Below are 72,089 nucleotides of genomic sequence, written 5' to 3'. Positions count from 1 at the left end.
GGCTTGGCTTGATTATGAAGCGTGGGAAGCAGCATTTAGATAGTAGAAATGTGGGCTCCTTTAGAACTTCAATGGAATCTGGGAACTATACACACACACACACACACACACACACACACACACACACACACACACATATATATATACACAGTGTTTTAATCCCAGTTATGTATGAAGTGCTTGGAGTTATGCTCGGTTAATTCAACTTTGGATTTCAGTTTCTGGCCTCTACTGGCTTTCAAGGAGCAGTACTGATGGGACACCTAAAGGACGGCACTCTGGGCTTTTACAGGGCTCCCAAGAAGAGTGATGAGTATGGCAAGAGAGTCTTTTGCACTTTAGTTCTTCCTATTTGGACAAAGTGGGCACTACTCAATGCTATCTAGGGTAAAGGAGGCAGTAGAGGAAGTTGAAAGATCATGAACTGCATATTTAGATAGGACTAGGTTTGAATACAAGCTTTCTCAGTGGTGTAAATTCAAGGAAATGACCTAGATGTCCAGAGATTCTTTTTCTCCTTTGTAAAATGGGGATAATAATAACAGCATTTCTAGGTATTTATGGGTGTTAAGTCAGATAATATGAGCATGCTGCTTATTATATCGGAGATGATGAATAAAGGTTCATTTCTTTCCTGTGCATTGACAAACTGTCTCTCCCAATTTGGAAAATGGTTTATCTTATTCATTCAGTAGTTAACAAATATGCATTGAGCATCTGCTATGTGTAGGTTTTGTGGTGGTTGCTGAGAAGCTTCACACTATTATGTGGAAAAGGTAAACATAGCCACTACCCTTATAGAGTTTATAGACTAGTATATATTATGATACAGATTTTCAATTGTTAAAACCATCAGGCAATAGGGTAAGTTTAATTCCTGTGCAATCAAGTCCACATTTTAACAGGGCATTTCTACTCAATGCTAATTTGCACTATAATCTGACCTCCAACAAAAGGGTTTTTCCTTAGTGGTAATATGTTGATTTCTAGAGCATCAAGGAGTGTCAGCCCTCCATCTGTCACCTCTTCTTGATGTCATTTTGTTTTAATCTTTATGTTGTCATTTATAATGGGATAAAATATTAATAATGATTTAATTTAAATGAGACAAGTAATGTTAGCTGTTAGCTTTTTTACAGTCTTATTCCTTACATATAGTATACTGCCTTGTGACACATGAAACACTGTTGTCATGATTGTGAATAAAGTTTCACATTCAACTCTGTAAAAAACCACATCTATCCGCCTTTTAAGCTAAGAGAAGGACATAAAAGGTTTTTTTTCTTTTTCCAATATAAACTTGACTCTCAGGTATAAAGATACGGAAAAATCCATGCAAAATTCTATTCTAGTCACCCCATACTATTCTATTGTGAAGGCAGAAGACGATGTATGCAACAGGATGAATTCAGTATCTTTATATATCCAAAATGGATATTGTAAGATAAATATATATTCCCAGGCAAAATGATCTTTAATCATTGCTGCAGTACATCACAAGAGGATCTCAGGTCTCTCAGAATATCCACTGTGATATAGATCACGTCACAGTTTTACATAGAACACTTATTCAGCATAAACTGTCCTTGCAGAAGCTACACTGCCCTTCCCCCTCCATTTCCACCTTCCATGCTCCCTTCCTCCCTTGGGAAGATGCATGCTTGTTCCATTTGCACGCAGCACCAGTGTTGCCATGGAAACTCGCCTCCTTTTCTTCCCCCTCCCCAGTTACCAAGCGCAGCTTCTGGACTCAGTGCCAAGACCTCCTCTGTACAACCTCAATATTCTTTCAATGTTTAGACGAATCTGTTGGAAAATGTTGTTTACATTTTTTTCACAGTGCTATAGCTGCATGTTTTGTGCAATCCATTTCCCATGGATCCACCACCTATGTTCTAACAGAGATTCCTTTTCCCTCTTCTTTCCCATAACTTTAAAAAATATTTTATTATTTGGTTTGATTTCTAATGGAGCATAAAAGGTAACTCAAGATCACAAAGATTCCATCAGGTAGTCAATTCCATCAAGTCCTAAATTTAATACTTTATGTATCTGATTTTTGTACTTTTACAGCGGATTTCTGTTTTGCAAAAATTGTAGCATGATGCCTGTTTTTTAAAAAATCCTAAACACTTATTAAATTAGTTTTCATACCTTAGAAGTTCATTAAAGCACATATGTGGACCTTACATTATTCCAGCCGTTATTATTCTGATGTTTGAATAATATGTTGGCGTCCTCCATTATTTGAAGTTACAGTGAGATGCCTTACATAGTAAATTTTATGCAGACTTGTAAAGTATTGTTTGGAGTTTAATTAGTCATTCTAACACTCATGTGTGCTGACACAAAAAGTTATGTTGAAATGACTGCCCCTTCCCCCACCTTTAAAATGACAAATTTTCTTATAAATTTTGTAAACATTATAAAGTAGGCTTAGCAAAGTGTTTATTTATGTAACTTTTATCATAAATGCATCATATAAGCCAGCCTGGCGTCTTACCATGCTGATAACTGTGTTTCTTCACTGTAAATATTTGTATTTAAAAATGTAAAAAAATATTCTATTTGGAAAGAAACTACCCGTGATAAACAGAAGAGGGAGCAGTATTTCTTCCTTTTCTTGGACACAGAATGTGGTGATGTTTTTCTAATTACTATTTCACCTTTTTTTCCTAAATGGAAACCTCCTCTGTTATAATCTCCGCTGCTGATTTTCTTTCCCTTTCTTTCAATTTTTTACGGGAGGAGGGGTGTCTAGTGATGGCAGTAGAAGGACCACCCATTTCGATCAAAGAAACAAAGGTTAAATTCTTTCTGGCTTGCTACTTTCTCTTAGGATATAGTTAAATATTAGAAATCTTTGTCTTCTACTGTATATTTTTACTTCCAACAATACTTAAAAAAAAAAAAAGTCTACCGCAACACTTTACAAAGAAGCTCTGGCATTGTGTAGTCAAATGGAGTGAATGAGTGCATTCTCCAGGGCCTGCCCTGTGAGAGACTCTGTCTCCCTGTTATTCTCACTTTGAGCTAAGTAGGAGCCGTGCACATCTGAATAACAGAGTCTTTTCTGCCTAGTGCAATCCTGGATTGTTACAGTCTAGAGGCCAGCCATGCTGTCACCGGCACAAATTGATTTAACCATCAATTGCTGTGGTCATTAAAGTTGTTAAAAGTCCCCGCCAAACTGATGAATTGCAACTGAATGTGAAATGAGTCTCTAAGTCTGTTTCCCACCATCTCATATCAAAGGCTATTGTGTCCCTGCAAAGTAAAGGGTCGGGGGTTCAGGCTGGGGTTCAACAATGGGCTCTGGCAAAGGATAGAGCTCCATTCACTCTGGCACTCCCAATTACAGTTTGCTTTCCATACCTTATTGTATAAAATTTGCATCCAACTAATACACTGAATTATTGGCATACTTTGGGTGTCAAAGGAGTCGTTGAATGGTTTGTTTTTAAAATACATGGAATTCTAAGCATCTGGTGGCTACTGGGTCGTGACAATGAAATAACTCCCTGGTTTTTCATTGTTTGCAAAAGAATTAATTTTCTCTCAGCTCAGATTTAACACTTTTAAACACTATGCACAACTCCTTCCGTATTCACAGTCAGGAGCCCATTTCTGAATTTTATTTAAGGGAAAGGAGAGGGGAGTAAAGGTACTATCCCTGCCTAACAAAATGTAATAAAAAGATTAATATATAATATCATTTAAATTATTCACTATCATCTTTTGGGGGCCAAAATAGCTGGGCAAAACGGAAACTACAATTTGATTATTTTTTACCTGAAGAAAAACGAAAAGTAAAAAAATGTGATACGGAACTAAAATCACATTTAGGCATAGGATTTTAATGGCCAGAAGAACTTTCATTAATTTTTTAAGAAAAAGAATAATAGAGTAGATTTTATGTTTTCATGGTTAAGCCAGTGAAAGTGCTATGAACCAATTTGACAATGAACACATATGTTCATTGCTAATAACGATTATTTAGTTAATAAGTACATACGGGGAGATGAATGATCATCAAAATTAAATTCTTCAAACTCTGATACTGCAATATTAGCAGGGAACTTCAGAATATTTTGAGTTTTGTAGCAACGTTAATATGCTCCTGTTGGTGGTAAAATTTTTCTTTTTCCTATCAGATACTCATCTGAAGAGTACTTTAAGTCTTGAGTTAAATGTATCAAACAATTCTATTTCTACATGCATTTGCATATGCAATTTGTACAAGTTCACCTAAGGATTTAAAAAAATGTTTATTTTAATATTTAAGGACTGCACAAGGAGTCTTCATTTTGAATTCCAGAGCTTTTAGTTGTCTTTTCTTTCTCTTTTTCTCTTCCCAAACTTCACAGTGGTGTGACTTCAGCCTCTAATGCTTTCCATGATGCATAAAAGGAAGTTCTCTGTAGGAGAAACATGACTTTGGAGATCAAAGGAAGAGAGCTCCCTGCCTATTCCCAGCAACTCCACATGCCCTGCTTATTTTCTTTCCCTAGCTCATCTTGCCATGATGTGCTATCAACAGGGCTGAGAAGAACAGATGTGGAAAACAAAATAAATCTGAGTTAATATTGTGATGGAGGTTACATGAATACAAATTATAGAGTAAAGTAAGCACAGCCAGCAACCACTAAAGTGTCATACCGAGGAGAGACGAAGGAGGGAAGTTTCGCTTACAGATTCACTGTGTAGGTCAGGGGTCCAGGCCATTCACATGTATTAATAATGAGTTGGCACACAGATACAGGTTTGTATTTCCCTAGACCCTATTTACCATAGACTTAACGTCTCTGGTAACTGTGTATGAAAGTCCATCGGTAAGAACTGTTACATTTTACCCAAGTTTCCAAATGACCCTTGAAGAAGGTCAGTGGATTCTTGTCTTTAAAAGATCTATTGTTCAGAAAAAGGGTGGAGGGAGCACAAGCTCTCTAGGTGGAGAAAAACCAAAAACCAAAAAAAACCTAACCAGATGGAAAATCTATGTTTCATGACCCAGGGAACTATAGTACATGTTAGGTGGAATTTAATATGAAAATCAATTCTTTTTATAATCCTCACTCAGAGGACAGCATTGGAAATATTATACTTGTTTGTGAGATGAAATGTAAAAGGGATACAATTTCCCAAATTCTTTAAAGATTATTTGCACCAGCTATGCATTCTGGGTTGACAAAATTGTTTTCAACATTAGGCGATAGCAACATTTCTACATTTATTATTATTAATTTATGTCCTTATTTATTTATAAGTTCCTAAGCTCTTGATATGAGAAAGTCTCGCTTTAGTGTTATGTCATTAATTTTAGGTTGTCTACTATCTATAAAAGTACACAGTGAAATATGTGTTCTTACTGAAAATGTACTTACTGGATAGCATGGCACAAGAGATTTATGAAGCCTATAATCAGGTTAAAATTTTTTAACTTAATTTAATAGCATATTTTACTTGCAAAAATATATTTAAACCATTTAAGGGATCTCTAACGGGTGTTTTATCATTATTTCCTGTCAGTAGACTCAGGAGACCAGCAAGCCTACCAGCTTTGTTTAAGAATACTAAAATGCAGTGCGTGTAATAGGTCCTTGATAAATCTGTGTAGGGTGAGTTCATACAGTCTCACCATACTGCTATAAGACAGAACAGAGATTTATGCCCATTTTACAGCTGGGGAAATTGAGTCAGAATTTTGCTTAATTTTCTAACATCATATGATTCAGAAAACTTAGAAACTTAGAATACCAGTCTATTGTGTGCAGAAGACTTATTGATTGTGCTATAGCATTTCCATAGTAACAAGGTTGAAGACATGACAAAGATAATTCTTTTGCAAAAAAACAAAAAAAGAGCCATTTTCATAGCATGCATAGACTTTCATTCTCAAATTAGAGAGCACTGTGTCTTTCTTTCTGCATGGGCATGTTTTCTCCCAGACCAGAACTCATAATATTAAATTGTATGCTACTTTATTTAAAATATCATATTGCATATTCCTAAATTTTAATGTCTCTTATTTAAATTCTATTTAAATATTATTTCTTTGTTTCTTCTAGTCTAAGAATTTCAATTTTAAAAGTTCATCAACTTGTTTCATTTTTATTTAATTCAAAATATTTTTTTCAATTCCTCTAGAGATTTCTTCTTTGACTTAAATGTAATTTAAAAGTGTGTTGTTTCATTTTCAAGTATTTTAGAATTTCCCAGCTAACTTTTTGTTATTGATTCCTATTTTAATTCCATTGTGGTCTGAGAGCAAACACTGTATGAATTATATTCTTCTAAATGTGTTAAGGTGTGTTTTATGGGCCAGAATGTGGTCTGTCTTGTTACATGTTCCATGTGAGCTTGAGAAGAGTGTTATTTTGATGTCATTGGTTAAAGTAGTCTACAGATATCAATTATATCCAGTTGATTGAGGATGCTGTTTAGTTTGACCACGTTCTTACTGATTTTCTGCCTTCTGGATCTGTTCATTTCTGACAGGGGGGTGCTAAGTAACTGTACTCATAGATTCATCTATTTCTACTTGCAGCTCTATTAGTTTTTGTCTCACATGTTTTAACCCTGTTGTTAGGTGCATACACGTTAATGATAGTTATGTCTTCTTGGAGAATGGACCCTTTATCATTATGCAATGCCTCTGTTTATCCCTGATAACTTTCCTTGGTTGAAGTCTGCTATGTCTGAAGTGAATATAGCTACTTTTGCATTCTTTTGATTCATGTTAGCATGGAATATCTTTCTCCATCCATTTATTTATTTATTTATTTATTTAATTATTTAGAGACCAAGTCTCACTCTGTTGCCCAGACTGGAGTGCAGTGGCGTGATCTCTGCTCACTGCAACCTCCGGTTCCTGGGTTCTTGTTCTCCTTTCCCTTCCTCCTCCTTCTGTAATTGAATTTCTTTATTCCCTCTGTATCCTGAAAACAGGAATCATCCTTGGAAAGCTTGATGAATTCAAGTTAAACATCTTTGTCTAGAATACAACATAGGTGATTTTGTGGGTTTCTTGTTGAATCATATCAGAGGACACATTCTATCTAGTTGACTCACCAATAGTAATGCATAGGTGGGGCACTGGATCTGAATGATGACAGTCAAATCCTTTTATTGCACAGGAATGTTTTGCCCTGAGACACTAGAAAGTAACTTGTGTCAACTATGGTTCTTGCTTTCACCTAAATGATTTTAACATGACTTGGTAATACTTGCCTAGGTCAATAATTTCTCTAGGGTTTGGAAAATTATGTTTTTAAAATCCTGTAATTTCTTCTACATTTATGAGCTTAAGTATTCTGTAAATTAGAGAAATCTCTCATCAGCTGTGATTACTTGTTACCTTGAAAGGCTGGATAAATGCCTGATTTTTTCCTTTCAATTATCAGTCATCAAAGTAAATGTAGTTTGAAGAGTTACTGCTGATAGCAACATGAAATTTTCCTGACTTTTTCCTTTTTGATTATTGCTATTAACTAGTGAATTTTCATTGATTCATTGTATGTATATCCACTACAATCTTTATTTCTAGGTATTTTTCTGGTCTCTTAACCATCTCATTATTCTAAAAAACTCTTTCCCACAGCTCTTCTCTGTTCAAATCTCTAGTGCCTCCACCTTCATGTTCATTCTCAGATGATTGCTGGCTTTGTTTTCTATTTCACTGAGGAAAAGGAGGTACCATGAAGATAATAGGAGCCCCTTCATCCTGGTTCCTGCATCCTTTTGACATGGCCCCATTATTTAGTCCAATAGCTTCTTGATTTTTGACATAAGATGTTCTAGGCTCACCTTGAACCACTCATGCCTATTGAATTGAACAATTTTAAAGTGATCTCTGGATGTTTCCTGTGGGGAATGATGTTACAGACCAAAGTTTGAATGCTAGGTCTGAATATTAATATTAATAAATATTAGATTAAAATTAAATTATCTGAATTAAATATTAGTTGAAATACTAAACTTCCTTATTTAAAAATACATTACACTTAAAAGGAATGAAGTACTGCTGCTTGCTATAACATGGGTGAACCCTGAAAACATTATGGTAAGTGAAAAAACCAGTCACAAAAGGCTTCATAGGAAAGGGATAGAGACTTTCATGAGTATGGGATTGTTTTTTGTGGGTGATGGAAATGTTCTAAACTTAGTGGTTATGGTGGCATAACTCTGAAATGTATTAAAACTCATTGAGCTGTATACTTTAAGTGGGTGAATTGTACACTATGTTAATTGTATCTCAATAAAGCAGTTATAGAAAAGATAAAGATTCAAAGTTGGTCTTGAAAAAATTAAAATAAAAAAGAATATGAACTTAGTTTCAGCCTTTCTCAGTAATTCAGAACTAAAACTATAAACATCACTTCTCTGTATTTTGTTTTAGTATTTTTGGATATCCTTTTGGGTTGTTTGTCCCTATGCTTAATTGATTAAAAAAGTTTCCCTATTTTCTCATTTACTAAGAGTTTTGGACACAGTTCCTCCTGCTGGTTTGCCTACTTCTATAGCCACACTACTTTTGTTCTGTTAGGGGCTATGTACAATTGTGGTACAATTGTAAGAAATGTATATAAAATAAGAGTTCATTGGTTCCATGCTGGGTGTAATTAATAACATATAACAATATATAATGATTATATTGCTTTACTTTTTGAAAATATTAAAGGAAGTTGCCAAAACCTATTCTGTTTATGTTAGTCCTTAGTTGGGTTCAAGCAAAGGATGCTGTAGAGTGATCCTGAGATGAGATTTATGACTGAACACATTACCTGAAGCCTCTTCAAACCTTCCCAGTGATGAATCCCTGTAGGCAGAAGGCAATGAATGTAAAACTATATACAGCCATTCTGTACTCCCCAGAGGGAGGACATTTCTGTGAACCTCATGTTCATATTAAAAATTAATATGGCTGTTGCATTGTAATTATTCAGTCAATAAATATTTATTGCCAGGCACTATTCTAGGTACTGAGAAAAAAATAGTGTACGAAGCTGCCCAAATATCACCCTTTGTAAAGCTTATATCCTAGCAGGGAAAGATATAATAAACAAATAAATAAGTAAAATACATTGTGGTATTGGATAGTGAAAAGGAGAATGGGAAATATGAAGTCATGGAAGGGAGACAGGCAGTTCAATAAGGGAGAGTGTTGCAATTTAAATAAGATGAACAAGGCAGAACTCATTGAGAAGACAGCGTTTAAAGGTCCGAAGGAGGTGAGGGACCAAGAGACATTGATGTCTGGAAAATAGTCTTCCAGCAGATGGAAACTGTGTGCAAATACATGGGGCAGGAATGGGCTCAGGGAACAGCTATGAGGTAAGTGTAGCTGGAGCAGCAAGCAAGAGGGAGAATAATAGTGGCAGAGCTGAGAGAGAGATTGAGGTCTGAATGGCACAGGCCTTGTAGGAAACTTGTCTTTTTCCCTGAGTAAACTCCTTGAGGATTTCGATCAGAAGAGACTATTGTTTGGCAGGTTTTGGAAGCATCACTTTGGTGATTGTCAGGAAGAACCAGACAACACAGGGCAAGCAAGGAATCACGTAAAGCAGTTAGGTGGCTGTTGCATTAATGTGAGATGATGGTGGTCAGGATTAGAATGGGACCTTGGAGCTGATAAGAAGTGCCTGTTGTCTGAATACATGCTGAAATTTGAATTGACAGGATCTGATGATGGAATGAGATATATGGTAGGGGAGAAACAGAAATTAAGTATTATAGAAGTTTTCAAATTTGAGAAACTGCAAAAATGGAGATGTTATTTCCAGCAATGAGGGATAACAGATTTGTTGAGAGGAAATAAGGGGTCTAGTTTTGGATGGCTTGAGTTTATAGTGCCTAGTAGATATCCAGCCTAGGGGATATTTAGGAGCCATTTGCATTTATCTAGGAAGAGAGCCTAGATGTAGATAAGAAATGATCCAAGGATTGTGCCCAGGGCAACCAACTTCCTTTGTTGCTAGAGGACAGCAGAGAATTTAGGCATAGATGCAGATAATTGGGTAAATGTGTGCTGGGAGCTTATGAAAGCTTCTCTCTGAGTGCTTCTGTTTTCCCATTGAAATAGAAAGTAGGACCATCACCTGAGAAAGAGGATGGGGGTACAAGTATAGGTTTCAAGGGAGATGAAAAAAAGAGTCCTTTAGAAGACAGACGAATGAGAAGGTGAAGGGATCTGAGTGGCAGAGCCAGAAAGCTCTCTGGATGTACCTGAATTCAAAGTTACGAATTCAACATGGGACCATTCAGTGTGACTGTACTGTTTACTCCAGCAATGTTCAGCTGTGGGAATGAAATCACAAATTGGGTGCAAGAGCAGGATTTAATCAGGATTAGGCTTTTTATAAGGGAGAACATTGAGCAGGAAGGGGCAAAGGAATTGGGGGAATGCAAGGGAGTGATTATAATGGAGAACCAGGGAACTTAAGCTGAGTTAAGAAGAATTAGTTGCCAAAGTACTAACATACAATTAAAAGACAGTGTATAAAGACAATTGCATGAGAATTTGCTGTACGAAAATGTGTTTCTATGTCTTTGAGTGTCCCTGGGGTTATAAATACTCTTTCTTTAAAGAGTATGGCTTCATACTCCAATATGAATTAGAGTCACTTTATTGTTACAATTTTGTTTAATGGGTTCCAAAACACCATGGAGGCAGGAACAAATACTTCCAGTTCACAGTACTTTTCTTGTGATACTGAAATCCAAAAATCATTACAAATTGGAAGCTGATTTTCTAATTCATTTGGCAGCAGAATATGACCTCACCTGAACTCAGTTTGTGGGAACCTGTTGTTTATTTGATGTAATAATGTGAATAATCCTACATTCTCTGCTGAAATATTAGCATGTTTTATTAAAGGGAACTGCTGGAGACTCCAGCTGGGATGTCACGTAATATATAGAATGTGTTTCATTAACATTCTAACATCTGAAAAAGTCTCAATTTCAGAACACATTTCACCTGAAGGATTTTAGATAAGAGACTATAACCTATACTAACATTCTACTTAGTAAGAAACTGATGTTTAGATATTTAAGTAACTTGCGTAAGGCTGAGTTGTAAGCAGGATAGCCAGGTTTGAACTCGATGCTGTGTGAGTCCAGGGTACAACTATAGAATCCACTACAGCATCCCCCTCAGCAACTTGCTTTCAATGGATGTAAAGTTGTTCATTCAGCCACTTACCATTCATTGTGCAACTGGGGACAATGTGGAGGAAACAGAAACTCTATGAGGATTCATATAATCTCAGCTTGGCTATACTCAATGAATCTAGATACGTATTAATGGGAGAGGTATATGTCTGCCTGTTTGTCTGTCTTAACCAAGAAGATGGGTCGGAGTTGGAATGGAAACACCTTTTTTAATGTGAAGTATGAAACTCAAAAACAGAATCTCTCCTGTTGAGTGAGCTGACATGTTCAGCCAGTACCTGCCATCACCGAAATTACCCAGTTGAATGGCCGCATGCACAAAACATTTGAGTTCTCAATCAAAATAAACTGATTTTTGAAAATCCACTCTTTCCACACTACAACTACTGCCAATAATAGCAAACATTGACTGCATGCTTACAATTTTTCAGACACTGTTGTGAACACTTCATATATTTTATTTCATTTAATGTTTAAAACAACCTTGTGAAGTGGGTAATATCTATTATCCTTCTTTTATGGATGAAGAAATCAAAGATTAGAGAGGTTTAGCAAATACTCAAGGATATGTAGCTGGTAAAGGGAAACAAAGACTTCGAATCTATGCTGCTAGACTTGAAAACAGTGGTTTATAACCATTTAGCACCTTGCCTTTCAAAAGTAAGCAATGATAGCAATAATAATAGCTACTACTTTTTGTCAGCCTACTATGGGTCATATACTTTATACACATTATCTCATTTTGCTGCTACAATAATCCCAAAAGCTTATTAACTGAGAGAGCTGAAATTCAGAAAGTTGTACAATTTGACTATGTCTGTATAGCTGCTAATTGCTCCTTTCTGTTACCAAGCCAAGACATTCAAGTTTGAGAAAGAAAGGACTTCTATATGTGGTTTATCATACTGCTGTATACAAGGGGGGCAATTTTAGTTATTGGGGTGTAGTTTTTATAAAAGTTCAGGGTCAAGAGCAGTGAAAACTATGACTCCTTACCCTTTTAGCCTCTAGTTTTATAATTCTCTAAGGTTTTCTTACATACTTTCCCCTTTCTTTCCTTTCTCCCCTCTCCTCTTATTAGAGAATACTTTATAGTGAAAAAGAAAAACAGTGACTTTCTTGCCCTAATGACTTGTCAAACTGTTGAAAGTCTTTTGGTAATGGCAAGAACAGGTATGTTTGTCTTGTAGGTATTTATCCCTGAAGATACTGAAGGACTTAAAGTCACCTCCAATAGAATGGAAGACTAACTGGATATGCTTTTTTTCCCCTCCATGGAACTTGAAAGGGGGATAGAAATAGAATAATAATGAGAGGGATAAAGAGTGGGTAGACTAGGGGAAGAAAGTATTCCTGAATGCCCATCTGAAATGGGTCCTCTACAGGTTGAGAGCTGACTCAACAGGTGAAACAGGAAAATGTTTGCCACAACCCTTGGGTCCCAAGGGTAGGAGAGAAAGTCTCATGGTAAGAGTTCCTTTCTGGCCATGGGATGTTGTTACCTGTCTTTCCTGACATTCCATAATGTCACAACAAAGGGGTTACACATTGGGGTGAAAATAAGGACGGTCAGTTGGTCTCTTTCTCTGCACTGATACCATGAGCAGGGGTTCAATAAGAACTCAGGTAAATACAGAGAGTAGCATTTTCTTTTGGAGATATTTGAACATAAATGGGGGAAGGGATGGATATAGATAAGTAGGATGCCCAAGACAAATTGTGAGCCTGCAAAGGGCCGTAGTCAATCACTTTAAAGGAGGGCCAAGTTAAATTTGTGAATGCTTCAGTTGACATTGAGAGACCTGACTGACAAAATTTAACATCAGATGATGTTTCAAAAGTCAGGTTCCTTCAAAGTTATTGCTTAGGGAAGTGTTTCAAAGTCACTTAGGAGCAATGGTAACTTTCTCAGTGCAGTGCAGTTCTGACTGTACCTGGAGTTAGATTCAATATCACAGGTTTAGGGCAAAATTCTTAGGTTTAAAAAAGAAGAAAGGAAAACTTCAGCTGAATTAAATTTAAAAGAGTTTACTTGAGTAAGAAATGATTCATGAATCGAGCACCCTCCCAAGTCATAGTGGGATCAGAGACTTCAGTGAAGCCACAGGGTGGAAGAAGATTTAGGGACAGCAAAAGAAAAACGACTTATAGAAAATGGAAGTGAGGTACAGAAATGGCCAGATCGGTTACAGCTTAGTGTCTGCCTTATTTGAACATGGTTTGAGGAGTTGGCCACCTTTGGCCAAAATTCAGTAATTGGCACTAGAATTGGCTGTAGTCTGTATACAAATCCTTTTAGGTTATAGTTTACAATGTATAGAAAAACCTTTAGGCTGACCTTAAAATATGTAAAGAGGCAGCTTTAGGCTAAACTTGATTGAACAATTTCCCCGTTTTGGTCATCCTCTCAATTTTGAGAAGATGACTAAAACTTTAGTCATTGATGTCACGATCACCATCATACATGTGCTTATTTGATCTTGGAATCCACTGGGAGATGGCAGAACAGTGGGTTTTGTAAGGTAGGAACAAGGATTTCTGGTTATTTTTTGTAAGGGTTAGAGAGGGTACCTCCCTATGCTAGAATGTCCTGTTAAAGGAGAGAAACAAACCTGGTTATTTCTAAGATCTATGTGTTTCCTTGAAGTCTTAGTTTGGTTATGTCACATTTACTGCAAGTGACTCTGTTTTGGTTTGGTCTGGTCTGTTGGGGTCTCATGCATGAGTTCAGTCCAAAACAATGGCCTTACATAATTTTGTTAACAAATTTCCCCATTTTGGTTAGGTTCTCATTTAAGTGAGAGTATGACAAAATCTTAGGGCCTTAGGGCCCCTCTCAGTTACCCTCATCTGGGGTTTCTAGTCTCACCATGTCATCCACAGGTTACATTGACCTCACAGTCACTCATTTCTTTCAACTCCTGTCGTTGCAGTTAAAGAGAGACCATTGACATTCTAGCGATAACTGCATACAAACATTTAAAACATTTGAGAGAATACAGCATACCAGGGAGACTACTATTATGTCTATCAGGAGGATATTACCAAGAGCTTGGAGTACACTCCTTAGCTAGGGTCCCCACAAACCACACTGACTAAAATCAAATCGATAAAAGAATAAACCAGATAAAGAATCCACCCACTTTAAACAATCTCTTTGTTAATCCCCTACAACTGAATCTCTATAATACCCGATGGGATGTAGTTCTCCATGGGCAATAAAAAGTGACAGCAGTTGCACAGATACTTCTTTGTTCAGCCAGTAAGTCATCTAGAGCAATTTAGTATAACTTTTCCAAGAGAATTTGCAGTGTGTTGTGTAACCATAGCCTTTTCAGTAGAATCTGCTATGGAGCCTATAATGTGGGATAAATTTCTAATCATTGCCTCATTTACTGTAAACCATGGAAAAAAGAGCTTAACAAATGATGCCCTTTTCGGACAGTAAAGACCTCCTGGCAGTGTTCTCTTTAACCCATGATGAAGGTTAAGAGGAGTGGAACAATATTCTGTTTCTGATTGAGTCTGAGCTAACATGTGTACCATTAAAATTTCTCACCTATGTTGGGCTTTCATCTTCCATTTATTAAGGCATAAGGTTATTCACATATTGGGCTGATTGCAAAATTCTTCACAAATAAAAGTATACCCCATGGGTGCACACAATGAACCCCCTCTTCACTTCTATCATTCATAGAGGCATAAGCAAGGGAAAAACGAAAGATAAGAATCTCATAATAGTGGAGAAGTCTTGATCTATACTCTTGGGAAAAAGTTGTCCACATCAAGGATGCTGTCTTATTTTGTGGAGAAACTTCCCTGGTTAACTTTATCTTAAGTTTTCCAATGGGTATACAGTTCCTAGAGTGCAGAGAGACCCTTCTGAGTCGAAAGGTTAGGAACCCAAGGTTCAGGATCCCAAAGTTTTGCTGCAGTGTGTACGGCAAGGACAGTCTTTCTCTGATGCTCTCAGAAGATCTAATCTTTGGTTTCTAGATTGTGAAAGGGTTGATTTTCCTCAGCCAGTGGACCATGAAAAGCTTTCTTTACCTGGTGGAAATGCACTTTGGTTTAATGAGCTACTGCTACTGTTACAACAGCCCTCTGGCAGGGAAAGCTTTTATACAACCAGAAAACGTGAATTGAAAATGATAACTGAATAAAATCTCTCCATAAATGCTTACATGGCCCATCAGGTAGTGGAACGTACCTGACATTTCGATTGTCTTCTCGGGCATATGGGTTTGATAAACCAAGCATTGGTCATAAACTATTTCAGTAATTTAGAAGTCACCACACCAATATATAATCTTAATTCAGATAATTTAATCTATTTCATAATAAGCCATGGAATGCACAACTTCTAACAACAAAAACTTAAAGGACTCAAGAAGGACAAGTGGCCATCCTGGTTCTCCCTGAGTTTATGCTTAATACTGGATTAATGTCCTCTTGAATGGCAGTTGTTTCTCCAATTAAGGTGCATAACACTGACAACTGATGGCTTATTGCAGGTAATTTGACTTAGACCATGGAGTTCATCCAAATTGTATATCTAAACAATTTTTTGTACTGGCTAATTTAGTGTGAAAATCTGGCAAATTATTTTCTTGGTATTCAATTAATTTTTGTCCTCCGTGGGTTAGCCATTTTATAAACCAGTCAGCCTCTTCATTAAAGTTGCAGGAATTCTTGCCCAGTCCAAATAATATGATTCTAAAATTATGGAAAACCTGTATTCAAGAGTGTTTCCCAGGGTCCTTCGTATCCTTTCATGAACCTCCTTAAAGATACCTAGGATTTTGCATGCTTGTGAAGTTTTCAGAAACTGCATCAGAATTAAGCAATTAACTGTGGAAATGACTTTAAATAGTTAAAGGTGAAGACACAATTGACAAGGAAATTTGGTTATTTCTGTGGTTGGCGAAAACGTAACATAGGCCGGGCACAGTGGCTCACGCCTGTAATACCAGCACTTTGGGAGGCTGAGGCAGGCGGATCACAAAGTCAGGAGATCGAGATCATCCTGGCCAACATGGTGAAACCCTATCTCTACTAAAAATACGAAAACTAGCCGGGCATGGTGGCGTGTGCCTGTAGTCCCAGCTACTCAGGAGACTGAGGCAGGGGAATCCCCAGGAGACGGGGATTGTAGTGCACCGAGATTGCACCACTGCACCCCAGCCTGGGTGACAGAGCAAGACTCCATCTCAAAAAAAAAAAACCCAAAAAACAAAACATAAACATAATTTTGAATGATAGTACCCAGACATATTAGAATTTTGAAACATATTAATAACATTCATTAAAATATAACATTAAAATCGAATTAAAATTCATTAAAATATAAAAATGGTTAAACATAATTTTTTCTTCATATTAAGTTACAATGCTTCCCATGTAACTTAATAGGTCAAAAATCCTGTGTGCCTCTCTTTTGGATGCTTCAGGGTCCCTCCGTAGCATCCCAAAGTTTGAGGTCATAAAAGACTTAATTTTGGAGCTGAAATTTGGGGAGCCTGTCAACTATTTCAAAGGCTTACAATATGACCAAAATAGGATCACAGGTCATCCTAAAACAATAGTCATTTATTTAGCCAAAGTGATAAGTAAAAGATTCCTAAAAGTAAAAACCTGTACTCTCTGATAAAGAAGACTGTTTTCCAAACAATAAAAAGACCTAAGACAGCACAAAACAGAATTTGTTTCTTCTGCTTTCCTTTTTCCCCCTTTCTGCAGTTTACTCAAAAGGTTAACAAAAATATTTTGCTGTGTATTATTAATACTACACAAAATTTTTGTTCAAAAGTAAAAACCAACTTTTGTTCAAAAGTAAAAACCAACACTAAAATTAATTTTAATAAAATGTCATAAATTTATGAATTCTGTCATCTTTTAACCACACAAGATTTCCATAAACCTTTCATTTTACATTTTCCCCAACTTGTAATGTTTATCTTGTTTTATCTGTTTTTCTTTTACCCCTTCAGTTTGAAGCCTTTATGTAACTTTAAACCAGATAACATTTTTAGCACATATATTTATGTCTTTATAATTTTTTTCATTAAATGCATATTTTACTTTTGTTTATACACTTTGTATACAGAATTGCTTTTTTCATATCTAGTAGTTTTTAACTCTTAGTAACCCTAATTTCTAAACCCTAGAAAGTAATTTTTAACTCTTTTATATCAGTATTTGTAGATAAAAATCATTTTATAATTTTTTAGAAAGATACTTCTTCAAATTATTGTTTATTAGCAGACGTGAATATATTTAGTTTTTCTATACCATGTAAAAATAACATGTCAATACATATAGGCTTAAACTCATGATTAATAATTGATATTTCAGTATTTTCACCTACAGATGACTTAGACATTTTATGATGATCAATTACTTAACATGACTCTAAGGTTTTAAATTACTGAAAAGCATTTTGAAAGTATGACACAGCCTCCCCAATATCTTCCCCCACTCATTCTAGTTCCCAAGTAGCCACATGGCACCAAGGAGGACTATGAAGTTCAGGGCCTGTCTGAGCCCATCAGGACAGAAGACAAGGCTACACCTGAAGGACTACACTGGAGGATACAGCCCCTCCCTAAATAGCCAGGAGGCAAAACAGAGAAAGCAGAGGAAGAAAGGGCCATATTGGACTTGATTCTGGCTTGCAGCTGCTGGTCTAGGCACTAAGAACATGCCACGAGACCTCATGATGGCAACCTAAATCTAGACTCTAAACCAAAGGCAGAAGCTCACAGTCAAATCAAGCAAGTATCTAATTATATTTAGCTGATAATTTCGAAGCCATTTATATTTTACTAACAATTTGAAAACTAACTTTTCCAATATTATCACAGACACATAATGCGCATAGACATACAAACACAAGGAAGCAGATGTTATAGCTTTCATAAAGGATATTCATTTGTCAGCTTTTAAATAGTGTTTCTTTCCCCATTTGATCTATCAATCTTCCAGTTACCTGTTTCATTGTCCTGAGGACTTGTTAACTAGGCAATAGATTTTCTTTCTAAAGGGACAAATCTTAGGTAGAACAAAAACAAAGTTCTATTTCATTAGCATAGAGCTAAGATTTTTACGCCTAAATATTGTATCATCATTTGCTCAAACCGGGGTGGGGGGTGGGGGGGTGGGAAACTGCTAAAATAAAAGTTTACTTAAGACAAGATGGCCAGAAAAGTACCTTAAACAAAGGTATGACTTATTTTGTAAATCTAGAAGGATAGTAAGTATTTCTAATGTGCATAGGCAGACATTCTTACAAACGGATATTTCCCTTTTAGATTTAAATTTCATTTACAAAAGAGTCTCAAGATAGCCAATTAAATTCCAGAAAGGTGTATTTTAGTCAAAAGGGTGTTCTTTTCAACTTAGCTACCATTTCTTAGCTAAAATTATTCAGTTCAGGGCAAAGTCCCTAAGGAACAGGGCAAAGAAAGCATTTTCTATGCCTGGCCTCTGCATCAATACACCTAAAAAAGAAACAAGCCTATTACATCTGAGTGCCTACCTTTTATAAACACTTTATGTAAGATAGCTTCCTTTCCACCTCTGGATTGGAAAAGTATCTAAGCCAAAATGTTAGCCAATTTAATTTTTCTTATCAGTTAGTCACTGATGCTTTTTATTTATCTTTTATAAAGTCTTTAAATAAAAAATACTGAAATCTTTTTAGAAGCTTCTGCATGTCAGTAGGCATCCTTAGATGAGACTAATTTGGGAGTCCTTATTTTCAAATGCACTTCTGCAGTGCAGTATTGTTAATTTGGAATGTTCCACTGTAACTTCTCTTTAGAAGATTTTGCCATTTCTGTAAGAATTTGCTGCTTCCGGGGCCTAATACGTATTCATGTGTAAGCTGGAAGTTATTCAGTTCTTCAGAAACTAAGGATTCCATTTTTATCTCAAATAATATTTGGCACACAGGTCCCCTTGATGAATGTAGCCAATGATTTTCTCCCCTACCTAAGCATGTAAGAAAAATGAAACAAAGGAGGTAGAACACAAAAATCCCTATGAATTTCCAAAAGCCATTATACTTCCTGCAATACTGCCATTTACTACCAGTTTCTTTCTGACCCAGTCAGACATAAGAGGCCTCTAACTGGATTCAAGTCAGGTAGTTATCAGATCCAATCTGATCCTGGACCCAGTCAAGATTCTGTCACAACTTCCTAACCCAGTTTGGATCAGAAATATGTTCAAAGAAACCTGGGGAGCTCAAAACCCAAATCTGTTGAGTGTTAGAATCCAAGAAAAAACTTACCATGATCCTCAGCTGCTCTGAGGGAGCAATGGACACAATGATAGCTTGTTTGGTCACTCAGCACTCCTGGGGGTTGTTAGAAGCTCTGCTTTGGATTCTATTTCTGACACCACCTGTTGAGACAAAAACTTTAGCCAAATTAAATTTAAAAGAGTTTAATTGATCAAAGAACAATTCATAAATTGGGTAGTCTCCAAGGCCAGAGTAGGCTCAGAGACTCCAGTGCAGTCACATGGTGGCAGATTTATGAACAGAAAAAGGAAAGTGAGGTACAGAAAATGGAGGTGAGGTACAAAAACAGCTGAATTGGTTACAGCTTGGCATCTGCCTTATTTGAACATTGTTTGAAGAGTTAGCCGCCTTTGACAGTCCAAAACTCCGGGATTGGCATAAGAGAAGGCTACAGTCTGTTTACAACTCAATTTAGTATAGTTTACAATGTACAGAGAAACCCTTAGGCTGAACTTAAAATATGTAAGTGGGCAGCTGTAGGCTAAACTTGACTTAACACCTATATGACTACATTCACTTCAGACACCAACTGCAGATTTCAGAGTTCTCAGGCCATCTGTACTTTTGTCAATTGGCTACTAATTTGGGGGCTCCCACTACCATGTCAGGTTTGATAATTTGCTGGAATGACTCCTAGAACTCAACAAAGTACTATACATATAATCATAGTTTTATTGTAAATAATACAAATCTGGATCAGTCAAAAGAAGAGATGGACAGTGTGAGGTCTGGGAAGGTACTAGATGCCAAGTTTCCTTGTCCTCAGGTTAAATCACCTTCTTGGCTCATCAGTGTATATTACTAACCCAGAAGCTCACTCAATCTTCAGGTGTTCAGAGTTTTTGTTGGGGCTTTTCCATAGAAGCACTATTGACTGAATCATTGGCCATGTGATTGGACCCAATCTCCAGCCCCTTTCTCCTCCTTGGGATTGGGCTGGATCAAAGTTTCAATCCTGTAAATGGGTGATTGGTCTTCCCAGCAAGGGCAGCCCCATTCTTGAAACTATTCAAGAGCCCACTATGAATCATCTCATTAGCATAAACTCAGACAAATTTCCAGGGGCCATGATTTAAAAACAAAGACATTCCCTACCACTTGGGAAATTCCAAGGGTTTAAAGCCTCCCTCCTAGGAACCAGAGACAAAGACCAGCAAAATTCTTTATTATACATCATTTAGGTTACATTACAGAACAGAGTACTAAGAAATACACTATTTTCTGGGATTTCTCAGAAAAGTGCTCTCTCATTTCCTACCCCATCAGCCCAGTCATTTCCCACTTAACTTTTTGGTTAAAGAGGGATACTCTAGCGGCTCCTACCTTCCAGGCACACTTGTAGGTAGAGGCATGGGACTTCACCTTCTAACTTTGTCTACTAAGTGACTAAGCTTGGTGTTTATTAAACTCTTTCTTTACTGCAATACCATGGTCTCAAAGAATTGGTTTCATCTATGCAGAGGGCAGGATGAACTTGTTAGGGGATTACAATACTGAAATGGCATAGATGTGGCTATAAGATTTGACACTCTGTCTCTTTAAAGAAGCTACTCACATTCAGTGTGTTGTAACCACCTCAGTTCTAAACACAGTGAAGACAATCCCCACTTAATTGGTCTCACCTTGGTTTTTATTGATAGGAAAAAAGAAGAATACCTATATGCATGGCTAATCCCTTGGAAATCTAAACCAGTAGAAGGTTGATCATCAGTTAATATTTTTGTTTGTTTTTCTAAAAGGTAATTCATTATAAGAGGTATTCTAGCATCGTTCTTAAGTAACTGGTAAATTTTTTTAGAACATGTTTTATCTTAAAAGTTTATGGCATCCATGAACATAGCTGACAGAGAAACTCTCTTAATTTAATGAATGCTTTCTTTGCAGTCACTGTGAGTACATTTTAAATTGTTAATAAATTTCACATAGACAATGTATTAGAAGTCCTCTTTCAGAATAAGATTGTCATATATTAATCTGCAGTGAGTTTACCACATTTTGCCTGAATCTTTAAGATAATTCTCATATGGTGTTACCTATCAGATAATATTAGTATTTTTATCATCAAGTAAAGGTTTTTATCTTGTAAACAAATAACGATACTCAGGAAAACATGAAATGCTCTTCCAAAACCTTTCCATTTTTCATTAATCAAGGAGAAAGGCCCCTAGCAAACTGACCCCATTGCCTCTTGGTTGTAGCATTAACACGATTACATAGGAATGCATAGAAACATGAAATCTACGAAGTGTAAACTTGTCAACAAGGCATGTTTATCAAATGCTGCAGAGCATCCATGTGGCCAAATATACTGCCACGATGCTGAATGGCTCCATTCTTCTCTTTAGGTAGAGGCATTTCTGTGGATGACAAGATTTCCTGTAGTGGATTTTTGCCTGATGATCATCTGTTACCTCTTCCCCCTTCATTATGATAGTTAGTGTTCATCCAGGAGTCTAATTCTTGCCCATGCGGCACAGAAGCTTTAGGGGAATTCTATCCCTTCCCTAGTTTTATGGGTGGACGCGATTGGTTGAAGGGCAACATATTCCTTTTTGCAGTGAGTAATTCAGAAAATCAAGCTTTGGGTATTCAAAAAATGACATTTCCTGTGGCCAAAGGAATTGATTCATGACTAGGCATGTGACCCAATTCAGGCAAATGGGAAGGAGGAGGAGGCTTTCTGGGTTTTCTTAGAATGCAGTTTCTGCGTGCTTAAGAGAGAAGCACCAGAAGACAGACTTTCTTTTCCTGTTACTGCCATTACCTGTAGCGATAAGGCCTGGAACTCTGCACCCATTTTCCTCCTCTGAGAGAAGTCAGCAGGGAGATGAAACAACATATAAAGAAAGGCCTCACTGAAAGAACACAAAGATATTAAGCAGATGCGAAGTTAAGCCAACCCTGAAAACCTCCCTCTCTCTGAACTTCCACTTACATGAATAAACAAATTTTGTACTTATAAACCAATCTGAACCACGTTTAACACTATTTGTAGACAAAAAGTTTCTTATATATTACAAAACTATTTTCCCTAGAATGTGGCATATTATTTAATATAATGCCTTCTTCAGAGGCATTGTCATATTTCCCATGAAGATTCTTCTTCAATGTGAATAGGTGATCATATAAAACTTTCAGAATGTTCCCCCCTCAGGTGATACTATAGGACTTTGAAGAATTCATACATGTCTTTGTTGTTTTCAGTAACTGTTATAAAATCATGAAAGGATGCTAGTCTTCAGTGGGTTTGCATGGAATATGATGAACAGATTGATTTTTTTTCCTATTACATTATCCTGATAAATCCGGGGCACCCATATGTCTCGTTCCCTATAGAAAAATCACATAAAAAGTCCCTAAACAATGCCTAGGACACAGTAGGAACCCAAGAATTGTTTTTGAGGGTATGAATAAAAGAATAGATGAATGAATATGCACATCATTTATGTACAAATACAATCCCATCAACCTGAAAGAATAAAAGAATAATTTGCTTATAGTTTATCTCTTTAAAGGGACTGACTCTAGGGTTTTACACAATGCACCATGAAGAAAACTTCCCAGAAATCATAAACTTTCCACAAACTTTCATACAAGCAACAGCAGCTAAAGATCTCTCTGGTTTTCTCAGGGTTAGTTGACTCATATCCTTCTCTCCTTCTTACTCTCCATACAGCCTGTTCTAGTACACCACTTTCTAGTCATAAGTGTCCAGTGGGATTCATACTCTTGACACCCTGATGTGCCCGGCTTCCTAAGATGGTTGGAGGATCAGGTGACTCCATGTTCAATGATGCACATTTTTTTTTTGCTTACGCTGAATACTTTCTCATATAAAATACTCACAGTGCACTTCTGGTGAATACAATTCTCTACCTCATTTCAATGTTTCATTATTTATATCTTTGAGATCTTCCACATCAAGAGGAAGGATATATACTTGGGTAGCCTTGGGACTTCTTTTATTTAGAATCCATTTTCCTCACCCTCTTCTTTACTCCTTCTTCTAGGATGAGCATAATTCAACTTGGAAACCCTGGAGATAGTGTCAGGATCAGACTACAGCCTTCAGATTTCCACGGGCAAATCTTAGAGATGAGGGATAGGGAAAACCTGGAGATTTAAGCTCTTTTTTCCAAGGTTTATATCTCTGGTTGTGTTAGAAAAAGATGCTTTGGATCAATAAGAAACTAAATTTACATCTTTGTCACTACCAAAGTAATGCTGTGGGAAGTCACATTGGGGTCTGAACAATGCAAGAGGATGAGAGGACAAACGAGGGCAGTGATCTGGCATATGCACCACTATATCATATATATTAGCAGTAATTCTGTGGGAAGTCTTCAAATGAGACTGGGTACTTATTCCCATGCACTGGGACCTGCTTGTTGGACGTATGTCTCTAAGGCATAGACTTGTACTACTTCCCCTTTCCTAAGACACCTTGGTGTCTCAGGCCTGGTTTCCATTTGTCATTTTTTTGTCCCTGATGTCTGCTTAATTCAACTCCTTTACTTCCTCTCCCTGGTTAACTTTACCATCAGTGAGGGTTTGGAGGCCTCTTTAAGGTGACCATGCAATTGTTTATTAGTTTCTGTCTGTAAATCACCTTTATGTGAACTGAACTTCTGAGCCTACACATCTCTTTCTACTGCGTTGGAGAAGAGAGCTTGCTAGAATGGTTTTTCTACCCTAAATGTGAAATTAGAGTATCTTTTTCACACTCCTTGCACAAGTCTATAAATCCTTGTTCCTGAACATCTGGCTACGCACTCCTTTTAGGACAGGGAAACAATCCTGCACAGAGATAACCAACTTCATGATTTTGAGTTCATATAAACTCTCAGTGCACGGCCTTTTACATAAAAGTGGCAGCTCTTTTTGACCTTTGAATCTGTCCATAATGTTTCTATGACACGTTACAATACAGTTCAAGTTCTTTTCTTTTGTTGTGGCTTAGCAGTATACATGCATTTCTCCAGTTTATGGTTGCACTTAGCCCATAACACAAGATTTAAGGTCTGCCTAATTCTTTTTTTTTTTGAGACGGAGTTTCACTGTCTTCCAGGCTGGAGTGCAGTGGCAGATCTCGGGTCACTGCAAGCTCCACCTACTGGGTTCAGGCCATTCTCCTGCCTCAGCCTCCCTAGTAGCTGGGACTACGGGCACCCGCCACCATGTCCAGCTAATTTTTTGTATTTTTAGTAGAGACGAGGTTTCACTGTGTTAGCCAAGATGGTCTCGATCTCCTGACCTCGTGATCGGCCCGTCTCGGCCTCCCAAAGTGCTGGGATTACAGGCTTGAGCCACTGCGCCCGGCCAGGTCTGTCTAATTCCTGATCCTGATTTGTGATCAAACCTAAGGGATCTGGTTTAGCCGGTGGAGGTGAATGGAAAGCCGTAAAAACCTGAGCCCCTCAGAAATTGATCTCCTCCCACTATCCAATTTCTACAGAAGCCAGGTAACCATGGGAAGAATTAGATAATCAAAACTCCAGTTTGACGATTCCATGAGGAAGTTTTTCTAGATTTCTACAGTTAGTAAAACTCGTGCACCACTGCCTCTGTTTGGTTCTGAGTAGTTCTATAATTCTGACAGCATCCCCCAGAGTTGTAACCCCAGTTTCAGAGCCATCTCTGTATCATTATGGATTTCTACTATTATCCCAATAATCATTATCATTGGCACTTACCTGGCCCTCATTCCTTTCTTATATTATCCCACTAATTTGACGGTCATGTTGAAAACACACTCTTGGAATGTCTGATAATTTTATTTTATTGTTTCTGGACCCTGGCTACCTGGTCCCCACTACAGACCAATTCAATCAGTATCTTTCAGAATGACATTTTGATACACTTATTTTTTTTGAAATTTTCTCATGATTCTAATATAACCAAGTTTAAGGACACTTATTTTAATTCAAAGCACAGTAGAGTGAGGTGAAGGAATTTAGGTCTAAAATCCTTGATAATTGCTCCCACCCCAGTATGACACACACACACACACAATATATATTTATGTATTATATATACTATATATAATACATAAATATATAAATGTATCATATATTATATATGAATATATGATAAACATATATAACTATATAATTATGTATAAATATATATAATTATATATAAATACATATTATATAATTATATAACATATAATTATGTATATGTGCTCAATTCTAATTTAAATAAACCTGGGGCTGGTTCTGGCTGAAATTATGTATAAAGAAGAAAAACACCACAAATGGAAAATAACAATATTTATCATTCCAGTTGGTTTTCTCTTAAGAGGCTGCCTTTGGTTATACAAGATGTATCCTACAGAAAGTTCCCTAGAATTTTTTCTAGATGTTATTTCCTTTTTCCAAAATTTTATATTCACATAAATCACAAAGAAAAAAATTCTTTTATATTCTTTCATTTAGGCACTCTTTGTCATTGTTTCTCCTGATTCAATTCCCCTCTAATCCTTCCCTCTCCAGGTGTCTAGCTATGCTGGGTGCCTGGCAGAACTGAAGAGACGATGTGGAACCAGGCTTCCTGATGCAGGCAGCCATGGAAAAGTGGAATTTTTAATTTTTGTGTGTGTGATACCGTGTCCGGAATTGGTGGGTTCTTGGTCTCACTGACTTCAAGAATGAAGACACAGACCTTTGCGATGAGTATTACAGTTCTTAAAGATGGTATGTCCGGAGTTTGTTCGTTCAGACGTTCAGATGTGTCTGGAGCTTTCTCCTTCTGGTGGCTTCATGGTCTCGCTGTCAGGAGTGAAACTGCAGAGCTTTGTGGTGTTACAGCTCTTAAAAAGACAGCGCGTCTGCAGTTGTTTGTTCTTCCCCATGGGTTCGTGGTCTCGCTGGCTTCAGGAGTGAAGCTGCAGACCTTTGTGATGAGTGTTACAGCTCTTATAGGTGGGGTGGACCCAAAGAGTGAACAGCAGCAAGACTTATTGCAAAGAGCAAAAGAACAAATCCTCCCCAGCACAGAAAGGGAAGTCAAGGGTTGCAGTGGCTGGCTTGGGCAGCCTGCTTTTATTACCTTATCTGGCCCCACCCACATCCTGCTGATTGGTCCATTTTACAGAGAGCTGATTGGACCATTTTGACAGGGTTCTGATTGGTGCATTTATAATCCCTGAGCTAGACACAGAGTGCTGATTGGTGCATTTACAATCCGCTAGCTAGACAGAAAAGTTCTCCAAGTCCCCACTAGGTTAGCTAGAGACAGAGTACTGATTGGTGTATTTACAAATCTTGAACTAGACACAGGGCACTGATTGGTGTATTTACAATCCTTTAGCTAGACACAGAGTGCTAGACAGAAAAGTTCTCCACCTCCCCACTAGGTTAGCTAAATACAGAGTACCAATTGGTGTATTTACAAATCTTGAGCTAGACACAGAGTGCTGATTGTTGTAGTTACAAACCCTGAGCTAGACACAGAGTGCTAATTGGTGTTATTTGCAATCCTTGAGCTAGACATAGAGTGCTAGAGGGAAAAGTTCTCCAAGTCCCCACTAGGTTAGCTGGATACAGAGTACCAATTGGTGTATTTACAAACCCTGAGCTAGACACAGAGTGCTGATTGGTGTATTTACAATCCCTTAGCTAGATATAAAAGTTCTCCAAGTCTCCACTAGACTCAGGAGCCCAGCTGGCTTCACCTAATGGATCCTGCACCAGGGCTGTCAGGGAGCTGGCTGCCAGTCCCATGCAGTGCACCCCTACTTCTCAGCCCCTGAGCGGTTGATGGGACTCACTCAGGGCTGCGGAGCAGGGAGCGGCCCTCCTCAGGGGAGGCTTAGGCCATGCAGGAGCCCACGGCGGGGTGGGGGCGGGGGTGGGGCGGTTCAGGCATGGTGGGCTGCAGGTCCGGACCCCTGCCCCACCTGGAGGCAGCTGAGGCTCAGGGAGAATTGGAGTGCGGTGCATGCGGGCAGGCAGTGCTGGGGGAGCTGGCACAACCTTCGCAGCTGCTGGCCCAGGTGCTAAGCTCCTCACTGCCCTGGGCCTGTGGCACAGGTCCGCCACTCCGTGTGCTGGGCCTGCTGAGCCAGCGCCCGCACCCGCCGGAAGTCACGCTGGCCCACAAGCGCAGGGCGCAGCCCGGGTTCCCGCCACCGCCTCTCTCTCCACACCTCCCAGCAAGCAGAGGGAGGTGGCTCCCGGCCTCGTCAGCCCAGAGAGGGGCTCCCACAGTGCCATGGTGGGCTAAAGGGCTCCCCAAGCACGGCCAGAGTGGGCACCCAGGCCGAAGAGGTGCCCAGAGTGAGGGCTGCTAGCATGTTGTCACCTCTCAATACAAAAGTATCACACACACAAAAGGCTTCAAAAGCTTTGCTGTTGAGCCCTATGGAAAGACTCAGAATTAAGGTATATGCTAAAGCAATGGAGTAAAGCAGCATAATCATTTTGAGACATATATTTTCACAACCAAAGAGTAAATTGTTAATACTGTCACTTAATTTACAACTGCCAGGTTGAACTGGAACAAAAAGCATACAGGGTGTGTAGTTAAATTTGAATTCCAGATAAACATTGACTATTTCTTAGTATATGTATGTCCCATGCCATATCTGAGACCTACTTATACTAAAAATTGATTTGTTATTCATCTGAATTTCAAATTTAACAGTTTTTTTTTTTTTTTTGAAAAACATTTAATTTCAGGGCTACATGTGCAAGTTTGTTTCATAGGTAAATGTGTGTCATGGGGGTTTGTTCTGCAGATTAGTATCCATTAGTTATGTTTCCTGATCCTCTCCCTCCTCCCACTTTCCACCCTCCAATAGGACCCAGTGTGTGTTGTTCCCCTCTATGTGACCAAGTCTTCTCATCGTTTAGCTCCCACTTGTAAGTGGGAACATGCAGTATTTAGTTTTCTCTTCCTGTGTTAGTTTACTAAGGATGATGGCATCTAACTGCATCCATGTCCCTGCAAAGGACATGATCTTGTTCTTTTTTATGGCTGCATAGTATTCCATGGGGTGTGTGTGTGTGTGTGTGTGTGTGTGTGTGTGTACATATATGTATATATATCTCACATTTTATTTTTCTAGCCCATCATTGATGGACATTTAGGTTGATTCCATGCCTTTGCTATTGTGAATAGTGTTGCAATGAACATGTGCATGCACATGTCTTTATAATAGAACAATTTATATTCCTTTGGGTATATAAATCCAGTAATGGGATTGCTGGGTTGAGTGGTATTTCCGTCTTTAGGTCTTTGAGGGATCACCACACTGTCTTCCATAATGGATGAACTAATTTAAACTCCTGCCTTTTTAGGTAGGTTACCAAAACTCAATTCTGAAAAATCAGTTTCTCTCTTTTCCCTTGGGTTGCTCTTATAGATATTAATGCTGATATATAACCTCTAGCTCAGTGATTCTCAAAGTATGGTCCCTGGGAACTTTTTACAAATGCAAATTCTCAGGTTCCATCTCAGAACTGTTAACAAAAACTTGATTCAGCAATTATTTTGTTTTAACAAACTCTCTAGGTGCTTCTGATACATGCTCAGATTTGAGAACCACTAATCTATCTAAACCTGGGTTGCCTTTCTACCAGTATAATTAACTTCTACAAGTCTACATCCCAAAGGAGCCAGGTTAAAATAAAATAAGATGAGTGTGGAATTCTAACAACTTGAACTATGAAGGAAGTACTCTCAGTATTTATCTAAATAAATTATATAATGGGAAAACTTCAAATAGTTAAAAATTCCTCTTTTTATAGCAATCACCACAAAACTGGCACTCATAATTGAGTACAGCTGTTTTATTATGACTGTCATTGTCATTCTGTATGAGCATAATTCACATTGTTTGGTGAATGGTGTGGAACCACTCAGTCCATGAACTTGTCTTCATCATATACTCAATAATGAAATACAGCAAAAAACATTTGACTCTAATATATACCTTGCTTGAGTTAATGAGGACCTTTACATCCTTACCTCTTTTTTTTTGGACAGGATTTTGCTGTCACCAAAGCTGAAATGCAGTGGCATGATTGTAACTCACTGCAGCTGCAAATTCCTCGGCTCAAGTGATCCTCCAACCTCAGCCTCTAGAGTAGCTGAGACTATAGGCATGCACCACCATGGCTGGCTAATTTTTTAAAAACCTTTTATTTGTGGAGATGGGGGTCTCAATATTTTGCCCAGCCTGGTCTCAAACTCCTGCTTCAGCCTCCCAAAGTGTTGGGCTTGCAGGTGTGAGCCACCTCTCCTAGCTCCTTGCCTCTTAATATCTGAGTTCCATGGAGAAACACCACAGTCAGTCCCAAATTATGATTTCATTTTCACAAGGAAAAAAATGAAGAGTTGAAAGTTAACATGATAGTTTAAATAAAATGCTGACTTTAATAGAGTAGGATTTTTTTTAAAAAATAAAACTATATCAAATTATGTCACATGAAACTGATTTTATTTTATTTTGTATTTATTTATTTATTTTTTTCTTTTTCTTTTTGGCATCCCTGAGTGGGCACAGATTTATTTTGTTTTGTTCAATTCTTCTTACAAAGCAAGTACTCTGGGAAACTCAAAGACTCACTACATATCATGGAGTCAGAGGAGGGTGTAATTTGTTTAAATTGCATTTTATATAAACAGATCTCCCTTTGTAGATACACACACACAAACCAATGTGAAGGGGGTTTTAACTACAAACCAGAGCCTGAAATAGTGTGTTCTGAATTCGAACAAATGACAGCTCCCTTTTGGGAAATATCATGATTTTTGAGAAAGAATGCCAGAACTTATTCTACTGTAATTTAGATGACAAAAACAGACAAGCTTCATAATTTGGTCTCTGAGTATCTCCATCTGTAAAAATTAACAGAATGAGATATTTGCTATGTATTTCATAAACAAATTATTAAGATAAGTCATGTTATTGCAAGAAGATATTAGTTCCTGTTTCAGTTTTCAGGGCCCTTTTAGAAACCTGAGACTAGAATAATATCTGCTCTTGGATGAAATATGGATGCAGACTAGTTGGTCCAGGACATTTTATGAAATCTGATTTCCAGTAGGCTCTGCTGTGTAGGGCCTCTACAATAAGCAGACCTCCCATACAGAACTAGGCCCACTGAATGAGAGCCTGAACAAATTGAAGTGGGGACCAGCTCAGGAATATTGCCAGCATTAGGAATTTTCATTGTGATTGAACTCAGCTTCATGAAATTGTATTAAACTGCTCCATCCACTCTCTTTCATGTCTTTTCTTATCCAGGGTAATTCTATAAACCAGGAAACCTCACTTTTTTGGAGAGGCACTGTCTCGAATGACCAAGCCATTCCTGGGTAGCAGAAAGGTAAAATGGGCCCTTTCTGTAAAAAATCAGGATTGTCTCTAAATTCTTGGTATTGCTTTAAATATATATTTGAAGTCATCAGAATTTACTTTTCTCCTGGCTTGGACTCTTTAATACATAATTACCTTCAAGTTACAAAATAGGTTCCTGACCTAAGTGAATATTATGCCACATATCTCTGCACCTGGAATCCCAGGCAAGGAAGGGATACTGCTTTCAAATACGCAATGGCTTTACTTAACATAAATGTCAGAGATTGAGCTCTTCAATACCAAATGAAATAAATCCTTTATTCATATATACAGTCCAAGCTTTTCTCAAAGTCTCATTCTCCTGTTTATTGTAAAATAACAAAGTCTCATTGTTGGAGTTAAAAATAACTTTAAATAGGTAATGTGGCTATGGTTCAAAAATAATTAAAATCAGACCTGTGAGTTATCACAATTTCCTCCGACTAGAATTAGAGGTTATTACTGAGGACAAGAGATTAGTATCATTGGAAGAAAATACACAAAAATGCATAGTCATTATCCTGAAGTTTTAGAATTCAGTCCAGTTACCATAAAGATGAAAATCAGGTAAGTTTAAATATCAGTGTATAATATTAAAACAGTCTGATTATTTTAAGAAGAGGATTTATTTGTAAAACCATATTTATGAATTTGACTTTTAATTTATTATTCTTGCCATGTCTTTCAAAGTCATTCAATATTTTATTTTTGTATTGAGAAAATATAACCTCTAGTCTCTATCCTCTAAAGAGTTTTGCTAATCTTTCATTCATTGAATCTCCCATGTGTGGGTAATTTGATAATGCTTTTTTAATGTAAAGGTTTTATGTAACATCATCATTAGCTCTGAAAATAAAAGCAGACACTGATTTCTCCACTTAAATATTAATATAATTAGACTTTAGGCTAGCTACATTTTCTTTGGTTTCTCTAAAATTAAATGAGTGGATTGCATATTCCATTAGTTTAGAATTCTTTTCTTGTATTAGGACATATGCTGTGATAAAAAAAAAATGTACTCAATGGTTAATGATACGCTCCCAAAACAGATATCTAGGCCCAATTTTATAACAAGCCACACATATGGTGCCCATCTATTCCTCTCCTTGTACAGTCAGAGGTGCATGGCTTCAGGCAGTTGTAAAATCTGGCAGGATTTTACTGAGTTTATGGTGAAATCTTGTGTTGATTATAAGAATTGATGTCTTTGGCTTTCAGGTTTTCTGTGAGTTTAGGATTTTTATGCAGTAAATCTATATCACTCCTTCAAAATTATCAGAAGATTCTTGAGATTCCTCTAGGCTACATATCTGTATAGATGCTGGCCATATTCATTTTGTGTGTCATTTTTTCCAACTCTCACTGAGCCTCAAATCAAATCAAACATTGAAAAGCATTCTTTATATTGCCATTAGTTTTATTTTTAAGGGATGGGGTGGGGTGGATAGGTTGCTACTGTCTATCTCAAAATATTTTATTATTGAGAATAGTGTAATTTCATACCCACAAATCTTAAAAGGCTTCAAATTCTGAGTGTACAAAAGCATTTAATTTTGGATTGGGTGTTTATGGCAATTCAGTTAGCTCAACCAAACACAAAGGTTAGGCACCAATTATTGTAGAAGTGGTTCATTTGATTATAAGTAAGAATAATCTCTTTGAGCTGCATTAAGCAAACATGAGAAATTTACTATTAGTATATTTAACGGACTCTTAGAACCTGAGGGCAGAAAGTTCTCTCAAGTCTTAGGAAAGACGGGACTGGAAACTATAGGTTGTCAACATCTAAGGCATTTACTGTCCCAGTCTTTTCCGCTGAGACCACAGGGTCACTTACCTATGTCTTTCTCTATAAAATTAGCTTCTTCTCCAGTCTCTTTCTGCAGAATGGCTTTCTGTGCTTTTATGTATGTCCATAGCCCACCACATCCAGTTTTACGTCTCTGCAGCTTATTAAAACATTATTTCCACATGTTGAAAATTATTATGTGTGGGAAGAACGTATTACACTTATTTTTAAATTAGAGTTCCATAGAGGGCTTTTATTATCCATTGTAGAGAGGAAGTTTTTAAGACTTCGAAGAGGTGGAAATTGTCATGAAAATGTTAGATCTAATAGTATCCGTGATGAAATCAGTTACATGCCTTCGGATAGCTGTGAGGATAAAATGAGTGAATTGGCCCAAATCTTGTTTATTGTAAAATGACAAGTAAAAATAAAATTTTTGACAGATATAATGAAAATTATTTGAATGTGAATGTTTATTAATTGGTAACAAAGTGAGCATGTTTGATTATGTTTAGGGACACTCAAATTCTAGTATAAATCCACCTCAACTCAAGTGTGATTTTGAAACACAAAATAAACACCAGAAAAAAAAATAGAAATTTTCTTAGCCAAAAAGAAAAAAAAAAAAAAAAAAAAAAGGAAAATCAAGCTTTCTGATGAGTAATGTACATTATAAACAGGATGAAAATGCAAAATTCATGGCTGCTTTTTAGTCGTGTCACGTACAAATAAAACAAGAACCCTGATGACTGGCAAGATGGCTGAATAGGAGCAGCTCCAGTCTGCAGCTCCCAGTGAGATCAACGCAGAAGGTGGGTGATTTCTGCATTTCCAACCGAGATACCTGGCTCATCTCATTGGGACTGGTTAGAGAGTGGGTGCAGTCCACGGAGGGCGAGCAGAAGCAGGGTGGGGCATCATCTCACCCAGAAAGCACAAAGCGCTGGGGAAGTCCCTCCCCTAGCCAAGGGAAGCCATGAGGAATGGTGCCATGAGGAATGGTGCTTTCCAGCCCAGATACTATGCTTTTGCCATGGTCTTTGCAACCCACGGAACAGGAGATTCCTTCAGGTGCCTACATCAGCAGGACACGGGCTTTCAAGCACAAAACTGAGCAACTGGTTGGGCAGTCACTGAGCTAGCTGCAGGAAGTGTTTTTTTTTTTCTTTTTTTCATACCCCAGTGGTGCCTGGAAGGCCACCATGACTGAACCTTTCACTCCCCTGGAAAGGGGGCTGAAGCCAGAAAGCCAAATGGTCTAGCTCAGAGGTTCCCAACACGATGGAGCCCAGAAAGCTAAGATCCACTGCCTTAAAATTCTTGCTGCCAGCACAGCAGTCTGAAGTTGACCTGGGATGCTTGAGCTTGGTGGGAGGAGGAGCCTCTGCCATTACTGAGGCTTGAGTAGGCTGTTTTCCCCTCACAAAGTAAACAAAACAGCTAGGAAGTTCGAAGTGGGCAGAACCCACTGCAGCTTGGCAAAGCTGCTGTAGCCAGACTGCCTCTCCAAATTCCTCCTCTCTGGGCAGGGCATCTCTGAAAGAAAGGCAGCAGCCCTAGTCAGGGGCTTATAGATAAAACCCTCATCTCCCTGGGACAGAGCACTGGGGGAAGGGGCAGCTGTGGGTGCAGTTTCAGCGAACTTAAACGTTCCTGCCTGCCAGCTCTGAAGAGAGCAGCCGATCTCCCAGCACAGCACTCAAGTTCTGCTAAGGGGCAGACTGCCTCCTCAAGTCGGTCCCTGACCCCCATGCCTCCTGACTGGTAGACACCTCCCAGCAGGGGTCGACAGATGCCTCATACAGGAGAGCTCCAGTTGGCATCTGGTTGGTGCCCCTCTGGGAAGAAGCTTCCAGAGGAAGGAACAGGCAGCAATCTTTGTTGTTCTGCAATAGTTGCTAGTCCTCAGTCTCCACTGGTGATACCCAGGCACACAGGGTCTGGAGTGGACCTCCAGCAAACTCCAGCTGACCTGCAGCAGAGGGTCCTGACTGTTAGAAAGAAAGATAACAAACAGAATGTTTGCCCATCGGCAAGTTTATGATGAACGACAATGTAGAACCTAGATTGTGAGTGAGTAATTTAAGTTTTCTTAAGAAGGCATTTCTCTGGATTCAAGCAGACATACCTGGAACAAATTCTACTTACTGCATGCACAAGCAAGCTTTCCCTTCTTGAATAACCCAGAGGAGTTTTTAGAGCATTTAGTGAAGCTGTTAAACTCATCAGTCAAATTAAAGGCAGGCCTAGGCATCTTTGATTTTTTTCTCAAAGCAAAGTGACTGTGGTTAGTGTTTTCTCAGGACTTCTCTCATTTACGCAAACTGTCTGAAGAACTTAAAATTTTCCTGGAGGGAAACTTGTGTGAGATCATGTGATAGCAGCATCTTGCTTTGCAATTTATGTCACTTTGAGATTTATTTACTTATTTAAACGACCGAACATCTATGTTTCAAAAGACAAGATTATCACCAGAATACTCACCTTGCTCAAGATGAGTTGGATTCTTGTATTTTTTTGTCCTGGACAACCTAGTTATGACATTGCCTAAAGAATGCACTAGGCTGAGCATGGTGCCTCGTATCTGTAATCCTGTCACTTTGGAAAGCTGAAGTGGGCAGACCAATTCAGGCCAGGAGTTCAAGACTAGCCTGGCCATCATGGTGAAATCCTGTCTCTAGTAAAACTACAAAAATTAGCCAGGTATGGTGACACATTACTGTAAAGCTAGCTGCGTGGAAGGCTGAAACACCAGAATTGTTTGAACTCAGGAGACGGAGATTGCAGTGAGCTGAGATGGTGCCACTGCACTCCAGCCTGGGTGACAGAGCCAGATCCTGCCTTGAAAAGAAAAAAAGAAAAAAATTGCACCAAACATGTTTCACATACTCAAGAAGCTCCAAGGAACACTTGATAAACTTTCTAAGTATTTTCTCTAACAAGACTATATCCATGAGTAGCTAAGTGAAAAGTTTTCTCACTATTTTCTTTTAGCCAAAATTTGACACATTTAGAATAGATGGGAGAGATTTTTTTTCAGTTGGTTGAATTTAAAATTAATTAACTTTAATATTATATGCCTTTTGTTTATTTTATACTTTAATTATAATTCCTGTTTGGTAACATTATCGTGTTTTTATCTCATATATTTTTATAGTTATTTTCTATTTATAATAAATGTCAGTGATTTTTCAGTTACACAGCAATAAAGAATTTTTTTCAAAAAGAAATGTGTTCAAGGTAGTTTAATTTACAGAAAAAATAAATGAATATTACTTAAGTGATGATATGGCAAAAATCATGAAGATCGAAATGTAAATAACTAAGGTTTCAAAAACATTGCTAGATTTTCCTGATGTAGCAGTTGGAGAAAAACAGGAAGAACCTGGAGTTCAGCAGATCCTATCAAAGCCACAAACTAGCAGTGTTTACCTTGGCACACTACTTAGATTCTATGAACCTCAGTTTCTTCACCTGTAAAATGGATATAGTGATAATGGTTGTCGTGAGAGTTAGAATTAACATATGTTAAAGTACCTACTCTAAGAAATGCTAATTATGTTTCAGGCGGTTAAGAAAACTTTAATTAAAAACTGTATTAAATATATATATAATATATATATTTGCATCTGTGTATTAACTTTCTCATGGAAAAATAGCAAAATAAAAGATTAACTGCAAAACTATCTTGAGATTTCAGAAAGACTTTAGAATGGTATAGATGGATTACATGTCATCTAATTAAAAATGTTAGGATAGTTGAAAGTGAACACTAGTATACCAGTTTTCTCCCACCAACCTTGAAGTGTGATGTAATAAGTAGGTTAGTTGTGATAATAAATGACAGATAAATTTGCATCTTAGATTGAATCAAGAAATGGAGGCCAAGAGCTATGACATTCAGTCTTAGCTCTGAAATGGAACCTTGGCTCTTAATTAATTTATTTTTTGTTATTATTATACTTTAAGTTCTAGGGTACATGTGCACAATGTGCAGGTTTGTTACATAGGCATACATGTGCCATGTTGGTTTGCTGCACCCATTAACTTGTCATTTACATTAGGTATTTCTCCTAATGCTATCCCTCCCCCAGCCCCCAACCCCTGACAGGCCTTGGTGTGTGATGTTCCCCGCCCTGTGTCCAAGTGTTCTCATTGTTCAATTCCCACCTATGAGTGAGAACATGCGGTGTTTGGTTTTCTGTCCTTGTGATAGTTTGCTGAGAATGATGGTTTCCAGCTTCATCCATGTCCCTGCAAAGGACATGAACTCATCGTTTTTTATGGCTGTGTAATATTCCATGGTATATATGTGCCACATTTTCTTAATCCAGTCTATCATTGATGGACATTTGAGTTGGTTCCAAGTCTTTGCTATTGTGAATAGTGCCACAATAAACATACGAGTGCATGTGTCTTTATAGTAGCATGATTTATAATCCTTTGGGTATGTACCCAGTAATGGGATCGGTGGGTCAAATAGTATTTCTAGTTCTAGATCCTTGAGGAATCTTCACACTGTCTTCCACAATGGATGAACTAGTTTACACTCCCATCAACAGTGTAAAAGTGTTCCTATTTCTCCATATCCTCTCCAACGTCTGTTGTTTCCTGACTTTTCAATGTTCACCATTCTAACTGATGTGAGATGGTATCTCATTGTGGTTTTGATTTGAATTTCTCTGATGACCAGTGATGATGAGCATTTTTTCATGTATCTGTTGGCTGCATAAATGTTTTCTTTTGAGAAGTGTCTGTTTATATCCTTTGCCCACCTTTTGATGGGGCTGATTTTTTTCTTATAAATTTGTTGAAGTTCTTTGTAGATTCTGGATATTAGCCCTTTGGCAGATGGGTAGATTGCAAAAATTTTCTTCCATTCTGTAGGTTGCCTGTTCACTCTGATGATAATTTCTTTTGCTGTGCAGAAGCTCTTTAGTTTAATTAGATCTCATTTGTCTATTTTGGCTGTTGTTGCCGTTGCTTCTGGTGTTTTAGTCATGAAGTCTTTGCCCGTGCCTATGTTCTGAATGGTATTGCCTTGGTTTTCTTCTAGGGTTTTTATGGTTTTAGGTCTAACATTTAAGTCTTTAATCCATCTCAATTTAATTTTTGTATAAGGTGTAAGGAAGGGATCCAGTTTCAGCTTTCTACACATGGCTAGTCAGTTTTCCCAGTACCATTTATTACACAGGGAATCCTTTCCCCATTTCTTGTTTTTGTTAGGTTTGTCAAAGATCAGATGGTTGTAGAAGTGTGGTGTTATTTCTGAGGCCTCTCTTCTGTTCCATTGGTCAATATATCTGTTTTGATAGCAGTACCATATTGTTTTGGTTACTGTAGCCTTGTAGTATAGTTTTAAGGCAGGTAGTGTGATGCCTCCAGCTTTGTTCTTTTTGCTTAGGATTGTCTTGGCTATGCGGGCTTTTTTTTTGGTTCCGTATGAACTTTGAAGTAGTTTTTCCAATTCTGTGAAGAAAGTCACTGGTAGCTTGATGGGGATGGCAATGAATCATTGGGCAGTATGGCTATTTTCACGATCTTGATTCTTCCTATTCATGAGCATGGAATGTTCTTCCATTTGTTTGTGTCCCCTTTTATTTCGTTGAGCAGTGGTTTGTAGTTCTGCTTGAAGAGGTCCTTCACATCCCTTGTAAGTAGAATTTCTATGTATTTTATTCTCTTTGTAGCAATTGTGAATGGGAGTTCACTCATGATTTGGCTCTCTATTTGTCTGTTATTGGTGTATAAGAATGCTTATGATTTTTGCACATTGATTTTGTATCCTGAGACTTTGCTGAAGTTGCTCATCAATTTAAGGAGTTTTTGGGCTGTGACCATGAGAATCTCTGGGACACATTTAAAGCAGTGTGTAGAGGGAAATTTATAGCACTAAATGCCCACAAGAGAAAGCAGAAAAGACCTAAAATTGACACCCTAACATCACAATTGAGAGAATTAGACAAGCAAGAGCAAACAATTTCAAAAGCTAGCAGAAGGCAAGAAATAACTAGGACCAGAGCAGAATGGAAGGAGATAGAGACACAAAAGCTCTTCAACAAATCAATAGGCCGGGCGCAGTGGCTCAAGCCTGTAATCCCAGTACTTTGGGAGGCCGAGATGGGCGGATCACGAGGTCAGGAGATCGAGACCATCCTGGCTAACAAGGTGAAGCCCCGTCTCTACTAAAAATACAAAAACTAGCCGGGTGAGGTGGCGGGCACCTGTAGTCCCAGCTACTCCGGAGGCTGAGGCAGGAGAATGGCGTAAACCTGGAAGGCGGAGCTTGCAGTGAGCTGAGATCTGGCCACTGCACTCCAGTCCAGACGACAGAGCGAGACTCCGCCTCAAAAATAAATAAATAAATAAATAAATAAATAAATAAATAAATAAATAAACGAATCCAGGAGCTGGTTTTTTGAAAAGATCAACAAAATTGATGGACCACTAGCAAAACAAATAAAGAAGAAAAGAGAGAAGAATCAAATAGACACAATAAAAAATGATAAAGGGGATATCACCACTGATCCCACAGGAATACAAACTACCATCAAAGAATACTATAAACACCTTTAAGCAAATAAACTAGAATATCTAGAAGAAATGGATAAATTCCTGGACAGATACACCCTCCCAAGACTAAACCAGGAAGACGTTGAATCTCTGAATAGACTGATAACATGCTCTGAAATTGAGGCAATCATTAACAGCCTACCAGCCAAAAAAAGTGCAGGACCAGATGGATTCACAGCCAAATTCTACCAGAGGTTCGAGGAGGAGCTGGTACCATTCCTTCTGAAACAATTTGAAACAATAGAAAAAAAGGAAATCCTCCCTAAGTCATTGTATGAGGCCAGCATCATCCTGATACCAAAGCCTGGCAGAGACACAACAAAAAAAGAGAATTTTAGACCAATATCCCTGATGAACATCAGTGTGAAAATCTTCAAGAAAATACTGCCAAACCGAATCCAGCAGCACATCAAAAAGCTTATCCACCACAATCAGGTTGGCTTCATCCCCAGGATGCAAGGTTGGTTCAACCTATGCAAATCAAGAAACGTAATCCATCACATAAACAGAACTAATGACAAAAACCACATGATTATCTCAATAGATGCAGAAAAGGCCTTTGACAAAATTCAACAGCCCTTCATGCTAAAAACTCTCAATAAACTAGGTATTGATGGAACGTATCTCAAAATAATAAGAACTATTTATGACAAACCCACAGCCAATATCATACTGAATGGGCCAAAGCTGGACGCATTCCCTTTGAAAACCAGCACAAGACAAGGATGCCATCTCTCACCACTCCTATTCAACATAGTATTGGAAGTTCTGGCCAGGGCAATCAGGCAAGAAAAAGAAATAAAGAGAGAGCAGAGCAGAGGCTGTCCACTTGGATGGCACCTCCTGTGGTCATTGGTCTACTTAGATGCCTCACCACACATATCATAAGCAGCTTCAATACAGGACCAGAGTTATACGCACCTGATATCCAATATTTCAGCACAAATTAATAATGAGCGAATTGAATATCTAACCCGGCCTGGCAATTGCTCTGTCAATTAGGAAAAGAGGAAGTAAAATTGTCTCTGTTTGCAGATGACGTGATTGTATACTTGGCTTTTAATTTCAAAGAGATTTTGATGAGGTTCTTTGTTTCTTTTTTTGAATTATGCAGTCACTCATAGACTCATCATACAATTTCTCTTCTTTTTTAGCATTAATCATACTCCCTGTTCTCTGCTCAGGGCATTGTATAATTGAAAAACATTTGGCAATCATTTCAGAATATAAGTAGAGGTGACAAGGCCTTTCATATTAGCAGCCCAGGCGTTGGTTCCACTATGAAATCCAAAGATATTTATTCTATCTGATATTTAACATAAAATAGTTACATTTTATAGGGCCGGGCACAGTGACTCACATCTGTAATCCCAGCACTTTGAGAGAACAAGGCAGGTGGATCACAAGTTCAGGAGATCAAGACCATCCTGGCCAACATAGTAAAACCTTGTCTCTACTAAAAATACAAAAATTAGCTGGGCGTGTTGGTGGGTGCCTGTAGTCCCAGCTACTTGGGAGGCTGAGGCAGGAAAATTGCTTGAACCTGGGAGGTGGAGGTTGCAGTGAGCTGAGATGGTGCCACTGCACTCCAGCCTGGCAATGGAGCGACACTCTGTCTCAAAAAAAAAAAAAAAAAAAAAAAAAAAAGTTGCATTTTATAAACCTTGAACCTGTGAAATGGGTTGCATTGGTGATTACATTATTCTTTTTATTTCTTAGGTGAAACTTTTATAGTCCTAAATATTATTGAAAATTTTTTGATATTACTGATAATAGTACCAGGCCAGGTTAGATCGTTCATTATTAATTTGTGCGGAAATCTTGGATATCAGGTGCATATAACTCTGGTCCTGTATTGAAGCTGCTTATGATATGTGTGGTGAGGCATCTAAGTAGACCAATGACCACAGGAGGTGCCATCCAAGTGGACAGCTTCTGCTCTGCTCTGTCTGTATCTGGACACCAAATTGACTCTCTGTCCTGGCATCTGTGAAGCACTGGGGCTGATTGCCAGATCCTTTCATGATCAGTCCTGCCTCACTAGAAGCAAAATAGGGGCATCTTCCACCTCAGGACATTCTTATCCCACCCCTTGGGGCCTTGCTTGCTAGAAATCCTGTCTTGATTACTGTAGCTTTATTTTAAGTCTTGCAGTTTAGTGCTAGTCCTCCAACTTTGTTCTTCTTCAATATTGTGTTGGCTGTTCTGGGTCTTTTGCCACTCCATATAAACTTTAGAATCAGCTTGTTCATATCCTTAAAATAATTTGCTGGTATTTTGATTGCAATTTCGTTGAATCTATAGATCAAGTTGAGAAAAACTAACATCTTGACAATATTGAGTCTTCATATCCATGAACATGGAATATCTCTCCATTTGTTTAGTTCTTTGATTTCTTTCATCAGAGTTTTGTAATTTCCTTCAAATAGTTCTTACACATATTTTATTAGATTTATATCTAAGTATATCATTGTTCTTGGTGCTAATGCAAATGGTATTTTGTTTTTAATTTTAAATTTCACCTGTGCATTGCTAGTATATAGAAAAAACACTTGACTTTTGTATAATCACCTTGATCCTGCATCCTTGCTATAATCACTTATTCATTTCAGAAGATTTTTTTTCTTTATCTTTATTTGTGTGCCTATTTTTGGATTTTCTGTGACAGTAATGCCACCTGTGAATAAAGGCAGCTTTATTTCTTCCTTCCAAATCTGTATGCCTTTTAGTTCCTTTTCTTGTGTGATTTCATTAAGCAGAACACAAACATTTATTTTTTGCTCATATTACATGTTAACAATTGTCTTCAGTTGCCATTGGTCTGGTATATGACTTTGCTTCATTCTGGGGCCTAGATGGAAAGAACCAACCCTTTCTGGAGTAAAAAATGAGCAAGAGCTCTAGTGGAATCACAATTTCCCTCACAGATTCTTCTCAGAACAAGCACATGACCACTTCTGCTCACATGCCATTGGCCTAAGCAACTATCACATGTCCTGAGGAGACATTACGAATCACAGATCAATGAAACTTTTACATAGAAAGGGGCAAATGTTTGGAGACAAGATTAAGGAATTAATATACCTATAGTGTTTAATATCTATCATATGGTAAATGCTAAGTATTACTATTATTATTATTTTATTATTAATTTGTTTGTCTCTGTACCTGCCAGACAAATTCCTAATCCTAGATTAGCGGTACTGTTCACTTTTCTCTACTTTAGCCCATCAGTGAAAATGACTGAAAAAGCTACATCAACCTAGAATGATGCACCTATGAAATCATGACCACAACATCAGTTGGGTCTCTGGGGCTGGAGATGCTTACCAACATTTTCACTTTTCCTGCTTCAATATCCCATTCTATTCCCCTCAATGTCTACTTTAAACTTTCACCATTTTCCTCCAAGTTAGCAAAAAGATCCTCTTCCACTTGTTTCTCTCTACAGATGATTTGCCCACTTGACAATCATAATTGGGAAAATTGAGCTCATTAGATGGAATCTCATTTCCATTTCCTAGCTTGGCAAACCAAACTACAAATTTAGCAAACCCCATTATCAGCTTCAATTTTCTTTGTCTAGGTTCTAATGATTAAATGTCTTCTATTCTGCTGAAGTCCAACTTCATCTTTGTTCTTTGTGCTATATATTTCTGACTTCTCTCATACTTGATCATTTATACCCCATTTTCTACTGTTTTCAACTTTTTTTCTCATTCTTTTCCTTCCCATTAATTCATTAAACTTGTTCCTGACCTATTATTATACATCTATTATAATATGTATCCTAATTTAGATATGGTACTTGTACATAACTTATATACCTCTATTTAGTTTGTGGTCTAAAGGATGTTTGAACCATACATTATTCATCTGCATATCCCCTGTACTGCTTAACATAGTATAGTAGATATGCCATGTGTTTCATATGTATTTGTTGAGTGAATACACAGTGACCCCTAGAAGCCTCCAGTAGTCAGAAATGCCTTCTCAAGGTCAGGCTACTTACTGCCAGTCCTCCTGCTAGTTTTATATTCTATACTTTAGGTTGACGTTGTAAATGACCATAGTCTGATTTGATAAAATAGTTAATACTTATTATAGCAGTTACTATGTCACAGATTCCAGTCTAAAAGCTTCACATCTATTAACTAATTTAAATCTTTACAGTAACCCTAAGAAGTGGGTGTTATTATCTTTACTTTATATCTGAGGAAATGCTGATACAGAGGGATTGTTGTGTCTTTTTTTCATATGAACATGGAAAGAAATGTAAAAATATAGATAGATGATAGATTAAAAATAGATATAGGTGTAGACTTAATCTTACTCTAGCTAGTAAGCAAAATGAATTTGTATCCTACCTCTTAGATTTATTTTTATAGTAATTGATGAAGTCCACATATGGTTATCCTTAAGGAACCTGAACATTAGCAGAAATATGACGCAACTGTGTGTGTATCAGAATATAAATGAAATGCTCATCTCCCTCCACTCTCGTGAAATGCCTGATGAAGCCTAAGCATTTAACTTTCCTGTTGCTCTACTCATTCTCCTGTTGCCACAGCAACTAAAAATGTTCGTTCCACTGCTCTTGCAGGTACCTTACAAATATGGTTTTTTTTTCTTTCTTTCTTTTTTTTTTTTTTTTTAAATAAAAGACAATAAATCACATTTTAAAAAAACAATGTGGTCAACATGGAGAGCTACCATTCTTGTGTTTCTTCAGCCCCAATGAACAAGTCTTAATTTTTCCTAGTAAAATTCTGTCATTTTAAGCATCATATCCTGCATACTATTGGAACTGGAAAAATCAGGCTTTTATTATTCTAGAATTAAGACATTTATAGAGACCCACAATGTACAAAAGCATATTTAGTCAGGGTTTTCTAGAGAGATAGACCGATAGATAGATAGATAGATAGATAGATAGATAGATAGATAGATAGGAGTAGGAATTTATGAGAGGAATTGGCTCACATGATGATGAAGGCTGAGAATTTTCATAATAGACTGTCTGCAAGCTGGAAAAGCAGGAATGCTGGTAGCATGGCTGAGTCTAAGTTCGAAGACCTCAGAACCAGGGAAGATGGTGATGTAACCCTCAGTTCTGAGAACCCTGAGGCAGCTGGTACAAATCCTAGAGTCCAAAGGGTGGTGAACCTGAAGTTCTGCTATCTAAGGGCAAGAGAAGGGTGCCCCAGCTCTGGGAGAGAGTGAAATCTACATTTCCTTTGCCTTTTTCTTTGCCCCCCTCCAGATTGGATGGTGCTCACTCACACTGAGGGTGGGTCTTCACCTACTCAACCTACCAACTCACCTGCCAGTCTTCTACAGGAATATTCTCATAGAAACACTCAGAAATATTTTATCAGCTATGTAGATGTCCTCTAATCCAGTCAAGCTGACACCTAATATTGATCATCACATTACCTATAACTTACCTGTAATGTTTCTGACATCTTGAAAGGGGCGGTAACTCTCTGAAAGTTTGCCTTTACAATCTTATGTTCCATGATTTAGGAAAAAGGCATATGTAGTTCCTTTGCCATTTTCAAGCCTTTTTATTTTCTTCACTTAGCTTTTTAAACAAGATTTTCTATTGTATTAGTAAATTATAAAATTGAAATAAGTTATAGTTGAAATACTGTGGTTTTAATTAGGGCTATTTTGGTTGCAAATGTCACAAATACAATGCATGCTTGATTAAGAAAAGGGAAATGTATTACAAGCCAGATTAAGTACCCCTGGAACTCAAAGGTAAAAACAAAGAAAAGAGAAAAAAGGAAATCGAATGATGATCTCAAACAATGCCTGGATGCTCTCTGTCGCTTATCTCCATTTTCTTTGCTCTTTGGCTCTGTGCTTCTCTCTCACTGCAGAGCAGCTTTAGTCAAGTGTTGGAAACATGGGCAATGACAGCATTGGAATTTTACCTCTTGTGGCTTAAGTCAGTAGACAGATATTGTGCTCTTTTTCCTTCAAGCTAAAAGAAAAAAAAAAAATCAAAAAGCGGGAAAAAATGTCTCATTGGTCCAGTTTGGGTAAGATGCCACCAAAAGAACAGTCAGCACCGTCCAGGAGGCAGAGTCACATAACTTACATGATAGCTGACTTGATTTATCAACAGCAGGATCGATATTTCCACCTCTTCAAAACTCATCTTTCACTTGGCTTCCTAAACACCATTCACTCTCTGTTGTCTTTTTATCTTTCTGTATATGTGTGCTCAGTCTTCACTGTTTGTCTCTCCATATCTTCCTGACTGATTCACATTGCAGTGCAGTGCCCAGGGCTTAGTGCTCTTCTTGGTTCTACTTGCATTCACTTCCATGGTGGTCCTAAACAGCACCCTATTATTAGTAGTATGTCATCTACATGCTGCATTTTCTATTTTTCTTTCTACTTCAGATGTCTTCCTTATATTTCTTTAAGTTTGCTGTCTTCAGTTGATATTTGCAACTCAGTATATCTAAAACATGATTCTTTAATCACCCGCACGTCTCCTTTGTAACTTTTGAGCTTCTTGTTCTTCCCGTAGTCTTAGTTAAACTTATGCCACCCAGCCTTCCATTTATTCAGGCCAAAAATATTGGAGTCATCCTTGGTTTTTAATTGCCTTTGTGTTCTACTGTCTTCTGATATAAATAAAAGTCTTAGGCCAATCTGATTGTCATTTCTTCATAACTTAACTGGATTTTCCTCACTAAAATTTCCAAGACATTTTATCTTTCTCCTTGGTGTTCTACAACTTCACACTAATGTGCAGGTGTGTGTCTTTTTCTTTTTATCATGGTCAGTAGTACACAGCTCATTTCAACCTTTAGAACATGCCTGTTTTCACTCTGAGCAACTTCTTTGCATTATTTTATGATTTCTTCTCTCAGTTCTTTTTCATTCTCCCTTTCTTTACTCCTACTATTCAGATATTAGATCCATAATTGGGTGTTTATGTCTTTATATATATTTTTAATTTTTGTACTATATTCTGGTTCACTTTTCAAATCTCATCTTTTAATGCCTACAATGACTGAAGAAAAAGTGTTTCTGCTCTAGAATCCTAAACATAGCCAGAATACCATTCAAGCATAATGAGAGACTATAGCTATAACCAAACTTAGAAAATTAATATGGCAAATGTCCTTTCTTTGGAAATCTCCTGAGGATTCTCTTCAAATCCTCTTTCTCAGGATCTCTCCTGAGAAAATAATGGTGACAACTAAAAACAAAAATGAAAACAATTTGGGCAACGAATTCTATGCCCAAGAGTAATAAAGGGAAATAATTAACAGCACAACTGGTGTGTGGCAGCCTAGAGAGCTGGCACTCAAGCTTGGAGAAGGATGGAAGCTATGGGAGGGAGGTCCCTAAGAGGGGGGAAAAAACACCACAGAATTAACAGTAGGTAGAAAGCTTAGAGAAAAAAAGCGAGGATATAATATAAGTACACAATTTTAGAATTAACACCCTCCTCACCACCACCATAAAGTTGGAGTATGGAATAATTAGGGACAGAGACTAAGCAATTAAAATAAATGATCTCAAAGGGCAGAAATTTAGACTTTGAGTGCTAACTTACTTATATGGTTAAACTCAACCAATAAAAAACTAGCATAATATTCAACCAATCAATAGAAAACAGATATCAATTTCAGGCCAAGATTGATTCCAGAAGCACAATCATAATTCCTTTTTCTGAGTAAACTACAATCTGGTAGAGAATCAAGATGTGAATGAGATGATACTATTTGCCACAAGAATTTAGAGAAGGGAGACCCCATGTGGCACAGGATTTGTGCATGTACAAGTGAACCTTTCAGAGCTGGGCAGACTTTCTAGTGCAGGCCAATGCCTGTGAACTAAGCATCTTTCTCATTGGCCACTCCATCCTTAATTCACAGCAACACAGGCACTAAATAAAGATTTGATGCAAATATTATCTTGTCCTTGGAAGTAACAGCTTTCCTATTATAAATTTCAATTTTCTTTAAACTTCCAAAGTTCTTCTGCCTGGGTCTTCATCAGTAGTTTCTGGAGAAAAGCAATATTTTAGGATCCAAATACACCACTCTGTCTTGTGGGATTCCAGTTTGGGTTCTATAAGGAGCTCTTAAAAGTCTGACATTTTAAACTCTGCTTTGCCCTAACCCAGTGCTTTCTATTTCTAGGCTTTCAAAAGATCTACCTCTACTTGTCCCTATTCTTTTTGTTTGTGATATAGATGGATTTTCTTTTTTTTCTTTTTTTTTCCAGGTTGAAAGAAAGCCAGATAGACCAGATTTTATTGCGTGTATTTACAAAGATGGAATGCCATAACATCTGGTACCTCATCCACTGTTTTTCCTCCAATATATATATATTTTTTGTACTTTAAGTTCTAGGGTACATGTGCACAACGTGTTTATTACATATGTATACATGTGCCGTGTTGGTGTGCTGTACCCATCAACTCTTCATTTACATTAGTTATAACTCCCAATTCCATCCCTCCCCGCTCCCCCCTCCCCATAGTAGGCCCCGGTGTGTGATGTTCCCCTTCCTGAGTCCAAGTGATCTCATTGTTCAATTCCCACCTATGAGTGAGAACATGCAGTGTTTGCTTTTCTGTTCTTGTGAAAGTTTGCTGAGAATGATGGTTTCCAGCTGCACCCATGTCCCTACAAAGGACTTGAACTCATCCTTTTTTATGGCTGCATAGTATTCCATGGTGTATATGTGCCACATTTTCTTAATCCAGTCTGTCACTGATGGGCATTTGGGTTGATTCCAAGTCTTTGCTATTGTGAATAATGCCGCAATAAACATACGTGTGCATGTGTCTTTATAGCAGCATGATTTATAATCCTTTGGGTATATACCCAGTAATGTGATGGCTGGGTCATATGGTATTTCTAGCTATAGATCCTTGAGAAATCGCCACACTATTTTCCACAATGGTTGAACTAGTTTATAATCCCACCAACAGTGTAAAAATGTTCCTATTTCTCCACATTCTCTTCAGCACCTGTTGTTTCCTGACCTTTTAATGATTGCCGTTCTAACTGGTGTGAGATGGTATCTCATTGTGGTTTTGATTTGCATGTCTCTGATGGCCAGTGATGATGAGCATTTTTTCATGTGTCTGTTGGCTGCATAAATGTCTTCTTTTGAGAAATGTCTCTTCATATCCTTTCCCCACTTTTTGATGGGGTTGTTTGTTTTTTTCTTGTGACTTTGTTTTAGTTCTTTGTAGGTTCTGGATATTAGCTCTTTGTCAGGTGAGTAGATTGCAAAAATTTTCTCCCATTCTGTAGGTTGCCTGTTCACTCTGATGGTAGTTTCTTTTGCTGTGCAGAAGCTCTTTAGTTTAATGAGATCCCATTTGTCAATTTTGGCTTTTGTTGCCATTGCTTTTGGTGTTTTAGACATGAAGTCCCATGCCTATGTCCTGAATGGTATTACCTAGGTTTTCTTCTAGGGTTTTTATGGTATTAGGTCTAACATTTATGTCTCTAATCCATCTTGAATTAATTTTTGTATAAGGAGTAAGGAAAGGATCCAGTTTCAGCTTTCTGCTTATGGCTAGCCAATTTTCCCAGCACCATTTATTAAATAGGAAATCCTTTCCCCATTTCTTGTTTCTCTCAGGTTTATCAAAGATCAGATGGCTGTCGATGTGTGGTATTATTTCTGAGGGCTCTGTTCTGTTCCATTGGTCTATATCTCTGTCTTGGTACCAGTACCATGCTGTTTTGGTTACTGTAGCCTTGTAGTATAGTTTGAAGTCAGGTAGTGTGATACCTCCAACTTTGTTCTTTTGACTTAGGATTGTCTTGGCAATGCGGGGTCTTTTTTGGTTCCATATGAATTTTAAAGCAGTTTTTTCCAATTCTGTGAAGAAAGTGATTGGTAGCTTGATGGGAATGGCATTGAATCTATAAATTACCTTGGGCAGTATGGCAATTTTCACAATATTGATTCTTCCTATCCATGAGCATGGAATGTTCTTCCATTTCTTTGTGTCCTCTTTTATTTCAATGAGCAGTGGTTTGTAGTTCTCCTTGAAGAGGTCCTTTACATCCCTTGTAAGTTGGATTCCTAGGTATTTTATTCTCTTTGAAGCCATTGTGAAGGGAAGTTCATTCATGATTTGGTTCTCTGTATGTCTGTTACTGGTGCATAAGAATGCTTGTGATTTTTGCACATTAATTTTGTAACCTGAGACTTTGCTGGAGTTGCTTATCAGCTTAAGGAGATTTTGGGCTGAGATGATGGGATTTTCTAAATATACAATTGTCATCTGCAAACAGGGACAATTTGACTTCTTCTTTTCCTAACTGAATACCCTTGATTTCTTTCTCTTGCCTGATTGCCCTAGTCAGAACTTCCAACACTATGTTGAGTAAGAGTGGTGAGAGAGGGCATCCCTGTCTTGTACCAGTTTTCAAAGGGAATGCTTCCAGTTTTTGCCCATTCAGTATGATATTGGCTGTGGGCTTGTCATAAATGCTCTTATTATTTTGAGATACATTCCATCAATACCGAATTTATTGAGAGTTTTTAGCATGAAGGGCTGTTGAATTTTGTCAAAGGCCTTTTCTGCATCTACTGAAATAATCATGTGGCTTTTGTCTTTGGTTCTGTTTATATGCTGGATTACATTTATTGGTTTGTGTATGTTGCACCAGCCTTGCATCCCGGGGATGAAGCCCACTTGATTATGGTGGGTAAGCTTTTTGATGTGCTGCTGGATTCTGTTTGCCAGTATTTCATTGAGGATTTTTGCATCAACGTTCATCAGGGATATTGGTCTAAAATTCTCTTTTTTTGTTGTCTCTCTGCCAGATTTTGGTATCAGGATGATGTTGGCCTCAGAAAATGAGTTAGGGAGGATCCTATCTTTTTCTATTGATTGGAATAGTTTCAGAAGGAATGGTACCCGCTCCTCCTTATACCTCTGGTAGAATTCAGCTGTGAATCCATCTGGTCCTGGACTTTTTTTGGTTGGTAGGCTATTAATTATTGCCTCAATTTCAGACCCTGCTATTGGTCTATTCAGGGATTCAACTTCTTCCTGGTTTAGTCTTGGGAGAATGTGAGTGTCCAGGAAATTATCCATTTCTTCTAGGTTTTCTAGTTTATTTGCGTAGAGGTGTTTATAGTATTCTCTGATGGTAGTTTGTATTTCTGTGGGGTCAGTGGTGATATCCCCTTTATCATTTTTTATTGCGTCTATTTGATTCTTCTCTCTTTTCTTCTTTATTAGTCTTGCTAGCGGTCTATCAATTTTGTTGATCTTTTCAAAAAACCAACTCCTGGATTCATTGATTTTTTGGAGGGTTTTTTGTGTCTCTATCTCCTTCAGTTCTGCTCTGATCTGAGTTATTTCTTGCCTTCTGCTAGCAGTAGTTACTCTAGTAGTTACTCTTGCTTCTCCAGTTCTTTTAATTGTGATGTTAGAGTGTCAATTTTAGATCTTTCCAGCTTTCTCTTGTGGGCATTTAGTGCTATAAATTTCCCTCTACACACTGCTTTAAATGTGTCCCAGAGATTCTGTTATGTTGTATCTTTGTTCTCATTGGTTTCAAAGAACATCTTTATTTCTGCCTTCATTTCATTATGTACCCAGTAGTCATTCAGGAGCAGGTTATTCAGTTTCCATGTAGTTGAGTGGTTTTGATTGAGTTTCTTAGTCCTGAGTTCTAGTTTGAATGCACTGTGGTCTGAGGGACAGTTTGTTATAATTTCTGTTCTTGTACATTTGCTGAGGAATGCTTTACTTCCAATTATGTGGTCAATTTTGGAATAAGTGTGATGTGGTGCTGAGAAGAATGTATATTCTGTTGATTTGGGGTGGTGAGTTCTATAGATGTCTATCAGTTCTGCTTGCTGCAGAGTTGAGTTCAATTCCTGGATATCCTTGTTAAGTTTCTGTCTCATTGATCTGTCTAATGTTGACAGTGGGGTGTTGAAGTCTCCCATTATTGTTGTATGGGAGTTTAAGTCTCTTTGTGAGTCTCTAAGGACTTGCTTTATGCATCTGGGTGCTCCTGTATTGAGTGCATATATATTTAGGATAGTTAGCTCTTCCTGTTGAATTGTTCCCTTTATCATTATGTAATGGCCTTCTTTGTCTCTTTTGATCTTTGATGGTTTAAAGTCTGTTTTATTAGAGACTAGGATTGCAACCCCTGCTTTCTTTTAATTCTCCATTTGCTTGGTAGATCTTCCTCCATCCCTTTATTTTGAGCCTATGTGTGTCTCTGCACGTGAGATGTGTCTCCTGAATACAGCACACTGATGGGTCTTGACTCTTTATCCAATTTGCCAGTAAGTGTCTTCTAATTGGACCATTTAGTCCATTTACATTTAAGGTTAATATTGTTATGTGTGAACTTGAATCTCTCATTGTGATATTAGCTGGTTATTTTGCTTGTTAGTTGATGCAGTTTTTTCCTAGCATCCATGGTCTTTACATTTTGGCATGTTTTTGCAATGGCTGGTACCGGTTGTTCCTTTTCATGTTTCATGCTTCCTTCAGGGTCTCTTGTAGGGTAGGCCTGGTGGTGACAAAATCTCTAAGCATTTGCTTGTCTGTGAAGGATTTTATTTCTCCTTCACTGATGAAACTTAATTTGGCTGGATATGAAATTCTGGGTTTAAAATTCTTTTCTTTAAGAATGTTAAATATTGGCCCCCACTCTCTTCTGGTTTGGAGAGTTTCTGCTGAGAGATCTGCTGTTAGTCTGATGGGCTTCCCTTTGTGGGTAACCCGACCTTTCTCTCTGGCCGCCCTTAACATTTTTTCCTTCATTTCAACTTTGGTGAATCTGACAATTGTATGTCTTGGAGTTGCTCTTCTCGAGGAGTATCTTTGTGGCATTCTCTGTATTTCCTGAATTTGAGTGTTGGCCTGCCTTACTAGGTTGGGGAAGTTTTCCTGGATGATATCCTGAAGAGTGTTTTCCAACTTGGTTCTATTTTCCCCCTCACTTTCAGGCACACCAATCAGATGTAGATTTGGTCTTTTCACATAATCCCATATTTCTTGAAGGCTTTGTTCATTTCTTTTTCCTCTTTTTTCTCTAGACTTCTCTTCTCACTTTGTTTCATTCATTTGATCTTCAATCATTGATACTCTTTCTTCCAGTTGATCGAGTCAGTTACTGAAGCTTGTGCATTTTTCATGTATTTCTCGTGTCATGGTTTTTATCTCTGTCAGTTTGTTTATGTTCTTCTCTGCATTGATTATTCTAGTTATCCATTCTTCCATTCTTTTTTCAAGATTTTTAGTTTCTTTGTGCTGATTACGTAGTTCCTCCTTTAGCTCTGAGAAGTTTGATTGACTGAAGCCTTCTCCTCTCAACTCGTCAAAGTCATTCTCTGTCCAGCTTTGATCTGTTGCTGGCGATGAGCTGTGTTCCTTTGGAGGGGGAGATGCGCTCTGATTTTTTGAATTTCCAGCTTTCCCGCCCTGTGTTTTTCCCATCTTTGTGGTTTTATCTGCCTTTGGTCTTTGATGATGGTGACGTACTGATGGGGTTTTGGTGTGGGTGTCCTTTCTGTTTGTTAGTTTTCCTTCTAACAGTCAGGACCCTCAGCTGTAGGTCTGTTGGAGATTGCTTGAGGTCCACTCCAGACCCTGTTTGCCTGGGTATCAGCAGCGGAGGCTGCGGAAGATAGAATATTGCTGAACAGCGAGTGTTGCTGTCTGATTCTTGCTCTGGAAGCTTTGTCTCAGGGGTGTACCCCACCATGTGAGGTGTGAGGTGTTGCTCTGCACCTGATTTTCCAGGTGTTGTGTGTCTCAGTTTCCCTTGGCTAGGAAAAGGGATTCCCTTCCCCCTTGTGCTTCCCAGGTGAGGCGATGGCTCACCCTGCTTCAGCTCTTGCTGGTCGGGCTGCACCAGCACCAACTGTCCAGCACTCACCAGTGAGATGAACCTGGTACCTCAGCTGAAAATGCAGAAATCACCCATCTTCTGTGTTGCTCACCCTGGGAGCTGGAGGCTGGAGGTGCTCCTATTCAGCCATGTTGCTCCAGGCTGGGTTTTCTTTAATATCATGTTTCTACTGTCTATCTTTTCTTGCCCCCATCTGGTTCTCCTGAGGTTACAAACCTCTAATAATCTTTAGTAGCTAATAGTTTCTAGTATTACATTCAGCCTGTGCCATTGTTTCTCTTTCTCCTTTTGTCCAGTCTTTTCATTTCCCTTGCTATTCTTTGTGCTTCTTTGTTTTTCATTCATTCATTTATTCATTCATAAATGTTAGACACTATACTAGGAGTGGGAATAAAAAATGAATAAGAGATAGTCATTCTAAAAGATTTCACAATCCAATAGATCTTTAAGTGGAAGTTAGAGTCGATGTCAGACCTTCAATTGAGATAAGAAAAATAGTCTGGCAATGCCTAAGACTTAATACAAAAATGGGAGAAACAAATTTTTCCTAAGATGCCTGAGTAAAGTTTTATAGAGAAGGTACAAAGTGAGCTGAATTTTGAGGGTGAGTAAGAGTTTAAGAAAAAAAGGAAAACAGGGACTAGAGTAAGAAGGGAAAGGTATTCTAGGTGAAGGGAAGAGAATATACAGAGTTACGGAATGAATTAGATGTTTGTGAATATCTTACTAGCAGTAGTTACTCTAGCTATATTTGTTTCTTTTCTTCCTGGGAAAGCAAAGTGAACCCCATCAACCTCTCTAATGTTGCTGGTGGAGAGGTCAAGGACATTTTTAAAAAATAGCTCTCATTTGGATAGTTTATATCCACTCCCATTGAAACTCTTCATTCTTCATCCTCTTCTCCCAGGATTTCTCTGGGGTACTATATTATTTCCAAATATTGGATGTAGTGAAATTTGTTAACAAACTCATCCTTGGCAAATATTAAACAGGTTATTTGTAATGACAGTTATTAAGGGGGATTTTCTAAGCCTGTATTTTGAGATGCTCAAACCATAGTCTTTGAGGGCAACTTACCAAATGCATTAAAGGAAGTCATTTGGAAACTTCTTTACTGCTTTCAGAAATAAGAGAATTGAATTTCTCTTTTGCAGCCAATTCTCTTCAGCCACACACACACAAATGAAGGTTTACTAACACTCTTTCTCTTGAGAACACTATCTACTGTGAGTAGTGCCAACAGCTGAAAGCATCGAGCCTGCCCTCGCGCTGTGAGAACACAGCTCTCTCCCAGGGTCTGCCCAGATGCTCATTAAAATCCAATGAGTACCCAACAAGGATGTGTTGTTTAGTCCAACATCACAGTTTTTATAAATAAAAGAATTTCAACTCGGTGTGGGAAGATGGACAAAGTCGAGCACCATAGTAACTGGGTCAAATGAACTCTTTAAACAGACTATCCACAAATGAATGGATGTCAACTGTGCATGCCATTTAAGGCATCACAGCTTAACATGCTCCTGCCCTGTGGAACTTCCGCTCATCCCCAACCTTGACACTTTCATGTTTCCTTCTGTGCTCACTCCATCTTTGTACCTCTCATAATTGACTCTTTCACTCCTCCCTTCTTTTTCTATTTCTGTAAGTTATGATGTTTTTCTCCTATCAGTTTGGCTTCTTTAAAATATCTCATGTAACTATTCAACATGTTTACCTCTTTCACAACGTTTGGATCCATAAGCTGTAACTATCTTTTCTCATGTTTATTCCACACATGAGAAAAAGCCACTTGACTAATGTCCTTGCCAAACATCACCTATTACCACCATAATACACTCTTCTTAAGCACAGTAGAAATCAGGGGGAGATTAGTATATAGGAGGGGACTAAAAATAGTTTCTACTTTTAAGGAGCTTAAAATCCATTGGGCTGTCACAAAGAATACTTTTATGAAGCCTCACTGTGTGAGGAAAATGTTTATTTCTCCCAAAGAATGGTTGTGCTTTCTTTTGGCAGATATTGGAAATGATAGTATTTAGAATCGTTCTCTTGTTTGCTCTTGCTGCCAGAATGCTGAGCACCAAACGTAACATTTGCAGACTATAATTACGTAAGCTTCAATTGCTTCCTTTTCTTTGTATGGCTTTGACTTTATACGGTTATTATAAATGGATACGTATTATTGCAGGGTTAAACTTTTCTTAAGCTTTTTAGGAGTGACATTGGATTTAAACAACTAGACAGACCTTTAGCTTTGACTTGGATAAAAATGTAAGACATGCGTATCAAATTTGCACATGAGAAGAGTCTAGGAAAGAGCATTGCAGTATTTGGTATAATGCTGGGTCGATAGGGGCTTCATTCTTCAGAATTCCAGGGAAGTGACATCATGAGAAAAGCAGTTAGAGAGGGATGAAGCCAAGGTTACACAGTAGGTGATGGGCTGTGAAGGAATGTCAGTGGGTAAATAACCTTGTAGAGAGGGGCAGGGATTTGCATGAAGTAAATTATAGTTGTATGGGCCAGGAGTTAATTCTTAAGCAATAGAAAGTGAGATTTTAAGTACTTTCCTGGAGTGTAACATTTGGGGGAAAGAAAATGCTTTTAGTAATGATTTTAAGAAAGTTTTCCTTTCAGATACTTTTTCTTCAAGACTCTTGTGATCAATCTGATGTTTATTTGAATTTTGTGATATATTCAGATGAAAAGAAAGCTGCTTGACTTTAGGAAGGTAACAGTACAGAGACTCAGAATGTAGAGGTCTCAGGGGCTAGAAGAACAGTTTAGAACTGATGCAGGGAATACTAAAAGGAAAAACAACACATTGGTGGGAGTTCATGTTGAAAATTTAAATAAAAAGTTATGGATTGGGACAGACATAGAAAATAATGGGAGTTTTTCATTAATGCACGAGTTAAAAGTATGATGTACGTTTCAAAGAGGGGACAGCTTCAGGCATTTTGCTGAGAAGGCAGCAAATAAAACATACAGGTGGTGGTCTGGGTGTACTGCATTCGGTTCTGAACACACAAAAAATAAGAAAAATATTTTTTGTAAATGAGCACACACAGCATATAGTGGTCAAATGGAAAAGCAATTATAAATAATGTTATGGTAAACAAGGAATGGTAAAGCCACTATATACTATTAATTCGAAGAAGAAAAAAATGGAATGAGAGGTAAAATCATTATTTTTAAGTATTGGAAGAGAGATAGTCTGGCTTCAGGGAGGGAGCACGTAATTTGCAGGCGGAGAAAACTGTGCCAGATCTATGATCCATCACCTACTTACCACCTACCCAGTATTGCCTCAACAACACCCCTAGGCTCTGTGGTAAGTGGCGAGAAAGCATCTCGTCCGGCACATGGCAATTAGCAGGCCCTCCACGAATGTGATTTTATTCCTGTAATTAAGAAAATATGAGAAATCACTATGTATATTCTCTACAGTCCCAAAGGTTTAGGTCTAAAACCAATGTATAGTACCTACAAGGAGAAAAGTTTTGCTGAATTAAAAATATAAAATATACACTTTTGAAAAGAAAGTGGGCTTTCTCAGCAGATGATTTTGTTTTCCAGCCCAGAAAGTGTTCAAATCCAAGTTTTCTTATCCCAAGGCAACCTAAGAAATCTGTGATCTAAGTGACAGCTCCTATTTTGAGACTTCTATTAGGATTTTGGTAAACGAACTTTTTTTGGTCTTCTCTTAAAAATTAGAGATGAAGGAGATGGAGAAGGGATGGAACTGCATAGGTAGAAACAGAAATTGGGTACAATCAGAAAAAAGAATGTGTTGCTCTATGAATCTGGTACCAATAAAGAAACAGAGGCCCACTTGAAATACAGTAATTTGAGGAAAAAGTTTATAAAGTTTTCATTTACAAAGTTGAGTTATTAGTGGCAGAATGTATCAGTCATGAATGTACCCTAGTATGTTAGCAGTGGAAAGTATCCAAGACACGGCACCAAAGTAAGTTACCAGCAGCTAATCCATACGGGTTTGTAGCAACCTCAATTCTTGCCCCCTCAGAAGAAAGAATTCAACCAAGGGGCATAAGGCAGAGGGGGAAACTGAGGCAGGTTTGCGAGCAGGAGTGAAAGTTTATTAGAAAGCTTTAGAGCAGGAATGAAAGGAAGTAAATTATACTTGGAAGAGGGCCATGTGGGTGACTGGACAGATCAAGTTTGCAATTTGACCTTTTGACTTGGGATTTTATATGTTGGCATATTTCCTGGGTCTTGTGTCCCTTCTCTCTGTATTCTTCCCTTGGGCTGGTCTGTTGACATGTGTAATGGCCTGCCAGCACTTGGGAGGTATGCATGCACAGTGTGTTTACTGAAGTCGTACGCATGCTTACCTGAGGTGTTCTTTCCTTACCAGTCAAGCGTTTCTAGGAGGTCATATACCAGTTAAACTCCACAATTTTGCCTCTTAATGTGCACGTTTGAGCCCACTCACCCAAGCCCTAAGATCTTATCAGGAAGCTGCTGATCACTGGTTTCAGGTGTTTTTGTTTATTGGGAGACTGTCTTTGCCTGATGTTGGGAAATTATTGTTTTAGATAGACAGTTAGCAATCACCTGACCATCACGTGATGGTCATCTAACATTGCTGGTGTGTGTGTGTGCACGCACGTGCGTGCGTGGGTGTCAGGGGGAACCCTCTCCTGTTCTGCTCATGTCTGACTAGCTACCCACTGTAACAGAGAAAGAACCACAATCCACGATCCAACATTAGGGACAGAAAGGAACAACCTACATCATGTGGAGAAGATCGCCTTGAAAAGAAGAGGGACCATTGGTCAAGAGAGGCTACAGCTCTAGGAGACCTCACCGGGAGGGCATCAAGGAAAGTATACCCTGACCTCACTCTCCTCCCTCCTTGAGGTCCCCATTAGCCAAAGACAAGTGAAAACTGGTAGGTAAGGAAGCATGTTGATGTTTTCCAAATGGGTCATCTTCCCAGGGCAGGAAGAAAGGTAGACCTTCTTAGTGAAAAATGTTTAAATAGAGTAATACAATCTTCTTTTGATGCTTTTCAAAATCCCTTTCTAAAGGCATCCAAACTAGAAACAGGTAGTGAAATCTCTCTTGACAAAAGAAAAACGTATTCTTATGTTTATGTCTGTTTTCTCTTTCCACGTTACTTTCTCTTCTTGAGTCAGCCACTACTATCCGTTCCACCACTGTCCTCAGAGCTCTGTGACTGGATCTACAGATGGGCCGCCATTCAGGTCTGTCTGTAGCTGTTCCTGAGAAATGTCTGAGGAGCCAAGTTGGGTTTTTGTGAGTTCTTTCCCACTGCTCAGGTCACCTTTTCAGCTGGCTAGTCACAGGGTACCATTTTTTTCCTTCTGACACATTAAAACTGCATCCCTGCACCCACCTTATGATTCTAGGAAGCCATGCAGTTCCTGAACCTTGTTACTCTCTCTCTCTTTTTCTTGTTGTCACTGTCACTCATTTATTTATTCATTGATTTGTTCTTTTAAAATAGATTGAGAACCTACAATATGCACACGTTGGGGATACAGTGGTAGACATACCAGGCATGTTCTTTAACTTCATGCAACCTATATTATCTTATTCATTTTATAACATTTAAATGTCCTAGAAATTTTCAAAATGTAAACATGATCAAGACTTCCTTTACAAACTTAAGATATACAAATATTCATTTCAGATCAGGTATTCTAATTTTTGACATGGAAAATATGTTCCCATTGCAATTTGATGCACAAATATGTCTGCATTAGTAGTCAAACAATAGTTTGAAATGCCTGCTCCCTAATTGTCACTGTTAGCTTATAGTTTTATTTAGTTTGATGACGATAAGGATAGAATGGAAATTTAATTGAAGTACCATAAAATTGAGATATTAGAATATTTTATAAGAGCCAGTTCTTAGAGATTGCCTGTAAAATATACTCAGAGTTACGTGTAAGCTCTAGAGAACTAGGATGTGTATTAAAAATTTATCTAGTCCAACCACCTTTTGCAGGTCAAGAAATTTAATTTCCACTGATATAAAAAGAGAAAACAAGATATTCAATAGAAGCCCCTCCCATTTACTCTCTATATCTAAAAATCTTCCTTTAGGATCTTGATGCTCAGCAGCAGGTATACAAGGCTGAGTTGACCTTGACTTTTTTATACCATTATGAACTTGAGTTGTCACTATTGTTCCTTGTCTTTATCTAAGTTGTACATCCATAATTTCTGGGATTAATTGAACCCCATGAGCCATATCCATAGACCCCATGAAACTGCTTCTGAGCAGAATCTGTAGATTTCCTGAAGAAGACAAAGTTTTTTGTTTTTGTTTTTTAACAAAGACCAAATAACCATTATGCATAGATGTTATATTCCAGTATCTCCCAAATGGACTAACTGACGTCCAGGAAATTCTTTTTTTTTTTTTTGAGACAGAGTATTGCTCAGTCACCCAGGCTGGGGTGTGCAGTGGTGTGATTTCGGCTCACTGCAAGCTCCGCCTCCTGGGTTTCCGCCATTCTCCTGCCTCAGCCTCCTGAGTAGCTGGGACTACAGGCGCCCGCCACCACGCCCGGCTAATTTTTTTTTTTGTATTTTTAGTAGAGACGGGGTTTCACCATGTTAGCCAGGATGGTCTCGATCTCCTGACCTCGTGATCCACCGGTCTCGACCTCCCAAAGTGCTGGGATTACAGGAGTGAGCCACCATGCCCGGCCAGGAAATTCTTAAATATACTAGCTTTGGGGATTTAATTCAATTTAGTTTTTTTCTGGCTTTAATTATAATGCTCATCTAAACATTAATATAAGCTAATTCATAGTCATTTAAATAATCACCATACAATGGAGCACTGCTATGCAATATTCGATTCACTATTTGTCTTTGGTCTAATATTGAACTTGCCAAGTGACATTTGCTATAGGCACTGAGCTTGTAGGTACTATAGCTGTATTTTGAAAAAATACATTAGATAGACCTTATTCATATACACACCACTTACATAATGCATTATTTCTAAGTGTGACAGTAAATAAGCAATGAGGTTGCTTCTGTACCTGATTTGAGCAATGATTGAATTGTGCATTAATTCATTAAAGTATTCACTTGGCTAGGAATGGGGCTAGGTGAGGGGACACAGATATAATCATGAAGTTTACATTCCACTGTGGGAGCGAGTGAAAGGATCAGAAAATATACAACTAAGTAAATGAGAAAACAAAGGCACATAACCAAGAAAACATAAGTTAGTAATACTGCAGATTTCGATGGAGCCACATGACAATCTCCTCTTAACATGAGAGCTTTAAAGTTATTATGTGACACTACCATAAAACTTGCTTTTGTGGATAGCTTACTGGCTGAATTTTAGATAAATGTGGAGTCTGATTATCATAAACCCAGAAACAAAACTTTGAAATTATGAATAACATTCTGTAAAGCATGCTAACATAAACAGGCATTCTTTACATTAGTATAACTGAAATGAAAACAAGGAAACGGATTAAATGTAGAAATAGACCTGTCTACATTTCTGTAATATTAATTCTGACTTCTTCTATTTGTTTTAGCACATCAGTATCATCTGTCACATTGAATCAATGTTTTAATGATATTGGATTTTTTACAAATTTATATCTAATTTGTAAGTTTGATTTCTATGTCATAATTGTATAAAAGCTCTAGGCATGAGATGATTACACCTTGTCCTATAGATATTTATTAACATAATTTATGTCAAATCTAGAGGTTCCTAATTTTATTTTCTTTAATATGAGTTATTAACAAAAATACTTATAACATTTATTGTTGTTAAGAATGTGGTAAAATACTTTTAGAGGCTAAGGAAAGAATGAATTACTACAACCTTCTGAGATAATAATCTGGCAGGATCTGTTGAAATTCAAAAGGCTCATACCTTGCAACTCACTTTTGGGAAACTATCAGAAATACAAGCATCTTCATATGTAGTTTTATAAAGATTATCATTGCAGCATTTCAGGTAATGCCAAAAACCAAAAAGCAAAATTTTAGCAAATCAAAATTAACAATCCATAAAAAGAAAAATATGTCATGACCAACCAGACTTTATCCCAGGATTTTAACATTCATTTCACCTTTTTTCATTTTTATTCTTTCATGAGGTACAATGGAATTTTCTAGAGGCTATGTCATGTGTTATAACAACGGTTGTGATGGCTAGTGGAATTTGTGATTGTGTGCTCTTGTGTTTTAAAACTTTCTCAGTTTTAATTTATGCTAAGGCAAAAGTACTGGTAGATATAACTCAAATAAAAAAAGCACTTCGGAGTCCACAATATTTTTATTATAAAATGTTTTTCGTTTTAGAAATTTCTAACATTATTATTGCTAGTGTTTGTGAATCTAAGAGTTGTAATTTATTTCAATCAACTGAGTTTTCATACACTAGCTTCCTTTGGGTACTTTCTGATAAAGATTATTCTTTAAAAATGTATTTATTGTGAAATATTTCAAATACATTTATAAATATGGGAATTGTGTAACAAAGAGGCTTGTACCAACAACTCAGCTCTAGAAATAATCTTCCATATTTGCTTCTGATCTTTTTAAAATCAACCTCATCTTTTAGAACACTATTTGATTTACAGAAAAATCGAGAAGATAGTAAAGAGAGTTTTCATATATCCAAATTTAGTTTCCCTTATTACTAACATCTTACATTTGCCACAATTAATAAACCAGTGTTGATACATTATCATTAACTAAAATCCATATTTTGCTGAAAATTTGATATGATGTGATAAAAATGGAACTTTATATCTGTTGTCTTCATCCCCAAATTATGTAACCCCAGTCTAATCATGAGAAAACATTAGAAAAATTACAGTTGATAGGATCCTACGCAATACATCACTAGTATTCCTCATAATAGTCATAGTCATTAAAAAAACAGAAATGTCTAAGAAAATGTCAAAATTTGTTAGTTTTTAAAAAATATTTTTGTCTATTCTAGGATTCCGTCCACAATGCCATATTACGTAGAGTACCATGTCTCCTTAGGCTTCTCTTGGCTGTGACATTTTCTTACACTTCTCTGTTTTTTACAACTATGACTATTTTGAGGAATACTTAATGATGTATTTTGTAGGATCCTACTATCAATATGATTAATATGATTTATCACCTTTGATGTTGACTTTCATCGTGTGGCTATGGTGGTTTTTGCCAGATTTCCGCAATGTAAGGTTACTTTCCCCACACCCTTTTTTATGGTACTCTATGGAAAAAACTCATTATAAGAGTTCTCCCTCCTTGAAGGTGAAGTGTCTACAGAAATTATTAGGAACTTTTCTTTATGCACAGCAGATTTGTCCTTTTGCCTCTATGTATTGATTTAGTCAATTATTTATTCATATGAGTCCCTGCTGTGGTATGAACGTGTCCCCAAAATTTCATGTGTTGGAAACTTAAGATCTAAATTCATATGTTGTTTGAGGATGGAGGCTTTGGGAGGTAATTAGGATTCAATAAAGTTTTCAGAGTGGGACACCCCATCCTTCATAATGGCAATGGTAGCTTTTTTAAAAAGATTATTATTATACTTGAATGAAAACCATCATTCTGAGCAAACTATGGCAAGGACAGAAAACCAAACACTGCATGTTCTCACTCATAGGTGGGAATTGAACCATGAGGACACTTGGGCACTGGTAGATTTACAAGAAGGGGAAAAGAGACATAACATGCATGTTCTTGCTTTCTGGCCAGCTGATGCCCTCCGCCCGTTATGATGCTGCAAGTAGGGTCTTACCAGCTGCTGTCATCTTGTTTCAAACTTTCCAGATTCCAGTACTGTAAGAAATAAAGGTATGTTTATTATAAATCACCTACTCTCAGGGATTCTGTTTTAGTAACAGGAAATGGACTAAGACTTATGGATATTTATTTTATATGCTGTGTTATGATTTTTTACTACAATGCTTATCTTGTTGCTCTAATTTTTCCAACTTTGGCCATTGTGTGATATTTTAGTTGGTTTCTATGTGCCTTTAGCATTCTTCTATCAATGTGTAGTGGGGTGTTTTATTGGTGTGAGGGTGGAGAAATACTTTCTCACTTTCTGGCACTTATAAGAGATGCTACATAATCTCATTTTGCCCCAGTCCTAGAATTGGCCGTTTATTCAAGGAGCCCTGCTTCCTTTTATTGGAAATAGTATTAGAAACCCAGACCTGGTGGTTGAGTTCCAATAATTTTTAAGGGTTTGTATTAACTGGTGCAAAATTTATGTAAATATTGTGTATAATTATCCCTACAGATGTTTGGAAGAAAGCAGCGTATTGAAAAGAGCACAGGCAGACTTTGTTTTGAATCAAAGCTCTTTATTTTAGGGGCAGCCTGACCTTGAGATAGTTACCTACTCTTCTGATTACTTCTTCCAGCTTACTCAAGCCAGACAAACAAACTTGAATTTCTTTGTAATTTTCCCAAAGCAAAAGAAAATCTTGTGACAAATATCATGCAGAAAAAATATGTGTGTGTGTGTGTGTATATATGTGTGTGTGTGTGCGTGTGTGTGTGTTTAAAATAAAATACTATACCTTAATGGTATCTCATAATCTACTGTAATTATTTACTCAGACACTGTAATGTTACATACATTTTATCCTTTAATTCTTACAACAACACTATTTGTATTATCTGTATTGTTCTTTCCTCCATTTTAGATGTAAGGAAACTGAAACTCAGGTTAATTTAACAAGTGTAAAGTTTCTAACATCGTGGCAGTCACATATTCAGTTCTAATTAATGTTATTCCACTTGTCCTTTACTAATGTGAACAAACAGTGACTGAAGAGTAAACTTTTGGCCTATCTCACGGGCCAGGGAGTTGCTTGCTAGATCTCACTTGTTTGCCAGAGTGTCTCACAGAGTCAAGCATGCTGTGGGGGTTAGTGAGTCCATTGGCTAGAAGCCATTCCCTTCTTGCCAAAGTTAAAGTGGCCTATATAAACTTTTTTTCTAGAGCTGGTGCACCAAAGGCATAAGTAACAACAACAATCATTGAAGTAACAATAATATTTGACAGTACTTGAGATTTTACTTTGTACCAAGCACTATGTTAAATTAATATTAATATTCATCATCTTATTTCATTGTCACAACAAATTTGCAAGGTTTAACTAGCCAATCTTTTTTTTTAGTTGAGAAAACTGAAGCTTGGAGTGATTAATTTTATTTCCCTAAGTAATGCAAATTGTAAGTTGCAGAGTCAGTGTTTGCAGCCAAGACTGTGTGATTCCAAACCCGTTTTCTTAGCTATTATACATGGGAGAACAGCACTTGTTGACAAGTGAAGGATGCTATGGGCATTTTTTAGAACTTAGTAACAGCAACAAACTTCCCTTAAGTTCCAGGTTTGCAAATATTTGTACAAAAAATGCAAATGAAGAGCAGGGCTTGTGAGGATTGTAGAAAGGTAATTGATGAAGGCTTTATGCTTACAGTCTGAACACTGAACAACTGTAGAAATACCTGATACGAATTTTCAGCAGTAGGCACAGAAGTTCTGATACACGGAAGCAGAGATCACCTGGCATAAAAAAGGAAACCAATGTACAACACAGAATTAGAGTAAACTATGGGAATTTAGGTAGGACTAGGACAAAAATGTATCCCTCAACCATTCCCAGCAAAGTGCATCATCATTTTTATTCTGAAAACAGTAGATATTAACATTTGACCTATTTGTAGTCTTTTATTTGTAGTTTTGGTATATGCCTTGTAGTGGATTATATATTTTTAAAAGACTGTGATGGTTAATTTCACGTGCTAACTTGACTGGGCCATGGGATGCCCTGACATTTGGTAAATATCTTTCTGAGTGCATCTGTGAGGGTGTCTCTGGATTTGAATTGCTAGGCTGAGTAAAGTAGATTGCCCTCCCTAATGTGAGTGGGCCCCACCCTGGTACCCACTCAATCAACTCAAGATATGAATAAAATAAAATAGACTGAGCAAGATGGAGCTCCTGTGACCTGACTGCTTTGAGCCAGGACTTCAGTCTTTTCCTGCCTTTGGAATCAAACTGAAATGTTGGCTCTTCTTGGGTCTTGAGATTGCTGGCATTCAGACTGGATCAACACCATCAGCTTTTCTGGTTCTCTGGCTTTCAAATTCGGACTGGAACTTATACCATCAGCTCTCTTGCATCTCCAGTGTGGGACTCGTCAGCTTCCATTATAGTAAATCTTTATAATTTTTATAAGGATTAAAGATTGACATACGAAGGATTTATTATTAAGGATTGAATACTACTAATAATTAATAATTATATAAGATATTATCCTATAAGGATTATTATTAAAGTCAATTACTTATAATACATCTCTCTTGATATATGATATATACTATATAGTATATATTAACTATATTTGATATATAAAATATGTAAAATATATATTATATATTTGATATGTATTTTATGTATATATATACACACACACATCATACACATATATTCTATTCTGGTTTTCTGGAGAATCCTGACTAATCCAACTCCAACAATATTTCTATTTTCATACACTCTTACAGAAGCTTACCATTCCTTTATTAAGAGTGTGTTCCCTCCTCTCAAACATGCCTGGGTTTAGGACTAATAGAATACAGCAGAAATAACACTGTGTGAGTTCCAAGGTGAGGTTATAAAAGGTGACACAAATTCCAACTGCCATTCTCCCTTGAGACATATGCCTTGGAAATGTTGAGCTTCCCTGGAAGAAGTGCTTGACCAGATATGTGAGTGAGGAAGACTTCCAACGATTTCAGCTCCAGCCACTGCACGAAACAGCCTAAGAAAAAAACTGCTCACCTGAGGTCAGTCAACACCCAGTATCTTATGAGAAAGATAATTAATAATAATAATAATAATAATTTATTATTGTTTTATGAGACTAGCAAGCAGTTTGTTTTACAGCAAGAGATAACCAAAATATGTGCACAGAAATAAAAATACGTAGAAAGCTATAAACCTAAGTATATGAATGCATAAGGATGTAAATTGAAAGTTGAACGATTAAGATATAACATCAGATACAGAAGTGTGTTGTGAGATAGACCTTTCTATAAACATTTTAGAAACATATAACCAAAAACTGGGCTATACAACTTATAGGTTCCTCTCTCATATCAAAAGTTTAAAGACATTTAATTGCTGACATTTTTAGGTAGGAGTGTGAAGGGAATTTCTTTGGACAAAGCTGCCCCATGATGGCAACCCTCCCTGTCCTCCCATCATCAGGCAGGAGGGAAAAGGTGCTTCCACAATCTTAAGTCAGGCAGACAGCCCCCACCAGAGCCACTCAGAGGACTTGGTATCTTACTGCAGCCTGGGAAAGCTAGAGAACGAGAGATGGGCCTGTTAGCTGCTTTAGTGGTTGAGTGAGAAAAGCTTGATGCTAGAATAAGATCAGATAACACTCCTACCCTTTGCTGGGACAAATAATGCTTATTTCCAGTGGACTAAAGGTAGGCTAAGTGGGAACAGACAGAGCTATCCTGTAGATATTTTTAATTCTAAGAGAGTTGCCTGAAAGAATGATGGAGAGTCTGTTTACAATAAGTCTTCAATGCAAAAAGTCATGAGGGATGAACATGTACCCAGAGGAAAATGCATCACCTGTACCATAGGAAATGCATTAAATGCTTCTGGGAGTTTCTAAAGAATCCACAAAACATACGCAGAGTCAGTTTCACACATCTTCCTGGCTCTGGGTGCTTGAAGCCATCTTAATATAAGAATAGTCAACTAAGTGATGGCCTGCCCCTCCCTCCACACAAGCCCAGCGTCTTTTCTAAACTTTGCTCCAACCCAAAGGGGTGAGGACACTTGCAGCAGAAGGGGGGAAGATGGGGAAGAGAGAAGGACTCCCTCACTTCCTGATCTTCTACCTACAGAAGACACAAGCTAAGGGAGAGAAAACAATTTAAGTAATTTTAAATTCTGATTATTAAATGAGATTAGACATTTCATAATTTCTGAATTGAAATTGTATTTCAATAGATAGTTAATCAATAATTATTAAGCAAGTATTATGTGGCAGTCACTATCGGAGGTTTTGAGGATGAAGTTGTGAACAGAACAAAGAAAATCCCTTGCCCCCATGGAACTTGCATTCCAATGGGGAGATGCAGACAATAAATAAATGAATAGGTTCCATTTATAGTATGTCAGATGGTGATGTGTGCTGTGGAGAAAACGTAACCAGGAAGGGTGGAGGGAGTGCCAGGTGTAGGGTGAGTAGGTGATCGTAGAAGGTATCCCTGAGGAGATAACACTTTCTCATTAATGCTTTCTTTTGAACCTATTTTTAAAAATTGAAAGCACTTCTTCTGTTATTTAAAAAAAATGTATTAGTTAGGGGAAATAATGCTAGCAGTTATTCAGGCAAAATGTGCAATCTCATTCTCCTGACACAATCCAGGTCTATTTTTGGCTCATGTTGTAGGCCGATATGGCTCATAGACTTTCAGGTACACAAGCTGTTTGCCTTGAGTGGCTGCTCCAGCCCCAGCCCCCAAGCCCTTAGAGTCCTGCACTGAATTCGCCTCACTAGCCCACAGGTGAGGCGAAAGAGTGCATTTGGAGAAGCACAGCTGTGTTTTATTACTTTAGCCCAGAGGAGACACACATCACTCTCACCCATATCCACTGGCAAGGAGGCACTTGGCCATGCCTGGATGCAAGAGAGTTTAGTAATGAGTCCACAAAGGAGTAGAAACTATGGATTTTGGTGAATACTATGAGTCTTGGATCCATATAGCTTCTTGGATTGAGTGGAAGCAAACAAAGACAAATATTGGGACGCTAGTTGGGCTGGCTAGGCAGAGAAATTGCGCTGACCAATATGGCCTGATAGAACAATTTCTGATTATGTTTAATAAATGCTATATGTAATATATAGCATGTAATGTTCAGTACTATAATGGATTTGTTAGGGTAGAATAATTATGAATAACTTTTATCTTGTATTTAATTTTAAATTAATTCTATTTACTTAATAAAAAGGGGGAAACACAGTTCAAAACAAGTAAAGTACAAGATTTGCTTGAGTAAATGTTTGCTTGGTTTTATGGAATGTCATCAAAGTGGCAGAAATGTTTCATTTTAGACCAAAAATATAATTTGTATCTAAGAATGTGCCCTAGGGATTCTTATTCGTTGGACAATTTATCAAGAAGTAAAAGGGCATATTTGCAATATGAAGTGTGCTTAAGACATTAACTGGAGAATTATTAACATACCCAACATGTCTTGTTCTGTTTTAATATCAGATTACTTGTAGACATCATTTATTTAAAAAATAACAAAAGTGTTAGGAATTGAAATAAAGACTGAATCTACATAGATGAGATATAAGGGGATGTATCATATGGTAGTTCTATTTTTAGTTTTCTGAGAATGCTCCAAACCGTTCTCCATAGTGGCTGTACTAATTTACATTCCCACCAACAGTGTATGAGGGTTTATCTTCTCCACATCCTCCCCAGCATTCATTATTGCCTGTATTTTGGATAAAAGCCATTTTAACTGGGGTGAGATGATATCTCATTGAGGTTTTGGTTTACATTTCCCTGATGACTAGTGATACAGAACATTTTTATATAGCTGTTTCCATTTGAATGCCTTGTTTTGAGAAATGTCTATTCAGACTTCTTGTCTGTTTTTTAAATTGAATTGTTATTTTTCCCTATTGAGTTGTTTGAGCTCCTTATATATTAATTCCTTATCACATGGATTGTTTGCAATTTTTTTTTTTTCTGTTTGGTGGATTGTCTTTTCATTTTGTTGATTTTTTCATTTTGTTTTGTTTTGGTTTGGTTTTTGCCAAACCAGGACAAAAACCCTAGTTTGGCAAAGCCCAGGGTTGGGGCTGGAGTGGCCACTCAAGGCAAAGAGCCTGTGTACCTGAAAGTCTATGAGCCATATTGGCCTATAACATGAGCCAAAAATAAACCTGTATTGTGTCAAGAGAACAAGATTGCACAATTTGCCTGCATAACTGCTAGCATTATTTGCCCCCAATACAATTTTTTTTTAAATAACAGAAGTGTTTTCATTTTTTTTTTTTTTTTTTTTTTTTTTGGTTTTGGCTGTGCAGAAGCTTTTTAGCTTCATGTGATCCCATTATCCATTTTTTCTGTCTGTGCTTTTCAGATCTTACTCAATAAATCTTTGCTCAGACCAAGGTCCTAGCCTATTTCCCAAGTGTTTTCTCCCAGTGGTTTCATAGTTTCAGATCTTGAATTTAAGTTTTTCTTCTGCATGTAGTTATCCAGTTTTCTCAGCACTAACTTTTGAAGAGACTGTCCTTTCCCCATTGTATGTTCTTGGTACCTCTGTGAAAAATGAGTTGATTGTAAATGCATGGATTTGCTTGATACATATTCAATAGAAAAGAAATCAGTGTATCAAAGAAATATGTGCACTCCCATGTTCATTGCAGCACTATTCACAATAGTCAAGATAGAGAATCAACCTAAGTATCCATCAATAGACGAATGGATAAAGAAAATGTGGTACATATATACAATACAGTATTATTCAGGCATGAAAAAGGAAGAAATTCTGTCATTTTCAGCAACATGGATGGAAATGGAGGACATTATAATAAATGAAATAACCTAGGCCTAGAAAGACAAGACAAATGTTACATGTTTGCACTCATATGGGAAAGCTAAACAAAATTAATTCATGGAGATAGAGAGTAGACTGATGGTTACCAGAGGCTAGGAAGGATAGTGGGAAGAGGGGAGAGAAAGGGGATGTTAATTGGAACAAAAATATAGTTAAGTAGAAGGAATAAGATCTAATGTTTTGTAGTAGAATAGGGTGAATACAGTTAACATTAACTCATTGTAACAATAACTAAAAGAGTAGAATTGAAATGTTGCCAACACAATATGTACCCACTGTAAGATATAATTGTTGTGGTCCATGTAATCAACTGTCCCAGCATCAGTACTGAAAAGGTTATTTCTCCATTGATTTTCAGTGAGAGCCTCCTCATTCATCCTTTATCAGAATTCTTTGTGTGTGGATTGTTTCTGGCTCTTTGTGAAAAAGTTTTGGAGGTCCAGATGCAGCGCTGAGATGTTTGATATGTGGAGTATTTGCTAGGGATCAGCACTTGCGGAAGGGAGGAAAAGGAAGCAGGATTGGGTCAACCTGTGGTAAAGGGCTAAAAAAAAAAAAGACTCAGCCGACCTTGCAGAGAAGTGGAATAGGAATATAACAAGCCTTGAGAATTGTCCCATGGGTAGCTAATCCCTGGCCTTTTACTTCCTCAATCAGTCCTGGGATGTGGACCGCTCTGGGAAGGATGTGCTATGGAAAGGCAGGCCTCCGCCTGAAGCAAACTCTGAAGAAACTAAGCTGAAGCTGTAAGCACAGAGCATGAGCACCAAGTCCTTTCTTGAAGATGGAGGGCCTCTTTGGCAAGTCTCCAAGTCCACTACATTATTCTCTTCCATTTGTATATTATCGTATCCTTAAATCAATAATTAATATCCGTAGGTCAGGCGCGGTGGCTCACGTCTGTAATCCCAGCACTTTGGGAGGCCAAGGCGGGCAGATAACCTGAGGTATGGAGTTCAAGACCAGCCTGGCCAACATGGTGAAACCCCGTCTCTACAAAAATTAGCCAGGCGCAGTGGCGCGCGCCCATAATCCCAGATACTTGGGAAGCTGAGACAGGAGAATCGCTTGAACCGGGAGGTGGAGGTTGCGGTGAGCTATGGGGCCTGGGTGACAGAGCAAGACTCCGTTTCAAGCAAACAAACAAACAAAAAGAATTAATATCTGGGAGGGCGAATCTATCTACCTGACAATTATTCCTCAAAATGGAATGATCTATTATCAGCCTTTTTGTTTTTATTTTAATTTTGGGGTTTTTATACCCAGTTTGAAGAAAATTGCATGAACTTATAATTTGGGAAGAAATAGTATCTCTGTGATATCACCTTACTGTAAAAATATATAATATGCTTCTATTAATTTACAGTTTATTTTATGACCTTTATAAGGCTTTACAATTTTTTCCACAGATAATTATCATCTTTTCTTAAGTCAATTTCTACTTAAAGTTTTTGTAGATATTTTAAATAGAATTTTTTTTTTTTTTTTTTTACTTTGGCAATTTCTATAGCTTTGTTTCTAATATATAGGAACACTTGATTTTGTATATTCGTTTTACATCTGGAAATTATTTTGAACTGTTAGCTCTATTCATTTGTCTATGGATTTTTTTCATTATTTCTTTGTAAACAATCGTGTCATCTTCAAAACACTCTGTTTTGGCCTAATTTTATATTTTAATTTCGATGCTTTTAATGTGTTTTATTAAAATAAATTATTATTTTGTAAAATTTATTTTATTTCAAGACCTAAAATTTTCACTACAATTTTGAATAGAAGCATTGTTTGGTATCTCATTTTAAAAGGTATGTATCTAAAATTTCACCATTAACTTTTACTTTAGATTCACATTATTCATAGAAGATTTTTATCTGCTCAAAATAGTCAAAAATTCCAGTTTGCTTAGATTTTTTCTTTTTTCATAAAAGTGTTGAATAGTATTCAATGCTTATCAACATCTAAGATGAACCTTTGGAGTTTTTCTTTTACCATCTTAATGCTGTATTTTATACTAGATTTTCTGGTGGTGTACTCTCCTTGCATTTCTGGATTAAAACCAAGTTGCTTATGACTCATCTTTCTTTTTATACATTTTATGTTAGAGTTTTATATAGAATATTTGCATCTGTTCAAAAGTGAAATCGATCTATAAATTTCTTATCTTGTACTATATCTGGTTGATTTTGGTTTGAAGTTATTCTGGTCTTATAAAATGAGACACTTCAACTGTTTCTGGTTTCTAAATTCTTTGAAATAATTTTTTAGAATAGAAAATTTTAAAAATTTGTTCACTTGGCAAAATACATTCCATAAAGAAATAATAAAAGCCTGGAGATTTTAGGGGAAAG

The sequence above is a fragment of the Piliocolobus tephrosceles genome, chromosome 5 (genome assembly GCF_002776525.5).
Source record: "Piliocolobus tephrosceles isolate RC106 chromosome 5, ASM277652v3, whole genome shotgun sequence".
NCBI classification, from domain to species: Eukaryota; Metazoa; Chordata; class Mammalia; order Primates; family Cercopithecidae; genus Piliocolobus; species Piliocolobus tephrosceles.
This window is presented reverse-complemented; position numbering follows the sequence as displayed.